General features: G+C 32.7%; 7 protein-coding genes across 13 annotated transcripts in view; 4 read left to right on the forward strand and 3 right to left on the reverse strand.

Moving 5' to 3' along the window:
• The first annotated feature begins 9,373 nt into the window (after positions 1-9,373).
• On the forward strand, positions 9,374-13,142 carry LOC130943404 (uncharacterized). Of its 2 annotated transcripts, none has more exons than XM_057871276.1 (9): positions 9,374-9,694; positions 10,046-10,201; positions 10,302-10,395; positions 10,861-10,980; positions 11,099-11,147; positions 11,412-11,511; positions 11,629-11,690; positions 11,869-11,927; positions 12,353-13,141. In XM_057871276.1, the coding sequence occupies exons 2-9, from the start codon at positions 10,050-10,052 to the stop codon at positions 12,455-12,457; spliced, it is 741 nt and encodes a 246-aa protein (XP_057727259.1). In that variant the 5' UTR covers positions 9,374-9,694; positions 10,046-10,049; the 3' UTR covers positions 12,458-13,141. The 2 variants fall into 2 exon arrangements, with proteins under 2 accessions (XP_057727259.1, XP_057727260.1); XM_057871277.1 differs by having other exon boundaries at positions 9,601-9,694; positions 10,043-10,201; positions 12,353-13,142.
• Positions 13,143-18,768: 5,626 nt separating this feature from the next.
• On the reverse strand, positions 18,769-19,328 carry LOC130945578 (uncharacterized protein At4g04775-like). The gene is made up of 2 exons (XM_057874288.1): positions 19,164-19,328; positions 18,769-19,068 (listed from the first exon to the last, which is right to left on the reverse strand). The coding sequence occupies exons 1-2, from the start codon at positions 19,326-19,328 to the stop codon at positions 18,769-18,771; spliced, it is 465 nt and encodes a 154-aa protein (XP_057730271.1).
• Positions 19,329-23,697: 4,369 nt separating this feature from the next.
• Positions 23,698-27,942, forward strand: LOC130943699 (GPN-loop GTPase QQT1). Its single transcript, XM_057871698.1, has 12 exons — positions 23,698-23,997; positions 24,110-24,341; positions 24,464-24,508; positions 24,599-24,678; positions 25,012-25,086; positions 25,453-25,556; positions 25,637-25,793; positions 25,896-25,983; positions 26,660-26,732; positions 26,810-26,940; positions 27,438-27,529; positions 27,639-27,942. Exons 2-11 carry the CDS (start codon positions 24,250-24,252, stop codon positions 27,493-27,495), a joined length of 903 nt encoding a protein of 300 aa, XP_057727681.1. The 5' UTR covers positions 23,698-23,997; positions 24,110-24,249; the 3' UTR covers positions 27,496-27,529; positions 27,639-27,942.
• A 1,784-nt stretch (positions 27,943-29,726) lies between these two features.
• On the forward strand, positions 29,727-30,524 carry LOC130945579 (uncharacterized). The gene has a single exon (XM_057874289.1). It carries the CDS (start codon positions 29,727-29,729, stop codon positions 30,522-30,524), a length of 798 nt encoding a protein of 265 aa, XP_057730272.1.
• Positions 30,525-37,122: 6,598 nt separating this feature from the next.
• LOC130943833 (uncharacterized) lies at positions 37,123-42,518 on the forward strand. 4 transcript variants are annotated; one of them, XM_057871872.1, is made up of 8 exons: positions 37,123-37,497; positions 39,742-39,984; positions 40,115-40,193; positions 40,267-40,479; positions 40,557-40,649; positions 40,716-40,817; positions 41,721-41,996; positions 42,284-42,518. In XM_057871872.1, exons 3-8 carry the CDS (start codon positions 40,149-40,151, stop codon positions 42,371-42,373), a joined length of 819 nt encoding a protein of 272 aa, XP_057727855.1. In that variant the 5' UTR covers positions 37,123-37,497; positions 39,742-39,984; positions 40,115-40,148; the 3' UTR covers positions 42,374-42,518. The 4 variants fall into 4 exon arrangements, with proteins under 4 accessions (XP_057727855.1, XP_057727852.1, XP_057727854.1 ...); XM_057871869.1 differs by having other exon boundaries at positions 41,721-42,512; XM_057871871.1 differs by having other exon boundaries at positions 41,727-42,512.
• Positions 42,519-44,082: 1,564 nt separating this feature from the next.
• On the reverse strand, positions 44,083-48,090 carry LOC130945580 (uncharacterized). Its single transcript, XM_057874290.1, has 5 exons — positions 47,918-48,090; positions 47,283-47,680; positions 45,571-46,732; positions 44,338-45,322; positions 44,083-44,172 (listed from the first exon to the last, which is right to left on the reverse strand). Exons 1-5 carry the CDS (start codon positions 48,088-48,090, stop codon positions 44,083-44,085), a joined length of 2,808 nt encoding a protein of 935 aa, XP_057730273.1.
• A 13,969-nt stretch (positions 48,091-62,059) lies between these two features.
• Positions 62,060-65,605, reverse strand: part of LOC130943770 (protein NPGR1-like) — a 4,050-nt gene continuing 504 nt past the window's right edge. For all 3 annotated transcript variants that reach the window (XM_057871785.1, XM_057871784.1, XM_057871786.1), the window contains 5 exons: positions 65,300-65,605; positions 64,935-65,193; positions 63,437-64,674; positions 62,917-63,064; positions 62,060-62,787 (listed from right to left, as the gene is read on the reverse strand). The exon at positions 65,300-65,605 is cut by the window's right edge. In XM_057871785.1, the coding sequence (XP_057727768.1) occupies positions 62,477-62,787; positions 62,917-63,064; positions 63,437-64,674; positions 64,935-65,193; positions 65,300-65,494 (2,151 nt within the window). In that variant the 5' untranslated portion in view covers positions 65,495-65,605 and the 3' untranslated portion in view covers positions 62,060-62,476. The remainder of the gene's footprint in view (positions 62,788-62,916; positions 63,065-63,436; positions 64,675-64,934; positions 65,194-65,299) is intronic.

Genomic DNA, 65,605 nt, shown 5'->3' on the forward strand with positions numbered 1-65,605 from the left:
CTTTTGGTGAAACAGGGCGAACTTTTCCGTTTGTCACCTCTAATAGGGACACGGACATAAGTACCCGCCCCATGGAACCTATTAAATATACGTGAATATAAAATTATTAATTTATTCTAATTTATATATACATAAATCTATTTCTTGCATTTAGTAACCCTAATTTCTACATTCAATTCGAATTCTTCGTTTTTCTTCTAAACTCATTCTCAGCCCCCCTCTCTCTCTCTCTCTCAAGTCCGTCATTACGCATCACTCAATATCGTCCGAAAAAAAATTATGTTATGTTATTATGTTGGAATATGTTTTTATATTTTCTCCTTTTGAAATGTTATTTTTCATAACGAATATGTTATAAATTGTGTTGAATTATATTGGATTGATTATTTTATGATTATTATATTATGTTTTTTGTGTTAATTTTTTTCAAAAATTTTCAAAGAATATTCATAAATACCCGAGAAGATCTGTGTTCCCTAAGGGGTAATTAAACAGGAATTTGCAATGACAGAGAAGGAACGGGGGCATTTTTTTCAAACAGGAGTGAGGGATGGAAAGGGAGCTTCTCACGCTCTCCTGATTATTCATTACCATATCTAACTAGCAACGAAGATCCAATCTGAGCCAATTTAAGAGGGGACGCGTGGATTTCATCTGCATTGAGCCTTTAAGGTAATGAAACTAAGTCGGATTTGGCACCTTAAAAATGGATTTTAGTTGATCTTGCTTGCATTGAGGTCTTACTAGGCCCAAATATCTCTTAGATTAATATTTTGAGTCATTGTTATAACAAATACTATACTATTTAATATTATAATACTTAGTATATGTAAAAGTTAGATATATTTAAAGATATTTTTTAATTTAAATTAAAAAAATTAATTATCTCTATTTTAGTTTTAAAGATTCACAACTAGAAAATGGATTAATACAGACAGATTTACAGACGGATTTAGTCTTTGTTATAGGCGGATTTTTGGTTACCAACGAAATTACCGACGAATTTTGTCCCTCTGTAAAAGCCCCGTCGGAAATTATTTACCGACGGATTTTTTTTCCGTCGAAAAATTACAGACGAATTTTTACCAGTTACCGACGGATTTTTCCTCTGTAAATTTTCTATCCATTTCCCAAAGGCGACGAACTTTCCGACGGATTTTTCGTCTGTAATTACAGACGGATTTTTTGACAAATTTTTCATCTGTAATTATAGACGGATTTTTCGACAGATTTTCCATCTGTAATTACAGACAGATTTTCCGATAGATTTTCCGTCTGTAATTTGAACTTTGGAAAATCATCTTCCACTCTAATTACAGACAGAAAATTCGTCTGTAAATCCATCAGTAAGGTAAAATAAAATTTCTTTTATTTTTCTAATTACAAAATAAACTTATTTTCATACAAAATAAATATAAATTTGATAAATACAAATTTTTATTGATGGTATAAATAGAAAAACACACCAGTAAGTACAAAACGCTTTCTTTATAATAAGAAGTAATTATTTCCATGCAATAATACAATCTAAATACATTAGATGACAAATAACTACTAGTGAACTCATCAAGATTTAATATCCTAATTTATGGCTAGCTTCATTTTTTCTTGAGCTTCTTAGTGATGATGGCAATATACTTACTTCTTGAGATTCTTGGTCCATCAAAATTATTCGCTGCTTCTCTCTTTCTGAGCAGAGGATGTCTACCTTACGATATCTGATCTACACTCAGACAACAAATAAGGCAATTATTAGAAAAAAGAACCAAAAGGAGTTGTTACCACTGTAGTTACTTTTGATTAAATTTCAAGGATCTGCCTGCAACAATTTGGAACTCTTCCATAGATTTTTCAGGGTTAGTTCTTTTTAAAGATCATGGACGCTGCCAAATAGCAATAGCAGATTTGGAACATGTAATGCACACAATGCAATAAACCAGAACAAGTCTAAAAGCAAGTGATTCAGATTCAATTCAGTGACTGGATACTTTATACAAGTCTTTGATCAATTAAGCAATCAAGAACTGTCATTGAGTTGAGGAAGAGAAGAGGCTTCAATTCACAACAATTATATGAACATGAAAATGCAGTGTCTGAAGAGAAAACAACATAAATGAATCAATTAAATAAATAAAAAAGAAAATAGTAAGAATTGAAGTAGAAGATGATGATGGAGAAAGAAGAATACCTCTTCCTTATGTGTTGCTCTCTCAACAGCATCAAGGTTCCTTCTTGAAGAAGCATTCTTCCTTGCCACCACACAATCCACAGAAGCAAAAGCATGATCTGATGCCAATCCAATTCCAGGGCCACACCATACATCCTGAAAAGAAGAAGAAGAAGTATGTTTATGGTGACATGTTATGCTGCTTTTTTCAGTGTTCCTCCTTCTGCACTTCTTGTTCTTCCTAGTGTTCTTCCAATCAGCAGAGGATCGAATCACAGCAGGAACTGAGAGGTTTCATTGGAGAAAGAGGAGAGGATGAGAGAGGATATGGTGGATTTGCAGCTTGTGGTTTGGATCATAGGGAAATAATGTTAAATCATTATGAACAAAGAAATAATGTTGAATCATTAAAAAGAACTAACCGTTCCATGATCTTTTAGCCACTCTCCTAAAGGTCTATTAGTATTCTGAGGATCATAGGGTTCACCATAAAAGAAGTCCGGAACAACCACATAGTAACCAGAAGCTGCAATCTTGTCTGCAAGCTTCATAAACAACAATGTTATTTACAGCCAACGTTAGTCAATCCACTGAGCGCACTCTTAGTCTAAGTGGAATTCATCCCCAATTTAACTCCAAAAATTCAGTCCAAGTATTGTTCTAGTTCAATTGTATATATCAATTAGGCCAATTTGATAACTATCTCGTGATGGAAATATAAAGATACTGGATGACAAGTCAATGTAGAGAAGAAGATAATTACCGAAACAAGCAAACATTTCTCTATCTGGGACAAAATTTACCGAATTTTCTGTTTGCACCCAAAAATTAAGGACACTGAGGACATGGGACACGACTTCCTATCTTATATTTCCAATTCCTATCCTGATAGACTTACCAAACAAAGCCTTAACTACTACAACGAGAAATGAGAGGGGAAAAATCAGTGTTCCATATCATTATCTTGTTTCTGTACCCTCTTAATTTGATCAATTGGAACCCCTAGCTGGGATAGTTGATTTTGTAACAGAATCACTATATACATGTTCTTATCTAATAGTATTGTATTGTAGTATTAGTATACCTGCATTTTTTAGCGTTCTTGTTTGAACAAGTCCACTGCTGGAAGCTCATCTTCCCTGAAACCACAACAAATTAAACTCAGCTCATACATAATAATAATCATGTGATGAAATTGGAAGCATACTGCTGATAGTGTTGAAGGAGATGGTGAAGGAGGGTAACGGTATATGCAGGGCTCTATTTGCAGTTGAGGATGACAGTCCAAGTGAAAGTGAACCAAGACTCGCACAAGAAAGCAAGGAACCATGGCACGGTGAAGCTGTCATACATTTCCACATGAAGCACTAAAATCTTATTTGCACAAGAAGAACGAGGTGAATAACAATTGAATCGGATCCATAATTTTAACACTTAGATCACACTCAATCACTATCAATGGCGCCAAACCAAGATAAATGTATGGTTGGCTAAGAAAACCAATAACAAACTTAAAAATTGTCCATCTAATGGAAATTAATTATAACTTAGACTTATAAACAAAATCAATAACAGCAAGCAAATATTCATATATTCATCTAATGGAATCAGTAAATTAAAAAAAGGGTCCAAGAAAGACCTGATGATGCCCGTTTTGGGTGGTTTTCAGCGGTGGAGAGTCCCCATCAGCTGCAAATGTAAATACAACGCCAACAATTATCATCAAACACTTGGATTTCTAATTCCTTAACTAAGAAAAATGTCCCAAAACATTTGAGTTGAGGTTTGGTTTTACCCATGAGAGAAGCTGTTCTACCCGGTTGATTCAACCTCACCCACTCATCCATAATTTCCTTCCACTTCTTGCAAATAAAACAGCTCAATCAAGTACACTGAAATTATGATAAGATTAACTTATGTTTGGAACACTTAGAAATGGGTCAGAGCTAAAACTTGAGAATACCGTCAGTGGAAACAATAAAATTCAGAGCTAAAACTGTTTCTAAATTACTTCGAATCTGTAGAACTGTTAAATGTGCAAAGTAGGTATGTATAACCTATGCTGTTAGGTGCCAACAATCAAAATTAGCAGTCTTCCTGTATAAGATATAAACATGATTAGCAGCCTGGAACCAGTAGCAACAATCAAGCACAAACATAGTACATTTCTTGAACCAGGTTTAGATTACTATTGTTCATTACCTCAAATTAATGTCCAAAAGGAGTAAGCCATTCAATATCAGTGAAATACAGAGCATGCTCTAAATTTACAGGAAGAAATTTCTAAATAATTAATATTTTCATACAAATAGAATGGCCCTAAACACAGACTCCACAGTGCCAGAATCACCCATCATATACAGTGGAAAGTGCATCAATTCTCCATGCATGGTCCAATGAAGTCGCTAGCTGTTGTACAAGGCATTAAAAGAAATGAAATTAACAATGGTTGAACTCTATTCTTTTTATAAATACACTTTAAAAACTAAAAAAATAAATATAAAATAATTTATTTTATGAGACAACAATAGCGAATTAGAAATAAAACACAAACAAAAAAAGAGTTGCACAAATATTTCTGCATTTTTTAATGATGACCGAAATGTGTGATTTGGGAATAGTAAATTAGACGACTAAAATATATAGTATAGTATTGTATTAAAAAAGCTTACTCCAGGGACTCACAGTAGATCAACACCCAACCTAATTCTGAGAAGTTGAAACAGCAAAGCAAAATGGACCATTAGTTTGAATAATAATGAATAATCAATCCAAGGAGAAGAGGAGCCATGTGTCATGAATGCACCAAATAACAAATCCTCACATGTTTTCCACAGCCACCTTTGTGACTGCAAGGAAAGTGGCAAACATAACAATAAGGAGACGTATGCATATGCCATGAATTAGGAGTTGTAGGTCATCTCTCTCATTGAGACACATAATGGCATTGAGACACATATAGAATAGTAGTAAATAGCACTAACCTGTTACCAAAAGAAGCATGCAACTAAGTGATGATGGCTTCCTCTTCATAGAGATATTTTCTCTTTTGAGATCTGCAACTCTTACCACATCTTAGTAACCCTTCATGAAGAAGAAGAAGAATAAGAGCCTGATGATGAAACTAGTTCAAGCATTGAATTAGAAGTTTTTCTTACATTTCTCTATATCTAAGTAGAAACTTCATATCCAGTCAGTCTTAACATGAGATGATTTTTCATGCCGTCTAGATTCTTGATGCTTAATTGAAAAAGGTGACAAGAAGCAGCAACATAGTCACAATCAATTTAAAGTCAAAGTATTACCTTCAATTTTCTTGATCAGCTCTTCTTCTGAGACGCGTGATTTCTCAAGCTTCTTCCCAATTTTAGTTTTCCCTTTCACACACATAAATCTATTCCTAATTTCTCCTGGAGAATGAGGCTAACCCCAAAGAGACAACAACAACAACAGAAAATCAGAAATAGACAAAACAACAAACAGGTAGAATGCATATTAACAAAGTCCATTCCAAAATATATCCAATCTGATTCAATTCAATGCTCAACAAATTGGAGTTCCTTCACATAAAGCTTGCCATCTCTGTGCCTGTAACAAAACCCTAAATTATTTTCAGAAGAGAACAGATACAATGGCAAGAGAATCAATGTTATCGGAAGGAACGACGGAGCCTACCTGAATCAACGGCGACGAGAAGAAAAGGTAGAAGCGGCGACGACGCTGACGAGCTTCAACGAGCAGCGACAGAAAACGGTGTCGAGAGGGTGGCAAAATTCATCGACGTCAAAGTTGAAAGAGAGAGACTGGTGAACGGGTGTGACGGAGAGATTGGAAAAGGGGTGTGATGGAGCTCCAGGCAGTGGCGGTGCAACGGCGAGAGGTGCCGCCGATGAAGGATTTGGAGGGCATGGGTGAGGAGCCTGCGAAGGATGGGGTGTTTGAGAAATGAAGAGAGGAACGAGAATTAAACACTTATTTTAATATTTTCGACAAAAAAATTTAAATTGCAGACGGATTTTCCGTCTGTAATAATTTAATAAAAATGCAGTATTTTGTCTATTTAATTACAGACGGATTTTCTGTCTGTAACTATTTTTTATTGAAAAAATTAATTTTTTTGATGGAAATATCGACGGATTCTCTTTTCTGTCTGTAATTTCCATTTTTTTTGTTTTCCGACAAAAAATTCCTCTGAAACTCCCTCTGTATTTTAGTGGGATAAAATCCGTCGAAAATATCCGTCTGTAATAACTAGTTTTCTAGTAGTGATTATTTTCTAATGTAACAAAAAAGTGAAAATAACAAAAATTACTCATATAATTAAAATAGATAATTTTAATATATATATGACATTATATATATCAAGGATTATTATATATGATATATAATTTTTTTTCTGTAATGATTATTTATATAATTTATTGAACAAATTTTTTATCTTAATATTTAATAAATTTAACATATAAAATATAATTTAACATACAAAATAAATAACTTAAGTTATCATTTAAGATAATAAATATAATAGTGCAAATACTTATTTATTTATTAGTAGTAAAAAATATTTAAATAGTATAAATTGATAATTTTTTTTAGTATAAAAGCAATAATAAAGGTTACTAATTAAGTTAATTACATAATTAAAAAATTATGAAGAATTTCTTAAATAATAATAAAAAATAAGATTATTATTTTTACATATTACACCGTTTGTGAAAAAAAATTTGGATAATAAATCAATTCTTAATAGATTATACATTAATTCTGTAAAAAAAGAATCAATACATTGGATATTATTATTTACGTACTAATATAATATATTATCAATTATTAAGTTTATAATTAATTTTTAACTCAATTTTTGGTAATTAAAATTTAAATGATTGAAATTATTAAATGATGAATATTTGCATCTAACTAATTTATTTTTCTATTGAAATTAAAAATAGATGAGTTGTTAATCAATTTTAAATTTAAATTTAAATTTGAGTGAGAAAATAAATCAATATTTTAAATTTTATCTCACTGACCAAAATTAATTTTAAGATAAGAAATTATTTTGTACATCGTATATATTGTAGGATAGTATGGTCATTTACTATTTTTTAATGGTAAATATTGTTAAATAAAATGGTGTAAGAAATTAGAAGAAAATGTATTTACAAGTTTAGGAAATATTAATTTATTTTTCAATAGAATAAATTATATATTGAATAACAAAAGTTGTTATTGGTTTCTCTTCACACTAACTAATACTCAACGATGGTGTTTTGGTACACCATATTACCAAGAAATATTAATCGATCTAATAACTTTTGTAATGACTTAAGTTTATGAATTTGAAAATTTAAAAATTATTTCATAAAATGTGAAGTTTTAACAAATAATAATGTTGATCATTTTGTTTTAACTTCAAGAATGAATATGATACCAACAAATAAAATTGTCCCAAATAAATTTTAACAAAGACAAAAGTCCATAAGTATTGCTATTAATGAAAAATTAATCTATTTTAAAGACAAATACAATTTTTTTCTAATACGGATTTCCTAACTCGGCAAATCGAGGACTAATCCACCACATATTGATGCTCTATTTATTAAGGGCCTGTCGCTAACTAATGAATTGTTATACACACAAGACGAAATTTGAATTCTAAATACTTGCTTAAGTAGACAAATAAAATGACCATTCAACCAATTCAAATTGATTAAAATAAATATTAATTATTTTTAATATATTATATATATTTTCATTTAAATTTTAATAAAATTTTTTATATAATTTCATATATTATCCCGTGTAGGACACGGGAACATACACTAGTGATAACATAAATTGAATATTGGAATAGAAAAAGATCTTCACAATTTTAGCATCTATAAACGAAATTTATGACAAATTAGGATGAAACTGTGTTAAATGTAAAAAGTGTCAGAAGAAAGCATATATAAAAAAAGAAACAACTACATTTGTAGCACTTGTAATCAAACACCACAATATCCAACAATAAGGTAACTCAATATACTTTTTATAATCTCATCTATCAAATTATTAGTTGTTAACCCAATACTTATTTTAGATTCAAAATTCAATTAAAGGTTTTAGATCAAAGTGTTACAACAACTTTTGTACTATTTGATGGCGACGCAAAAAATTTATTGGGCACAACTGCTTTAAATCTAATGACATTTCAGAAAAATAATGACATTGAAGCACCACCCCATCAAGAGATTAAGGAGAAAGAAAACCATATAAATTCAAGACACATCTTCGGAAGAAGAACATACATACAAAGATGGAACCAAATAACACAATAGAAAGTGCATCAAACTCATCAACCATTCATAAAAAATATGTCTTCACAAGAACCTAACTACGACAAAAAAAAGAAAGCACCAACTCTAACAACCAACAAAAGAAAGGAGGACGAGCGCCACATAAGATGACTAAGTCCCTCAACTAAAACAAATACAAAAATCAAAATGTTACTTTATACAACTCTAACATCCAAATCTTTTGTATTACAAATTATTTAAAATAAAACACTTTTTAAATTTAATTTCAATTTACACATATTTAATTTATTTCAACAAAACATAACAATTTTAAATATTTATTATATACTACTATTAATTTATCGTCTCGCACATTGCGCAAATCTCATTCTAATTTGACTTATAACATACATCGTAAAGAATTTAATTGTCCTAACAAATTCGCTCATGTACGAGATTACTCAGCCTGAGACATCAACAAACATCAACAAATGCTGCTGAACCAGATGTTGGAATGAATGCAAATACTGGAACTATATCACCATATCAGGTCATAATTGAATGACTTGAATCAGAGTTCAATTTTTAATAAATTTTATTTTTTAAAAAAATAAAAAAGAGTCAATAGCTTGTGGTTCATGAATCTCTCATAATGCGGGCGGACCTAGTTAGCGAAACGGGCCGTTTTATGGGGGTTGGGTGGGTTGTCCGTTTTGCCACCCTAATCTCTTTAAAACCTTGCTTTTACTCCAAAGCAAAAATAAAAAAGTCTAAAAGTCCATTATTTTTATTAAAATTTGCATTAATTAATAAAAAAAAATAATTATTTATTATTAGATATAATTTTATATTATTAAAATTATTAATAATGATTACAAATTACAAAATCTGTTTTAAAAATATTAAATAAATGAAACACTCCCACAATAAAGAACAAACACTAGTACACTTACACCACACCACACCACACCAAACGGCTCCCTCTCGTGTCCTCTGGCTCTCATCCTCACTTCCTCAGCCACGAATCCCGCCGGCCAGGCGTCCGCTCCGAGCCTTCTCCAAAGACGACGTCAGTTTCTGCTCCAGACGCAAGCTCCATCGACGCTGCCGCCGACGACTTCCCTACATCGACGACGCAGCGATAACCTCCTATCCCGCCTCCAGCTCCATCGACGTCGCCGCCGCCAGACTCCCCTCCATCCGTCCTCTGTACGTCTCCTCTGCTTGGATCTGAGACTGCCCTCAGCTGGTAAGCCCTTCCATCCAACCTCCAGCTCCGTCCTCCATCCCTCCTCTACTCCGCCCCTTCTGTCTTCTGTGTTCTACTGTTATTGCTGGGACCTGTGTTGGATTAAATTTTAAAATCCACAACCATCTGATGATAATTGTAGATGTCAATTTGTTAGTGTCGTCTATATATATAGTAAAATTTTAGTTATGGATGTGGTGAATTAGAAATTTAGAACGCATTTTGGCAATTATTAGGGAAATTAACCATTTTTCTATCTGATATCATATTTGCAAATCCCATGCATATAATCGGAAGCTTGTTTAATTGTTTTGGTGATTGATTGAATATTTGGTTGTGATTAATTAGCAGAATAATGGCGGAAGATCTGGTTCTAGATACTGCAATCAGAGACTGGGTGCTGATCCCTCTCTCTGTGGTTATGGTTCTAATTGGTGTGCTACGGTATTTTGTCTCTAAGCTTATGCGTTCTTCCCAAACCCCTGATGTCAAAATTGTCAAAGAAGGGTAATTCCCTCTCCCCATTCAACACTATTATGTAGCTGTTTTGCTTTTTTAATTATCGTTAGTGTAACATCTGAGTGATTTTCTGGTGATATTTATTCAGGCAAGTGATGCTTAGAGCTCGGAACCTGCGTGCCGGAGCGAATTTTATTCCAGCTAAAGCTTTCCGTGCTCGCAAGATTTACTTTTGTAACGAGGTTTGTTTACTCAAATTCCATATGGTTTAGATGTGTAATAATATCTTGATTGAGAGAAATTTAGGTTGCATTTACTGTCTGTTGTTGTGGGGGCAAGCAGTTAAAATCTCGATTTTACATAAAATCGAAGGATAACATTGAAAACGTAAAACATGAAATTGTAACATGATTTGAATTGTAAAATCATTTGATTTAATGGAAATTTTCAGAATCCATTGACTTGATCAAAATAGTAATATAAAAAAAAATTTAAGAGTTAAGTCAAGAATATAACCACTTATGTTGTGCGACTTTACGGCACGATCTTATTTGCTTTTGCTTGAACTTTGTTCCTCTGATCCGTTGCTGGATACTTGAGGAACAAATCTGAATTTTCATTTGACATCTTTACAACATTAGTCCAGAACTAAAATTCTTTACAAGTTAATAACCCTAAACTACTTGTTACTTTTATATTTATTGAAGGAAAATGGGCTGTTGTTTGTTCCAAAGGGACAAGCGCAGAATCCGCAAGCTCAGATGTTCTCCGATCCAAACATGGCCATGGATATGATGAAGAAAAACCTTTCTATGATCATTCCTCAGGTGTAAAAATTAAACTTACATAGCATTTTTTATAGGATATTGGATTGCACTCCTTACATGTTACAAATGTTATTTATAAGATGTTGTAATAACTTTGTTGTTTCCTCTTGTTCTACAGACTCTTACCTTTGCTTGGGTGAACTTTTTCTTTTCTGGTTTTGTAGCAGGTAACTTTTTACACTTTGCTCTCCTTCCTAATTTCACCCCCACTCGGCAATTCTTCATTGATTGGAATCTTTTTTCTGTCTGTGCTTCTATATGTTTCTCCAGTGTTTCTGTTCATATAAATTGTCTTAAGGTGTAATTTGAATTTTTTCATCATTGTTAATAACTATGCAACTGGCATTTTACATAGCACATACATTTCATTCCTTATGTTAGTGCCATAGAATCACTAATTTTGTTTTGTTAAATGTTTAACTCTCTTGCAGCCAAGATACCCTTTCCGTTGACACAGAGATTTAGGTCGATGTTACAGAATGGAATAGACCTAAGCACAGTAGATGTTAGCTATGTTAGCAGCCGCTCCTGGTAATTTTCATTTTAATGGAACTTGTGAATCCCCCCTCCCCCCCTTCCTTTTTTTTTTCTCCACTGGTATCCATCTACTTGTTTCACTCAAGTTTAACTGCTGTGATCACATTTTAGGTACTTCCTCAATTTGTTTGGATTACGAGGATTGTTTAGTCTCATCTTGGGGGAGGAAAATGGTTAGTTATGTTTTGAAAACCGGGTACTTTTATATATGTGCTTTTAGTTATATCCTCTATTTCATGAATTTGATTTTTTTTTAAATAATATATTCTGCATGTTTTTCATTAGTTTTCCAAATCTTAGATAAGAATGATCACTTACTAGAATGCTGATGTGTTGTTATTTTCGCTACAGCTGTGGATGATACACAACGTATGATGCAAATGGGTGGATTTGGAATGGACCCTTCGAAGGTACACACATATGAGTGACTTTATAGGTTTCCATAAATGAGAATATCAATCTTTACTCTCTTGTCAAATATGAATTTTTTTTTTCACTTTTTTATGTTTATGGCATTTCTAATTGAATTTTCCCTCCCCTTCTTTTGGATATTTCTAACAAAAAATGATAAAATCTGTCATATACATTTAGTGTTTTCTTCCTAGGGGAGGGGGTGGAATTGTGTGTGTGTGGTGTCATCGTTGTGTAATTTGAACCATGTGTTAAGAGAAGGGAAAAAAACGTGGTCTATGCCCAAGGACTTGGGTAATCTGTATTGTTATGGTTGTGCTTCAATGATGAAAATGGGAAAATAAATTGAATATAGTAAGGTGTAATTGGGAGTCGAATGAATATGCAATCTAAGTCTTTTTCCCCCTAAAAATTTTGTTTGCAGGGCTTGAGTGCTGAGAAAGACAATCTTGACATAACACAACATGATTGGGCCTTACCAAATTTCGAGCAACGCGCTGAAGCTGTGTTAAGGAAATTTGTCAATTGATCAATGTTATGCAATAGGGAGTTTAATTGCTTGCATTAACAGGAGGATACGAACCAAACGTATAACCACAGCGAAAGATGTTGCTGATCGTGTTGAAGCTATTAGTGTATTTTCAAAGCCAACACCTTTCATTATTATTAGAAAGCACTGATAACCAGAGTTTAAATTACACATTAGTTGCATTTTTTTTTCTGAATGTCCATAATCATAAGAACATGATTTTTTCCCATGAGACGTTCAACTTTGTACTGTGTTTTAAGTCATACTACTACTGTCTTTATCCATAACTTGCTGGCTTGATGCACTAACTTTATTTGTGGAAATTATTATTGTTCCTATTTTTGGATTGGCATGAAAAATTTGGGAGTTATTATTGTTCCTATTCAAGTATCTCGCTTGGCTGTGCTATGAGTGTATATGTTACAGCCGTTTGAAATACACTCTCATTGCAGTGAACAGTGCCTCTTCCACTAAACAACCTAAAAACTGAGTAGGGATACGGTATATGTATTGCCCCTTCCCTCTTAATTTTGAGTCATTCTATTTGCTGCTGCACATATCCAAGGCTTGTAGACGTTTATTCCAAGCTCTATGAGCTCAAAACTTGTGCACAAATCGATTCTCAACACCCTACTTCTATCATATCCTCTCGCTCTTGTGCATTAGGGATTGTATTAAGCTTGATGAAACATCATTGGATACCCTTTACTATTTTGAACTGTTTTGGGGTATGGTTTTCTCTTAGGATTCATTATTTTGTTTGTTATTTTTATTTTTTCCTTCACAAAGGGAAAAACTTTTCAAGCAAATGAATAGTGTGAATTTGATGTTTTTATTCAAATCACTTTTCTATTGTGCTTATGGACGGTATTGTGCTGATTAGCTCTTTCTCACATCAGTACATAACATAAACATAGGCTATATAGACTCCTGCTATCGTGAGTCCCTTGGTTGTGTTGTTTTTTCTCCAAAATAAGCATGCCATCGTGAGTCCCTTGGTTGTGTGGTTTTTTCTCCAAAATAAGCACAGTTGGATAAGAGTGTCTCCATTTTTTTTTTTTAGAGTAATACCCCAAATAGGTTTTCAAGGAATTGGTCGTACGACAGATTTGTCCCCCAGGAAAATTAACTAAGTCCCCAGTCCCCAAAATTATTAAATATGTGCCATATATGTCCCTGCTCCAGGTTTAGCCGGTTAAATGAACACTCTCTCTCCTACGTGGAGGTGTTGAGTGTGACGTGTTAGGTTAAAGGCTTTCAGGACACGTTAGTCCCTGTACACGTAGCCAAAACGACGTCGTTTAAGGCCTTATCAAAACGACGTCGTTTATAATTGGACAGATTAGTCCCCAAGCTTTATGACATGAATGTGTTAAAATGCAGCGTTTGAAGAGGGACCTAGGATAAAAACGCAAGTCCTTCTCCCTTGCCTCTGTTAAATTACCTGAAACCCCAAACCCTTACCCAAATTTTACAAGGGAACCTTTCATCTTCCTCAACTCCGTTAACATTGACTGTAGTCTGTAACAGTCGTTTGACGAGGCTGACAGCAACTGTGTGGTGGCGGTGGACTGTCGTGCATATCGCCATTGTTGGAGGTAAGTCTTCTAATTTCTTTTCTGAATTAATTCAGAGGCGAATATTCATGTATGATGAACATGCATGTCATGTGTAGGGTAGATTAAAGATATTGTTTTGCTAGTGTTGGTTAAGTCAGAGTTCTGAATTGATTTAGTCTGTGACGTTTCATAGTAACATTACTGATGTGGTTGTTAAAAAATTGAATTCTGTTTTAATGTTCTTGTAATGGCTTAGTTGCTTGTTTAAGTTGTGATAAATTTTTATTTTGTTAGTTTAGATGAGTGAAGACATGATACCCGTATTTCACCACGGTAGAAGCTTTGTGAGAGACAACAAGGGAGTACTTGTGTATGTCAATGGAGAAGTCAAGAAGTTTCCCCCAATGGACATTGATCTGATATGTTTCTTTGACCTGAAGAAACTTTTTCTGGACTTGGGTTACCACGACTATAAGGCAATGTTTTGGTATGATCCGACTGCTACTGACCTGGAGTCTGGTCTTCATCCAGTTCATGGAGACAAAAAGATCAGAGATCTTCAAAAGAATAAAATGCTAAATGAGGACACTGATGAATTCTACATCTACTTTGACCATCCAATTATGGAAGATATAGAGTTCATTGATGATGAGTTAGTGTTGAGGAAGTGGAAGTGCAAGAGGCTAGTGCTGAGGATGATGGTGTTGACAATGATGCAGATGTTGAGAGTTCAGATAGTGATGAATTGATGATGGGTATGAGTCAACAGAAGATGTATTATACAAGCCCCCACCTTCAGGATATGATTTTTCGGATTCAAGTTCAGAGGAAGAGTTAGTTGGAGCTGGGAAGAAAGGAAAGAATAATGGGAAAAAGATATCCAGAGTTAGTAAGTCGGTTAATGGGCCAGTTGGCAAGAGCAATGGCAAGCCAAAAAGGGCAGCCATTGGAAGAGAAGAGGTAGCTGGAGCATCTGTTTAGAGAAAGAGTCATGGTGGGCCTGGCAGGCCCAATAAGAGTGATTATGGGCCTGCTGAAAAAGACAAAGTAGTTAATGGACCTTCTAGTGGCAACAAAAACAAAACTACAGCTGCTAGTGCCAATGAGGGACCATCAAAGTCCAAAAAATCTGCTACATTTGATGAAGAACTTGGTGTGGAGTTGTTACCTGTGTCAGACATTGAATTTGAGTATGAGTCTGAACAATTTTTGACCCCGAATGACTCAAGTGATGATGGAGGAGATGGGTTTGATTGGCCTCAATTTAATCTGAATGCAGAATTTGGGGAGGTCCAATTTCAGCTGAACATGGAGTTTGAGTCACTTGAACAATTTAAGCAAGCTCTGAAGGACTTTACCATATCAGAGGGTAGAAGGATATTTTACATGAAGAATGATAAGAGAAGGGTTAGAGCTGCTTGTATACATGGAGGCTTCATGCTTGGAAAAGAAGTGCAAAAAGCCAAGGCAAAGGCAAGAAAAGCAGCTAAAGAAAAGGCAAAGTTATAGGCTGCTAAAGAAGCTAATGAAAGCGAGAAAGTTAAAGGGGTGATGGAAACAAATGAGGCTCATCCTGAAGGTGAGAAAAACAATGAGGGACATACTACCAATGAGGTAGAAGCACAAGCTAATGCAGCAGAAAATGCAAAATGTGGAAATGAAGGTGAGAAAAATGGTGAAACAGAGAAGCATGACTGTCCCTGGCTTATATACTGTGCAAAGAACTCACGATCAGGTGGATACCAAATAAAGACCTACAATCCAACTCACACCTGTGGAAGAGAGTTTGACAGCAATATGGCAGATCAACATTGGGTAGCAAGGAAGCTAGAAAAGAGATTGTTGAGTCAGCCATGGTTAACACATGCAGAGACATGGGATCATATGAAGGTTGATTACAATGTGATACTCAGTGATAAAATGCTGTACAGAGGACTTCGGATGGCCAGGGAAAAGTATGTTGGTAACGAGAAGGCGCAATATGGCAAGCTGCGTGACTATCTGAACGAGATACATCGGTATGAGGTTATTTTATTTCAAAGACAAACATTAGAATATTGTTAGTGAATTGATAAAGAATAGTATTTTTTTACATTTTATGTTAATTCTTGTTTGATAAAAATAACTTGCTGTGATATGAAGATACATTAGAATATTGTTAGTGATCTTAGTGAATTCTGGTGTAATTCTGGTTTACACAAGAGCAATGAAGGTTCATCTGCACTGTTGGCAGTGGAGCCTATACCTCAATCTCCTCCATTATTTGATAAATTGTATATTTGCTTAAACGCCTGTAAAAGGGGGTTCAAGGCTGGATGTCGTCCCTTGATAGGTTTAGATGGATGCTTCCTGAAGGGTTTTTATGGGGGACAATTATTGTCAGCTGTAGGACAAGATGCAAACAATCATTTTTATGTTATTGCGTATGCAGTAGTTGACAGTGAGACGAAGGCAAGTTGGAAATGGTTTCTACAGTTGTTACAAGATGATCTTGGGCAATGCACTGCCGATGGTTGGAACTTCATCAGCGATCAACAGAAGGTATCCCTAAATATGTATTAGTGTTTGTTATGTTAACTAAGTAAATGCATTGTATTCTTCATGGTTTAATGACTATTAACTATGTTTTTTGTTATCATAATAAGCATTTTAATGCCTATTATTTTCTGGTCTATTGGAACTGTAATGCAGGGTCTTCTGCCAGCACTGAAGGAGGTTATGCCTAACGTCCATCACAGAAACTGCGTTAGGCACATCTGGAAGAATTTCACAAACAAATACAAGGATACATAGCTTAAGAATGTGGTCTGGGCTTGTGCCAAAAGTTCAACCGTTGCAGAGTTTAATGATAATATGCAAAGGCTGAAGAGAATGAATGAGGACGCGTGGGCTTACCTCGCAAAATTGGATCCAGGATGCTGGACTAAGTCAAAATTCAGCCACTATCCTAAACTGGACAATATCACCAATAACATGACAGAGGTGTGGAATGCTAAAATAGTACACTATAGGGAAAAACCTATACTCACAATGCTAGAGGAGCTTAGATGTTACATTATGCGAAGGATGGCACAACACAAAAAGGCCCTAAGCATGTACACTGGTGTAGTTGCTCCTGTACAACAAAAAAGGATGGAAGCCATTATGAAGGACACCAAGCACTGGACTGCTCAATGGACTGGCGACGATGCTAGACAGGTTTTTGAGGTGCAAATGCACATTAAGAAGCTGGGGGTGCACTTAGGTAATAACACATGTACATGTAACATGTGGCAACTTACAGGTATAACACTCCAACTTATGCATTTTTAGTTATTTTTCTTACAAACTGTATATCTAATTGTTGTTTACATTCACTTATAGGAATTTCATGTGTGCATGCCATGGCTGCTATTGCTAAGAGGGGAGACAGACCAGACACATATGTGCACAAGTGGCTGAAGATGGATGCCTTCAGAGCAACATATGGTCATTCCATTAGCCCCGTCAACAGTGAAGAGTATTGGGAGAAGTCTGGAGAAATAATCTCAATCCCTCCCAAGATTAAGAGGCCAATAGGGCGTCCAGTAAAGAGAAGGAGACGAGATCCAGTAGAAGACGGAGCAGAGGGTAATAAGGCAAAAAAGACCTTCCGAGTCACATGCGAAAAATGTGGAAAGACTGGCCACAATGCTAAGACCTGCAAGGGAGCTCCTAAGGATGGAACTAATCCTAAAGGAAAGGTCAAAGGCAAATCCAAGGAAAAGTCAACTGCAACACAAGAAGAGGTTCAGGTTTCTCAATCGGCACCAGTAACTGAGGTATACATGAATGATACTTACATTCTTCTGCTAAATGAATTACATTGTGCAGCTTGATATGTGTGATAACATGCTTAGGATTCAGGTTTTTGACATGAATTAGTTGTTGTGTTACCAACTTGACATATAAATTAGTAATTAGGGACCTGTTTGACTTATAGTAGCATTTCTAAAGGACCTATTTAACTTATAAAATACATCGTCAAGGGTTTAATTGTCCTAATAAATTTGCTTACTTATGAGGTTACCCAGCCTGAGGCACCAACAAGTCATACTGTACTAGACATAGGAATGAATGTGAATGCTGCAACTGTAAGTATGCTTCATAATATGTTTCACTATTAATTCCTAAACATTACTGACTAATATCTTATTTTAGAATACTCATAATTGTTTACAATTCAATCAAGGAAGAGAAATTCAGCCTCAGCAGCCTAGTAGACGTCCAAAGCAGACAATAATTAGGCCCAAGAGGCAAGAAAGTGTGAGTGTTGAGACAATGGCAGCTGCAAGTAGTGGCACAACCTCCAGAATGTTCAAATTTATTCCAACGCCCAGACTGAACCACTCTAAGAAGAAATGATGCTTTGGAAGAAACTTATTGTGAAATGGACCTGCTAGTGTTTACTCTTGTTATTTTGAAGAAAATAGACCTGCACTTATAATACTTTTGAGCACCACTTTACATCAGTGTGTGTAGAAGGAAATAGACCTTCTTTATTTTGCTAACATTTTGAAACAACTTTATGTACATCCTCTATGTTATTTGAATATTCCTCCCTGGATTATATACTATTTTTGGTTTAATCCACTTTGCCAAATTACTTTGCATACTTTGAATTCGATATAGACTAGCTTCAAGTTAGCATCATTATCAACTTCTAATATTCATTTAACTAAAATGAGCCATTCAAATACAATATTTTTCCAACAAAGATACAATGCCAATTGCTTAAATAACCACCACATAAATACAAAACATAATCACAACTACAAGTGCACCTATTATTACACTACTAAACAAGCTTAGAACACTGTCCTTCTTGACTTTCAAACTATCTTCATTTCTTTTTATTAACATCTCCTCCAATTGTTTCACTCTCTCCTCCAAGCAATAATCCAAACCTGCACCAAATTCTTCACCCACGCATGTCTCCACAGAGGCCAATCTACGCCTATCAACTACATCATCCACCAAATACCCAAAGATCTCATCAAACCATACAAAAAAATCACAATTTCCTTGCTTTTCCTGCAATCAGAATAACAGAACATAAATCATCACATTATTCTTAGTCCCCAATTATCAAAACTACAGCACCACAAAAATCTACCACTCTAAAGTACCTTGAAGTGAGAACAGCCAAAGAACAGCCTATTCGGATTTTCTGCTGTGCGAGACCTGGATATTATGGCATATGTCTTGCACTTACACTTAGGATGTTCTCCTCTTCTAAGTCGCCCCCTTCGGACGCCAGTCAAACCGCTATCAACACTGAAGACATCATCCATAGTTCTCCGACTGCGTCTCCGACTTGCAATTGACATGCTGCTTCCACTCGACATCATCTTCTTCGAAGCCAAAAACTCTCTCTCACATACTAACATACATGGGTTGGAGGCACAGGGGGTAAAAAGTGAAGACCTAATTTCATGATCATCCCCTTTAAAACAGCGATGTCTTGTCCCTCTTCAAACGCTGCGTTTTAACACATTCATGTCATAAAGCTTGGGGACTAATCTGTCCAATTAAAAACGACGTCATTTTGATAAGGCCTTAAACGACGTCGTTTTGGCTACGTGTACAGGGACCAACGTGTCCTGAAAGCCTTTAACCTGACACGTCACACTCAACACCTCCACGTAGGAGAGAGAGTGTTCATTTAACCGGCTAAACCTGTAGCAGGGACATATATGGCACATATTTAATAATTTTGGGGACTGGGGACTTAGTTAATTTTCCTGGGGGACGAATCTGTCGTACGACCATTTCTTTGGGGACCTATTTGGGGTATTACTCTTTTTTTATTTTATTTTGGGGTCTTTTACAATATTACACAACACATTCACACACATTACAATACATAGGTTCTTTTTTCCATCAGTGAAATTTGAACTCAGATGTGGTTGTTTGGGAAGCATATAAGATGCCCACTTAAATCAAGCCATCCAATCATAGAGTGTGTGTCCTTTCCTTTAGCTATCTTTTCTGGATTTGATTTTTCTTGGAGGATGAGATTAGAATTTGTTTCAGAGGATTGTCTACTTTGTGTGCTTTTGCCATGCTTGAGGGATTAGTACAAAAAAATTGCTATTCATCTTGGTACATAAATTTGAGTATAAAAATAAAAAGAAATAAATTTGCACTAATTTTCTCTTTATGAGATAAAAAATATTAAATTGTCTTTCACTTATCGATCATTTTTAGTGTAAAATATACTTTTTATTCTTAACATTTGCGATATTTTTTAGAATATTCTTAATATTTAGTTGCATTCAATTTTGTCCATAACATCTTCAGTTTGTGTCAAAAATATTTTTAGACGTTAATTCCATGTAAAATATTAGGAATAAAATTAAAACTTACAAAGATAGTTTTGGTACAAATTTTAAATGTTAGAGATAAAATTGAATGAATCAAAAACGTTGGAAACAAAATTAAATGAAAATTAAATGAAATTAGATGTTAGGAATATTTTAAAATAAATTACAAATAGTAGAAATAAAAGTATAATTTATCCAAATTTTAATACTAAAGTAAACTATGTAATATATATATATATATATATATATATATATATATATATATATATATATATATATATAACATTCATCTAAAATAAAAAATAGTTAGACTAAAATTTATGAAATCATTAAAATTTAGATTGATGCAAAGTCGGTGCAAAGTCCAGCGAAAAAAAGCGCTCATTTTTCGCGCTTTCTTCAACACAATTTTTTGTTGAAAAGCACATAAACTTATTGATATAATACAAATTTCAAAGCATAGCGCAAAATTTTACATATAACAAACTTATTGATATAGTACATAAATTTTTGCACATAGCATACAAAATTTTGCACATAGTACACAAATTTTTGTTGCAAATGTATTTTGTTAGTTGGATGAGCCATTATTTTGGGTATGTGGTCCTCCAAAAATTTTAATATTGTACATCAAAATTTATATGCTATGCACTAAGATTTTTGTGTTATACATAAAAATTTATGTATTGTGCATATTTCATTAGTACAGTATACAAATTTTTACATATAGCATACAAATTTTTTTTACATAACATACAACCTTTTGTTGCGAATGTATTTTGTTAGTTGGGTGAGTCAATATTCTGGATATGTAGTCTTCCAAAAATTTATGTGCGGCACATTAAAATTTCTGTACTATACCCCAAAATTTTGTGTTGTATACCAAAATTATGTGCTATGCATATTTCATTGGTTGAGAGAAGAAGAAGACGACGAGGATGATGATGATGATGATAAAATAAGCTGAGGAGGAAAAAAAGAGAAGAAGAAATTAAACAACAACAACATCAAGCAGTGGTGGCAGTGACGACGATGACGGCGGTGGCAGCAGCGATGATGACAATGACATTGAATAAAGAAATGCATAAAAGAATAAGATGATGACGACAACAATAATGAAAGAAGAAGAAGAAAAAGACCTATGTCTGAAAGAGAAGAGCGCATGAAGGCTTGGTTAAAAATTTGGTTAAAAAAAGTGCTTGAACGCCTAGCATTTTGTAAAATTTATAACATTAAGTACTTCAGCCAATTTGGTTGTGATAAAAAATTGTTTGACAAAAAACTAATAAGAGAACTGGTTAAATTGACAATTAATTAGTGAATTGTGTAAATCGGTCTGGCTGTTAAGGTCTAATAGAAATTTAGTTAAACACTTTGTTCAAAAAATGCTTGGTAACCTCACATTTCTATGAAATTTATAACATTAGCTCCTTTGGCCAATTTGATTGTAATAAGTCTAACAAAAAATTAATAAGAGAACTAGTTGAATTGACAGTTAATTGATGAAATGTGTAAATTGGTCCGATTTTTAAGGTACAACGGATCAAAAGTCTATTCTATGAACTACGTCATTTAAATTTGAGTTAATACTTAATTTGGTCTCTGAAATTGCAAATGAGCTTCAATTTAGTTTCTAAAGTTTCAATTGCCTCTATTTAGTCTCAAAACTTTATAAACGTGACCTACATTAGTCTTTGGATAATTTTTAGCACACAAATGTTAATGGAGCGCTAACATGAATAGGCATATACCACGTTGGAACTTATAAAATGACGTCGTTGTGGTTTTAGCGCTTAAATAGCTTAAAAGCGATGCCTGATCACTTATTTTAGGAAGAAAAGTTTCAATAAAACATCACTTATGATATTTTTAGGCTATTTAAGTGCCAAAATAAAAATGATGTAATTTATAGAGTTCAACGTGATATCCGGATGTCAGTGTTTTGTTAACGCCTGTACGCCAAAAATTATCTCAAGAACTAATATGAGTCACATTAGCAAATTTGAAGATTAAATAGAGACAATTGAAACTTTAGGACTGAATTGAGGCTCAAATACAAATTGGGGACCAAATTAAATATTATCTCTTTAAATTTACTACTTTTTTTTTCTCACCTTAAACGGCTGAACCCACTCACCCTCAGTCCCTCATTCATGATTCAGTAGACCCCTTCACTTACCACCAGCAGCCCTAGCAGCCACCTTCTCCATCACCGAACTGCTCTCCTCGGCCAGAGGGTGTCGTTGCTGTCAGAATTGGGACAGAAGTGTGCCTTCGTCGCCAAAAATGGTCTCTACAATTCGGCTCTCTTCTCGACATTGCGAAGACCTGCTCGGGCTGGAACTCTTCTCCTTGCCGTTGCATCTCTCTCTTCAAGCTCTCTCTCTTCGAGCTCATTCTATGTCACTCTCACTGCAAACGTCTCTCCTCGTGGTCACCTCTGTTCCACTGCTCGGCCGTCACTTCCTCGTGAACGCTTCTGTTGGTCGGCCGGCTTTCCTTCTCCAGTAAGCACTCCTCTAGACCTCCACTGCTTCTTCACTTTTCAGTGAGTTAATTTTTATGATTCTGACTTTTGAGTTAATTTTTTTGAAATAATTTTATTAATTTTGTTGATTATTAATGGTACCTTGTTTTTATTTGTTTCAAAATTATAGTTGTCAAAATCAGACCGAACCGGTAAATTAATTATGTAATCAGTCTGGGTGATGCATGCAACTGGATAAGAAAGAAAATCGTTTGAACTAGCCGGTTTGGTGGAAAATCGGAGAACTCGGATCGGTTCAAATTAAAAAAGAGTAAAGTAACAATTCGGTCTTTGAAGATTTTAACTTCGGACTAATTAGTCTCTAAAGATAAAAAAGTACCAATTTGGTCCTCCAGGATAATAAATAGTGTTCATCAATTAAAATTTAACGGTGGTACTTATATGTACTGATAATTACTCTAATATGTCTATTTATAAAAGATAGACATGTACATAACAATTTTTGAAACAAAATTTCACTTATTTTAATAGAATTTGTGATAAATAGAAAGCAATTGATAAAGGATATATGAAAATTCAGAAAATAATTAATATTTCACTCTCCAAAACAATATAATTTTTCTGCTCATGTGATACACACGAAACATACACCACTGTAACTAACAAAATACATGAACAATTCGATTTCATTTTACACTATATATATATATATATATATATATATATATATATACCATTTGTTCTAATCTAATTAGTACTTTTTTTTTCTTCAAAAACTAATTAGTCCAAAGTCAACATCTTTAAAAATTTAATTATCACTTTACTCTTAAAAAAAAAAATACCCCATCCTCAAACGAAACCCTAGCACTTACTCCCTCATTCTCCTTCCCTTCAGAGTTCAGAGAGACTGAGACTCTCCCCCATCCCCATCCTTGTCTCCTTCAAGCTTCAGCTTTACCTTGCTACTCTCCCCAATTCTCCTTCGTGACTTCATCCTTCCTGGCTTCCTGAAGAACCGAACGGCTGAACCCACCTTCCAAAACGGCAGCCACCCCAGCTCTGTCTCTGTCACCTCGGTTCACCGCCACGCCGCCACCGCACGCTCACCTCCGCTCGCGTCTCCTCCACTGCTCCACTCTCTTTCCTGCCGTGAGCATTTACTTGTTTTTTCAGTTTTTTTTTTTCAGTGAAATTTCTTGTGTTATTGCTGTGAATTTTATTGTTGATTGGTTGATGAGCTGATTAGAAATAAATATGGCAGGGTTGAATTGAAATGTTGAATTGGTTTTGAATTGCTGAATTAGTTGAATTGGTTTTGGATTGGGTTCTGACAACTATGTCCAGAATAGTTGGTTTTGCATTCTGGGAACTTTGATTTCTTTTATTTGAAAGGAAGAAACGATGGTTTTTGGGCAAGTAGTTGTTGGACCTCCTGGCTCCGGCAAAACAACTTACTGCAACGGCATGTCTCAGTTCCTCAATCTTATTGGAAGGTTAGCCTGACTCTTTATGGGGGAACAGGATTGAATACATTGTTTCGCTAGTTGGATTAATTTTACGTTTTCTACTAATGTGGGTCTTGTATTTACCTTGTATATTTTCTTTGTGATTGCAGGAAGGTTGCTATTGTCAATTTGGATCCTGCTAATGATTCTTTACCGTATCCTTCTCTACAATTTTTGTTATCCAGAATGTTCCATTTTAGTTGTATGTTCCAATTGATGTGTTTTCCCTTAATATAAAAATATAGCTATGATTGTGCTGTGAACATTGAGGAGCTTGTGAAACTCAGTGATGTAATGGTGGAACATTCTCTTGGTCCAAATGGGGGTACGCCTAATTCTTACATAGCTTTTCATGTTTAATGTGTATTTTTTTCTTCTTAAACTGAATTCTATCTGTTTTACGTACTGCAAAGTGTAAATAATTGAATTGTGTGATGGACTGTTTGAAGTGTAAACATAGGACGAACGTTTTCTAGATTTTTTCTTTCTGGAAGCAAGGATTCCAAGAAATCTAACTAGTTGCTTAGTGTGCAAGTTAATGGTTCTAATAAAATGTTCTGTGGATATGTTGCACTACCTAAACCCGAAACATAGGGTTCAGGGTTTATATCATAGTCTCAGGCTGCACAGTTTGAAGTTTCTCGTCTTTTACAAGCAGGTCTCGTATATTGTATGGATTATATAGAGAAAAATATCGACTGGTTGGAAGCAAAGTTGGAACCACTTCTAAAAGGTTGGTTTGCTATTATGCCATATTGTATAGATCTAAATGCTAAAAAAAAATTACTGGCATTATCCATAGTAGACTACAACCTGCTATTATCTTGCTTTGTAATGGCTTTTCTTTAACTCATGTGCCACCTTTTTCGAAACTTATTATCAAAATACCACCTTTTTATAACTATTACCCAAAGCCACCCTTTTACGACAGTGACAATTGATTTGCTATTTTAGTTTTAATTATGATTGTTTATAATAATATAGGAAGGGTGGCATCTGAGTAATTAATGTCAAAAGAGTGACATTTTGGTAATAAGTTTCTGAAAATGTGGTAAATTCTGTTATCCATAGTGGGCTGACAATAGTATTAACATTTCAGATCACTACCTACTCTTTGATTTTCCTGGCCAAGTGGAACTCTTTTTTCTTCACTCAAATGCCAAGAGTGTTATCATGAAACTCATTAAGAAATTGAATCTAAGGGTATAGTTCTTTTCTTTGCTTCTTGTGATATCTAATTGTGTATCAGTTTGAGAACTTAATCTTATGTTCGTTCTATGCAGTTAACAGCAGTGCATCTGGTTGATGCCCATCTTTGCAGTGACCCTGGGAAGTATGTCAGTGCATTGCTTCTATCCTTATCAACAATGCTACATTTAGAACTGCCTCACATAAATGTCTTGTCAAAAATTGATTTAATTGAGAGCTATGGGAGGCTAGGTGCGGAAATTACTTTTAGAATTTACAGTTTAAATATATATTTGTCGATGCTGGTTATATTTGGCAAATTTCAGCACTAACTTTGTGATTTGACTGTTGCAGCCTTTAATCTTGATTTCTATACAGACGTAGAAGACTTGTCATATTTACAACACCATCTTGATCAGGATCCTCGCTCTGCGAAATACAGGTGGGATGTGTTCTTGGAGATTCTTTTACCTACTAGCATGTTTTGGATTCTAATATAATTTTGATGTTTTGTGACTATTGTTTAAAACTTTTTAACTGTTTTCTTTCTTAAGTCATAGAATTCCATACTGTACTGTATTGTGTAATTGACTTGTCTACCATAGTACCATGAATCTATGATCATCTGCCATGCTAAATAACGGCTTAATGAAAATTTGGAAATGGTGGAAGTGGCTGTTTCAATTGGATCCATGGAATTTATTTTGTTGGTGTACTTCTGTAAACTATAATAATGAAGTACACTGACAAAATATATATATATTTTTATTTCATGAATTCTTTCTCCTGTGATAGGAATGGAGTGTCCTCTAACGGGTGTTTGCCAATTGGAGTTTTGGATGGAAAGGGAGAGAAGAGAATAGTTTAAAGCATAAAGTATTTTTTACTCTTCGGACCCTTCCCATTCTACCCTTCCCCTTGAAAACTTCAACTCGTAAATGCACTCTTAGGGTACAACCTATGAAATAGAACTGACGCAATAAGAAACCAACGACCAACAGATTGATGAAACATTTAGGATATGGAATTGAATGTTCTGATCCTTCCATCCTTGCATAGAATTTCTGGTTTATTATACACCGACTAGTTCTTTTTACGAGTAATCTATATTTTTGCAGAAAGCTCACAAAGGAATTGTGTGAAGTTATTGACAACTTCGGTCTTGTGAGTTTTACAACCTTAGATATTCAGGTACATAATATTTCTCTGGGTTCTTTGAATGTGTTCATGGCAGAGTTCACAATCCTAAACCTAGATTTCCTTTTCAGGACAAAGAGAGTGTAGGAAATTTAGTGAAGCTGATAGACAAAAGCAACGGGTACATATTTGCTGGCATAGAAGCAAGTGCAGTTGAATTTAGCAAGATTGCTATTGGTCCCAATGATTGGGATTATTACAGATATCCTTGCTTTCTCGTGATATGCATATTTTGGATTCATTTACCTTTTACCTCATGGCTTACACTACAAAATTTCATCACTTGCACATGTGCATTATGAAACTTTACTATCCAGCAGTGCATTTTTCAGTGTGGTAAAGAACTTTTGAAAACCTTAATGAACTTAACCATATTTCATCAGTTCATACAAAAGGTTGTGATATTAATATTTGATATTAATTTAAATTGAACTGCATTGTGAATATAAATCTGATATGAGAACATGACATTGCTACCAGCTACATTAGGAGAATTTTTTTTTCTTTTTATTTATCGATTTACAATCTGGATCAAGTTTTCAACGTTAAATGATAATTCTAGTAAGGTTTAAGTGCTAGTGCTGTACTTCTATTTAGTGGCATGTCACAAATACATTGTATAATATCCCTTAACTATATTACTGGAGAAAGCTTTACTTGAAATGTTTATTCCGAGTTTCCCTTGACTTAGCAATCTACAGTTGCAGCAGTGCAAGAGAAGTATATGAAGGATGATGAAATTGATTATGATGATTAATATGGAGGAACATTGGAAAGAAAATGACGCATTGGTGAGTATTGTTACTTTCTTCATTGCATATAAGTTTCTTTTATCTTGTGATTCCGTGGCTTATTAAACACTTGATACGCCCTACTAATAGTTTGCGACTATCATTGCAGATAGTGCGATGCCGATTTCTGTAGAGTTTGATTTTCTCTTGGGAAAATTATGAAAACAGGGAGAGTAGAGCATCTGCATTTTGGTTACATGGCTTGTTCAACACCAACAAAAGCAGCTATAAAAACTCTGTACATGTTTGTGGGAGGTAGGAGCAATTTGTGAAAAAGAGATATCATATTGATTTATGTCTCGTTGACATCAGATCTTAAGATTATAGAATCATTAAATATAACAAGGTTTTATGCCAGCAGCCAACACATCTAATTTTATTATATCTGATATCCAAATTACATTTTGAATGAACTCTACCAACGGTTATGAGAGTGTTTATTTTAGCCTTTTATTTATTTACATTTTTTTATTCAGTGAACGTAGTTTTTAGGAAGTATTCCACTTATATGCAGCAGGTTGGTATATTATAGTATATTATAGGTATATTATATAATATTGTGGAGATTCAAGTAAAGTCTTTATATTGATATATTACTACTAGTAAGAATGTTGTAGAATTGTAGGCTTATAACATATAACAGGACTTCAGGAGTTCAAAACAAAACTCTGAATGTTCAAGCCTAAGAAATTTCAGTGGACTGAAAAGCAGTGAGAATGACAAAGTGAAGTTGAAAAACACAAATCATCCTTATTGATATAGGGATGATAATTAACGCAGATACAATATGATTATAAAAAAGTGAAAGACTTATATATAGTTTTACGTAAAGTTAACCGTTCTAAATTATCTTCTAAATTATCTGATGATTTGATATGTTTAATTAAATTATTATTCAACTGTTATTTATTATCAATTTTATATAAAGATAATGTACATGAATTTTCACTTTATAAAAAATATTTTCCACAATTTCACAGATATTATTACTCTTAAATATATTTATTTTTGCCAATAACGTCACGAATGTCGTGGCTAATTTAATTTAGTTTCCTGTAAGAACCAATTAAATGAGTTGACAACTTGACATAGCTGAAGCAGTCAGCCGATTATTTATTTATTTATTTATATTTTTTGGTTGAGCAAGTTTGCTATTAACTGTTGGTCACCGGGTGCTCTATATGACCAAGTCATTCAGAAAGCAATGCAAGTAACAGAAAAACAAAATGATAATTGTTGTGTATCTAAAACTAGTGTACTAGTCTTGGCATATACCGAAGTTGTGTAAATAATAATAATAATAATAATAATAATAAAGAATAGACGAACTGTTTGGCTAATTGTAAATGCATCATATTAGTTTAAAAATATTATTTATACATTAAAATTAATTATTATATATGTATAATTTAATTTATTTTTAATATATATTTTATATTTTAATATAATTTATTTTAATAACTAATTTTAATATATACTTACCATGATTGATACTAATTAGTTTTCTCTTTTCTATTAGTTATAGCTAACTATTATTTCGGTGAAATATAAGTATGATCTCATAATTATTAAATTGTAATTATATATCTTTAATTAACAAGCAGATGATAACGAAGGAAAATTAATGAAAAGTCTCAACAGTATCACGTTCCTTCTAGAAGACATGATCATGATTGATCCATGGCAAATATAAAAATGTTGGCTTGCAATAACTTGGAATACGTCCTCATATATATATATACACTCAACAAAAGTCAAATCCCTCTTTTCCAAGGAACATGTTAACTAATTTTAATAAGTTATGATACACAATCCCTTTATTTTTTTTACGCCATCATTTCCTTATTATATATTTAAATACGAATTATTACTTGGTCATGAAAAGAATAAACTACGTACTCTCCAAGAAGTCAAAGATCAAACAGAGCCACATTGGATTTATATTTTATATATGTGTGTGAAAGTTTCATAGGATTAAATTTCAAAACCTTACCTTAGTTTTGACTTTGAAGCCGTGTCTAGAAATTAGATCCAGTCACACTCTCCTCCAAATATATAAACTCTTAATAGTCTTCCCTCACGCAATAATCTTCCATTAACATACCTTCCTAGCTCCCAAAATTAAAGTTCCACAAAGCAACACAAACTTTCTTTTTTTTTTTTTTTCAAAAAATTAAGCTTTTAAATTAATTTCCACATGCTGAGTTCTATAGTTTGCGGCTTCAATTTGAATCACGAAGAAGAAGATGGAGCATGTCAAAGTAGTTCTACTTCTACCCCAAAGAAGCACTCAAAAAGAAGGGACAATAACAGGGACAAGAATCCATACTCAACACGTGGATTAGACAAGTTTTCTGAACTTCTTGCTGAACTCGATGAGAGAAGGAAGAAGGTTTATTCCAAGATGAACCCTCACGACATATCCTTCATTCGATTTGCGTATTCCGACAATGATGATTTCGTCCCCATCATCGTCAAGGTGAAGAACAAAGACCAAAATCAGAAGAAGAACAGCAAGAGAGATGATCAAGAAGATGAAAAGCTCAAGGTAAGAGTAAGACACATGACATCTTTTTCGGAGCCAATGCAAAAAACTTCGGAAAAAGAATCAAAGCAGCAACAACAACAACAACCCAAGTTGTTGGAATCTGATAACAGGAGTTTGTTGTTCTCTTTGGACAGGATGAAGTATCCATCTTTCTATGTTCCGGCTGTTATGATATTGATTTTGGTGTTCTTGACGGTGTTTGGTAGATCGGTGGCAACACTTTGCACGTGTGTTTTGTGGTATGTAATTCCAGTGTTGAGTGATACCTCTTTTTCTTCTTCTTCTTCATCAAGTTCAAAGCCAATAAAAAAAATTGTAAGGAATACAAATAAGAAGGAATATGTGAGAGGATTGAGTGAAAAGAAGATGGTGGTGATGAATGAGGATTTAAATTTTCCATCAAAGAACAATGGTTCACCGAAACATGGCCACCAAAACAGCTGGTGATGATGAAGAAATGGAGGTCTTGTTACGAGGTTTTTTGGGTTCTCATTCAAAGTTTATTAATTAATTTTCTCCATTATTTCTAGGAAGGAAATTGGACTCTGCTTTTGCTTTTATTGTGTAAATATGTTCTAATTATGTTTTTCGTTGTTGAGACTGGTTAATTAAGAATTTATGCCTTCTCTTGATGACATTTTCTTAGTGTAAATTGTTGTACATTTAGAGCTAATGATATGTGCAGTAATTAATCCACGCCATGTTTGGCGTGTACATGGATTCAAGTGGTTTATAGTTGTCTAAGTCTAACAGAGTAATGTTACATGTCGAACAAATATTATTATTTTTATTTAATATTTGATCAATAATAATTTACACTAATATTTATAAAATTTTATACAAAAAAAATTACACATATATTTATTATAATTTACAGATATAAATTAATATAATTTGTACTTATATTTTTTAAATTTTATTTCTATAAATTAATAAAATTTATTTGTCAAAAATAATTTAATATTTATACTGATCAAATAATAAAAAATACTAAAAATTACTAACAAATCCCACAAAATTTCTTGTTGTCTAAGATTTCCATTCCATTAATGCCTTAAATGGCAGCTAATTATTTAACTAAAAAATTGAAATTAGAAAGATGTATTACTAATATTTAGCACAAATAAATAAGTTGAATTCGATAATTTTATCATTAATTTCACTAGATAAATAACAAAAATTATAAATAACATGAACAATAAACTATATTTTAAGCTCGCTAAACAAAAAAAAAAAATCTAATTACTCATCTTTATCTCCAATTACACTTTTCACCTTTTTTATTATCCTATTTTCGCCGTAGTTACTCCATTCTCCCTCTCCTGTCACGCCCTTAATATTGTTGGCAGCACTAGACTACAATACTATAATAAAAAGAAACATCCAACAAACTTAAAAAAATATCTAAACAAATTTATACTGAAAAATATCCATGTATAATAAAAAGAAACATCCATCAAAACAAAAGTAACATTTAAAAAAGAGAAAGTTATTCATAGTAAAAAAACTACTTATTTAAAAGAAACATCTAAATCACAACGAAAAGAATCCAAATCACAAGAAAAAGAAGAGGATGACAGAGGAGGGAGCTAGGGTCTGCGTGATGTCCGGCTTGTATGCACGGCAAGATGGAGGGAGCAGCGGCGGTCCGTGAGGCTGTGCGACGTGATTGATGGAGGGTGGATGGCGCCCCACATTGCAGAAAGAGGTGCCTTTGCACGGCGATAGATGTAGCATCGATTGTCCGTGAAGCTGCGCGGCACGAATGATGGAGGGTGGATGCCGCTGCGCGTTGCGGAAGGAGGTGCCTCTGTGGTTGGAGCCGCAACGCGATGGAGGATGGAGCGTCAACGATCGGCGGCGCTGCACACAGCGGCAGTGGTCAGTCGGAACGTGGGGTGACTGCGAGGCAGTAGCGGCGGCACCCTCCGGGATTGTCAGGCAGCAGTGGCAGTGGCACGGAGATCGTGAGACAGCAGCAGCCGCGTAATGCGCGAACGGACGCGCACCTCCCCCCGACGGCGACGGCACACTGTGGATGCGAAGCAGTGGCGGTTTGAACGACGGATGCTTGACGCGATGAGAGGGAACGAGACATGGTGTGAGGGTGCGATGAGAGAGGGAACGAAATATTGTGTGAGAGTGTGTTTAAAAGAGGTTACATTGTTAATTCTAATTATTCAAATTTAAAAATCTGATTATTCTTAATTAATTAAAAATCCGATTTTAAATTAATTTAATATTTTTTTTAATCTGTTATTTACGTTATTTAGAATGAGCATTGTTCCCCTTTATTTTCTCTTTTACAAACATTCCGTGGCGACCAATTTTCGGTCCGTCTTACATGTGGGCGTAGTTTGGTTCAACAAAAAGCTTAACATAGTGCGTGATTAAATTAAGGGTTAAGTACTTTTTTGTCTCTAATATCTTGGCTCAAAATCAAAATTGTCTCCAACTTTTTTTTTTATTAATATCATCCTCAATATTAAAAATCGTTTTAAAAATCATCCTTTTTACATAAAATATTAATTACGTGACAATTTCGCCCATACCCTCTTTCACCTACTAAATATCTCATCGTCATCATCACATCACCATCACCATTACCACCACCATATATATATATATATATATATATATATATATATATATATATGATTCCTCCTTCCGTTTTCTGCCTTTGCCATTTTCTTCTCACCCTCAACAGTCAACACTATTTCCACCTTCATCACACCACCGCTTTGACCTTTTTCTTTTCTTACTGCAACAACCATCATAAACCTAATCTTAACTCTATCCAAAAATTAATAACAACAACAGAGAGATAGAAAAAATAAATCAAAAGAAAATGATACAGAAAAAAATAGAAGAAATAAAAGAATGAAGAACAAACTAAAATCTAGGAATCAAGTAAAAGAAAAAAAAGGAGAAAACATAACAAAAAGAAGGAACCAGAAAGAAGAAGACACATGAAGAACGAGAAAAACAAAGGAAGCGCAATAGGACACAGAAACAACAATGATTGGCAAACTTGCAGAAAGAAGACCATGGCAAGATAAGGATTGACACAAAAATGATAATGACAACGAGCGATGACAAATTAAGGACAAATAGCCAGAATGCTCGAGAAATGTGAGATGAAGACAAAAATGCTAAATGAATCAGTGGTGATTATTGTTGTTGTTGATGTTGTATTGATAGTGATTGTGATTTTGAATGTGTTTTGAGGCGGGAGGGAGGAAGAGAGAGGTGGTGGTAATGATTATAGTGATGAGCAGACAATGATGATGGAGTGGTTAGTGGGTTGAAGAAGATAGGGATAAAATTGTCATATAATTAATATTTTATATGAAATGATGATTTTAAAATGATTTCTAACGTTGAAGATGATATTAATTAAAAAACAGGTTAAGGACAATTTTAATTTTGACCCAAGATATTAGGAATAAAAAAAGTAGTGAACCTTTAAATTAATACTTTCATTGATTTACATGATATATTATTAATTTATGTAAAATGTTAAAAATAAACAAAAAAATTATATATATCACATTAAAAATATTACATATAGTAGATATAAAAGACTAATTATTATATATTTATATATAAATATATGTGTTGTTTAAATTTTTTTTGATAAATATTTTATATTATAATATATTTTATATAAATAATTTATTTAATAGACTGATTTTTATATACAGGATAGTTAATATTATCTACTTAATATACTAAAATTAGGTTTTTCCCCAACTATTAAAGGTGACGTGTCGATCTCTCATGCCTCCGTTTTCCCTCCAAAACGAATAATTTTTTTTTCTATTCTAAATTATTTTATTGTAATTATATTATAATTAAACTAAATGAATAATATATAATTATACTAATTTAGCAACATATCTCATTATAATTATATCAAATCAATATTTAATGCACTATTAAACTATTTATCAATTATCAATTAAAAATATTTTTAATAATTTAATGATAATAATAATATCAATAATAGTAATAATAATAAAAAATCTTTGTCCGATTCACGTATATCAAATAATTTTTTTAAATTATTTTATAAAAAATATCTTTAATAATTATTTTGTATTTAATATTTAATGAATAATATATAATTATACTAATTTAAAAACATATCTTTATTATAATTGTATCAAATCAAAATTAATGCACTATTAAATTACTTATCAATTATCAATTAAAAATACTTTTATTATTTAATGATAATAATAATATCAATAATAGTAATACTAATAATAAAAATCTTTGTTACCCGTGATATGATGAAATTAATATATAATTATACTAATTTAGGAACATATATTCATTATAATTGTATCAAATCATATTTAATGCATTATTAAAAAATTACCTTAATAATAGATAATTTACATTTATTTTTGTTTTACTAAAGTATATATAGTGTTTTCCTGTGGTAGATGAATCTAAATTGAGAGTCAATTCATAATTTGTATTAGTTTTTTTTTTTTACTACTTATAGAATAAGAATGTATTCTTCGTTTTTTTATTGAAGTTGATTCTTTTAAGATACAATTATAATTTATAATATTGTATACTCATTCTATCATATTATTCTTTTGATAATTTTTTTTGTGTACTCTAAGTTATTCTTATTGTCTAATGCTTCAGTTGGATGTCTTTTGCCACAATCATTTACAATGCATCACATCCATGAAATACCAAATTCATATATGCAATTTCAACGATTGGTAATATATTTAATTTTCTTAGTTTAAGCTGTTCATTATTAGAATAATTTTTTAACATATATTTTGATTTTTTTCCGAAATTACCAGTTTTCTTTTGCATGCATGCAATACCATTGAGGGGAATAAGAGTTAGTTTGGTTTCTCGGTGTGGCAATTCTATACCTTGCCGCATTGCATGGATAGTGGATGTGAAGCTCATCTAACAAGAGGATGGTCTGATTTTACACGAATTCTAAATATTGAAACTTACGATGTTATTTCAGTTGGTTGTCGTTACAAGAATGATTCTATACTATACGTGACTAAGGACTAGAATAGATTCAATATTGTTTAGGTAATTTGGTTTTACTATTAGTATTTGATTAAATTATAATTATAGAATTAAATTATTGCCTCAAATATATTACGATTATTTTTGTGGATGCTATTTTTAAATAATTTAATAAAATGAAGTAGTGTCAGATATTATTAAGTTTATTTTATCCTTTATTTTATTTGTATTTTCATTATATTTGACAAAAAATGAACCTACACATATATTAAATCGTTGACCTAAAGACAATTTATTTACCAATAAAAACAGATTTTATTTATAATCGGAATAAAATTTATTTGCCAATAATTGGTGGATAAAATTGAAATTACACCCGTGTCATATAATTATAATTGATTAATTGATATAAAATGAAATTATACCCGTGCCATGAGTAATAATCTAAATAATTATATCTTAACAACATATAATTTGAAATAATTTATAAACAATTATCTTAACAAAAATAATTATTTAATAATTGATTTAAAAATCAATGCAAAAAATAATTATTAATAATAGTATTATTAACTGGGTAAATAATATAATTTCAAATTATTACTTGATATATAAATAATATATGGAAATCTATTGAGTAAATCAATGATTTTGCACCTTAATAATTTGATAATTATTACTCAATTAACCAGATAATTGAATTAGTAATAACAATTTTCAATTTCAAATTTTGTATATTAAGTCATTATTAATTGGGTAATAACGATTTACACGGAATCATTGATAAATTCAATTAACCATAAAGAAAATAATATACTAACAGTTTTAGTATATATTTATGGCAATAGAAATTATTTTCAAATTAAATTTTATATAATTATAATAAGTCTCTATAATTAAAGCAATATAAAATTGCTTCATATATAGCAATAATATTATATATTTATATATGTCTTTTTTCTCTCTTTTCAAATATTGGCATATAATTAATGTAGAAATATATAATATTAAACTGTTTTGTTATGCATATATATGAATTTATTAAACCCGTAATTATACGTATGGCATAATACATATGTCAAAAGATTCCATAATTTTTGAAACCAGTTTTGTTATTGAATTAAAATTGAATTAATATTTTTTTATATAATTTTTTCTATAGTATCCAGTATCTCCATTAAATTCATATCGTTTGTAATTAGTGTGTGTATTATATATATATAAGTCGTATAATTTTATTCTCTTGACAAATAATTTTATAATTACAGTAATCATATAATTTTATATACAAACATTGATACAGTGTTGTTTCATATATATATTTTGCAGGTATCAAAGGATAGCATTGAATTGTTATTCAGTAGGTTTAAATTATTTATTATTTATTACAAAATTTTCTGCATTAGGATTCTCTATTAATTTGTTCTTCATTTTGAGCTGATTTTGATATTTTCTTACTTTACAGTAAACCAACATAAAAAACTTTGTTGGTAGATTTAAGTACTAGATTATTTGGGTCATATTGAGTATATATGCCTGATTTATTGAAAAAAGTAAATTAAATAACTATTTTATAGTTAATACAATTAACACTATATTAAGAGAAAAAAACAACGCATACAAGTTATTTTTTTATTAGTTAAATTATTATAATTAAAATGAAATTTAACATAACAACTTAAAATTATAATTTCAATCTTATCACGTGCATGGCACGGGTGATTAAACTTGTATTTAGATATAATTAGAAATAATAATAAACAAAGGTACTTTCCGAAGTAATATATATAGAAAATAGTATTTTTCATGTAGTTATTTTCTTTAAAACATTATCCACCAATAACAAACTTAAGGAGCTGCAACTATAGAGATTCATAGTTTTTTAGTGCCACGCACTACAAGATTTATATTTAATTGAGGGGGTTTTTTAGTAGAGGTTTTTAAAAACCTCCAAAATACACTTTATTTATGGCAATTTATAAAACCTCCCCTAATAGCTAATTTATAAAATTTAAACTATAACCCCAAAGAAAACTCCTCTTTTATGTGAGTTTTCAAAACTCATCGAAGTAGAGAGAAGAGAAGACAGAAGAGAATGGCTATGGACAAAACCCTAAGTTCTCCACCGATGTAGCTATCGTTGCAGTCGTCGGTCCGCCGCCATTGTAGTCGCTGGTTATGCCGCCGTTGCCGCCTAAGTTGTTGCAGGAAGCTCATAAATCGAACCACCTCCTCTATCAACATTATGGTTTCAGATCTGGTGGCTCTGTAGCTATGATTGCCGCTGCAGTTTCCGCCGCCATTGCCACTGCAGTTTTTGCCATCGTTGCTGCTGTAGTTTCTGCGGTCGAAAACTTCTGAATCGAGCCATTGTTTCAAATCTATTTTCTCCTTCGAATTGTCGCTGGTATTCTTCTTCTCCATATTTGACTTGTCTCTATTTCTCTGCTTCTTTGAAGTTCCAAATAAGCAACCAGCTTAGGTAATTATTCAAATGTGTTAAATCGGTGCTTAATACCGTACTTATTTTGACATTGAACCAATTGCCATTTGGTTATTATGTTAATTGGACTCATGATTATGGAATTTTACCATTGTGCGACGTCCTGCAAATTGAAATGGAATTCAAAATGGAAATGGTTTGTCTGAATATGCTTGCATGCTTTTACTTGTTCATTTTTGCCACAGTTTCATGTTTTATCAAGATATACTGCATTTCTTTGTACATTTTGATATGCTTTTACTGATTTTGCATTTCTTTGTTCAAATTGTTGAATAAATTGGTGAATTTCTGGGCTCATGATGGAAATTATCCGCATAAGGATTCCAATCACTTAATAATGAAATAAATATTATAGACAACTCCATTTGATAAAACTCTATTGCCTACATTTTTAGAATGAACGTGAACTTTGTTCCTTTTGTGAAGGAAATAAGAATTTCTCATCTCAAAGTTACATTTTTTATTCAATTTATTCTCTGTGTAATTTGTGGAAAGATTAAACTGAAGCATACATGTAATTTCAATTTTTTGCTTCTTCTGATAATTCATATGATATGTGGCCTATGATTTTCATTACATTTTGTTCTTCAAATTTGTTATATAAACATTAAATTTAGAAGTTTCAAAATCTTTCCCCTTGTTAGATTCTCAATGTTCTCACTAGTGATTGAAACTTGTATTTGTTGTTTCTTATTGTTTTTTATTTTTACTGTTAACTACTAAATTCATAATGCTAACTTCAAATTAAACTCTACTTTGATCTGGAAACTATAGTTGCTTGCAATGCTAAATACTACAATCTATTAAATTTCTTTTTTATGCTTTTCATAACTCAAAGGCAGTGCTTCCCCTTGTTCTGTATGCTTTCTCTCTTATCTCTTCTTAACATAGATGCACTGTTTAGGGAAAACAGTACTATATATATATGCTTAATTAAAACTATTTAATTTGAGGTTAATAGTTATAATATATAATAATCCTTCATATACCTTATTAGAATCCATACGTCTCATCATCATGGTTATCAAAGTAATGCTCCAATTCAAAATTGAAAAATCCCATGAAAGGGTTATAAGAGAGGACATACATAAAAGCATGGTGGGAGACTATACCACTTTTAACGTTAGGAATGTTATGGTGCAGACTCTATTTTATATATATATATATATATATATATATATATATATTTGTGAAAAGTAAAATCTAACTTAACATATAATCTCAATCTCCAAGTATAGTCTTTTCTTTCCCCATTTCCAATGTTGAGAGATATAGTATGTGATTACTTTGGTTATTATTATTTGCTTCTTTTAATTTCTTGTTTCAGAGATTAAATAAAAACACACGCTCAGCAGTTACCACTACTCTTGTTAAGAAGAGAAAATTAAGTATAATATAAACTCTCTTTTAATTAACTTTGTTTTTCTTCTTTTCCCTACCTAAGCTTCTTTCTCTTCTATTTTCATCTCATCTGCACACTCAATTAAACATTTTCAGCTTTAATTTGGTAGGATCTTTGAACACAAAGATAATACTGCTGGTTCAAGTTCACTTCTTGTGTTGGAAAGCCACCAATCCGTTAAATCTGAATGTTGCATCATCTTTAAAATGTAGTAATATATAGTCTTTTGAGAGGTTAAGTCTCCAAAATTGTTGCACCATAGATACGCATTCCCGGTAATAGCTGAAATTTTCCTTTCTTAATTGGTAATCATGCAGTGATTAAACTTTTATGCATTAATGCTGCTGGCCTGGTCTGTATCATCATCTATTATAGAAAAGTGAACAACTGAGAATATAATATATTGCTAGGACATGTTAATTTGTACATCTACAACATGATTTAAACTAAAATCAGTTTCAGTTTCATTTCTACCATAATAAAGTAATAATCTATGTTGTAATACCTAAGTAATCTTTCTGCTACATGATCCTTTATTTTTAGCTTTAATTTAGATCAAAATAGAATAGAGTTGTTCCCTCTTTATTAATTATTCTCTTTCATTTCTTTATGAAAATTTGTACAAAATTTCACCAAAGGTAACATTTTAAGCTTTTATTTATTATGTACTTGACAGTTTTATATTTAATTATTAGTATAATGTCTAATTATCTTTTGTGTGCTTAACAATTTTGTGTTTGCATCAGTCATGCCAAGGGACAAACGCATAAAAAATCCATTGAAATTTGTAGATGAGAGGGAAACCAACAATGCTTCGCGTTCACTTCAACCTCCAGCACCAGTAGCATATGAAGATACCACTAGTGTAGAGGCTAGTGAGGCTCCTTCTCAAGCCCCTTTTCAAGCCGCTGCAAATTTCATTTCATCTGATGGAGACACGCGTTGTTCTAACTCAAAGTCTTCATCTTCTTGGAATGTGGAGATAATTGGTATTAATTTATATTGCATAATTAATTAATATGATTAAAGTATAGTTTTATATTGCATAATTAATTAATATGGTTTACTTGCTAGTTATTGTGGTATATTAGCAACTAATGCACGTATCTTTCCAATTAGCTTTGAAAAGTGGTCAGGACAAGAAAATGGTGGCATGCCTAAGTCTTTCAAGGATGAGTGCTTTGATACAATGATAAAGGTAAAATTTTATTTGAAACTTCTTAGTTCAAGTAATTATTATTTATTTATTATTTATTTTTTTTTGTTTGAAGCCCCACTTCTATTTTACAAGCACAGAAAAGATTGCCTATAGGTATTGCATTCAAAGTATTGCAAAAAAGTGGGCAACATATAGGCAAAGATTGTGGAATGAGTTCTATGATCCAACCATGAGAAGAGAAGCATTGGTGAACAATGTGCCTGATGATGTTCCAAGAGATCAATGGACTTGTTTTGTCAATTATCGACTAAAACCGTCTACAGTTGTAAGACACTAAACAATTCATTTAGTTTTTGTTGAATTAAAAAAACTATTAATTGAAGTTATTATATTTATTTTTAGGAGCTTTGCATGAAAAATAAGGAAAATCGAAGCAAGCAAACCATTCCTCACACTTGTGGATCGAAATCCAACTCTCGGAGGCGACATGAAATGGTACATGTGTGATTTTACTTGCATTATATATGTTAATTATTTAACCCTTTATTCTTTCTTTTTTAGTACTTGAAAACGGAAAAGAAGCCTAGTAGAGGAATGATGTACATTGAAACACATAAGAGAAAGGATGGGTCTTTTGTAAATAACGAGGCATTAACTATAGTGGTAAGTGTTTTGTAAACCTTTGCTATCTCATCTTATTTTATTTGTATGTGATCATGTAAAAATGGGATTTGAGTGTGGTTTCTTGTGGATTGAGATATATAATGATCATAGGATGCTTAAATGAAACAAAAGCAGCTTGAAACGTTGAGAATTATGAGGTTTGATTTTAAAGGGTAACTAAATTTGGTGTGGCAACTAAATTAAGCAAAAGGGTCTTGTACACTCTCTGTTTGCAGTTATTTTGTCTCATTAATAAAAAAATATGCAGCACTGAATTGTAATGTACTAGCTAAGATTATTACATCAAAACTAAAAAGTGTTGTTACAACTTAGGATATTCAATGATGGTAACTTTCAACAATGCAAAGCCTAAAATTGTAATGTATTAGCTAACCAAATTATCTAAATCTGGTATTGTATTCACACCTCAACACAAAAATAGGGTGCCATGTGTGATTGGTGGTAGAGCAGTATAACAAAATAGTCTGGGCGCCTTTAACAGGTACAAGAATAGGTCAACTCTCGAATATCCTATTATTCAGGGTAGAGGCTGAATTTCATGCTATTCATTTTCTTAATTCTTATTCTTGTTCGTAACAAACTTAACAACATGTTGCCTCTAATTCAGAGAAAAAGAAAATGGCTATGCTGATGTGAAATGAAATTGATCTAACATTGTTATGAAAATGGCTATGCCTCTAATGAGATATATAATGTCCTTCAATTTATGTTGTTAATTACTGTTAGTTCATTATTGTTATTGGTATGGTACAGTCAATTATTTCATTCTGTTTTTGTATTTTAATAGTGAGTATATCTGTATTTCTGCATTAGTCTCTGTTTACTACTTTTAAATAAATAGATAGATAAATTGAATAGTTTCTGTTTACTACTTTTAAATAGGAACAGATTGGGCTGAATATGACACAATCAAATGCACAATTTGAGGTGTCCCCTAATGATGCTGTTGGTAAAGTTTTGGGACCTGAACACTCTGGGAGAGTTCGTTGCATGGGCATGGGAGCAGCGCCTACAAATACTTTTAGGAATGTGAGAAGTCGGCTTAATAGGATGACCATCTCAACTAATTCAGCTGGATCTTCTTCACCTATTACTGTTGCAATTTTACAGGAAAAAATTAATAATTTGGAGTCTGACTTACATAATTCACAGCAAAAGGTCACTAATCTAGAGTCTAAGTTGCATCAATCATTTGATATGATGAAAGCATACCTAATGATGAAGGAAGGAGAAATTCCCGAAACGCTTGTTGGCTTCTTTTCTGCCCGAGAGATAACTTTATAGTAAATTCATTTGTTAGGAATATAAGTTTAGATAGAGTAATACTCATTAATATTGAATATAGGTTTAAATGCTCTTCAAAATTGAGTTGTTAGGCTTATATCGAATCATCTTGATGCTTAACTTTACTGAAATTACTAATAACATCTTATGTTTACATATAGGCTAATGATGCTGAAAGCGAGCCTACTACTCCCTTTGATGCTAGGAGATCAGCTGGTGATAGCAACGGACATCCGAGGACAAATATTTGAGCCTACTACTCCCTTTGTTTTATTTTACTTTTTTTTTTTAAAAAAATAGAAATAATTGTGTAGAACAATACCATATGCAATTATATTTGGAACTATTGACATTGAGAATTTTTTTTTATATAAAGAGTTATGTCTTATATTGAGGAATTGTGCTATAAAAGATTTAGTTTTTAAATTTTGATACTAAGAAATAAATTTTTAATTTGAGAGAGTATGTAAATCAGATAAGATTAATGAATAATTTGAAATTAAAAATAAATAAATAATTATAGGATTTGTGGAGGTTTGAAAATCTCACAAAATAGTTAATTTTGTTAAATTAAAAAAATAATTTGTGGGGGTTTTAAACTGTCACAAAAGTGATATAAAATTGCCACCAAAATTCAATATAAAACTCCCACTAAATACACACAAAACCCACACTAAATAGATTATGGAGGTTTTTAAAAACTCCCACAAAAGACCTCGTGGCACCTCAAATTTTGGGGGTTTTAAAAACTCCCACAAACCATTTGGTGGGGGTTATGAACCTCCACAAATAAGAAAAAAAACTGCCACAAATAAATAAAAATCTTGTAGTGACGTAAACAGATCTCATCCATGGAGGGGTTGGTCTAGGAACGGATCCACGCTTTACTTTGTGGGGCTACTTTGTGAGGGTAAAAAAAAATTTTTATTAGTAAGAATTTCGATTTATAAAAAAATTCGACTAAGACTCATCAAAGTTTAGAAAAAATTGACAGATCAGATCTTTAGTTATAGGAAAAAAATACTTTCAACTACGATAAAAAATAATGGTCGAAATCAAAGGTTTTATGATAAGAAATGAGTCGAAACGATAGAAATTAAATCACGCGGTTAAATGCAAGTATGAATAAAAATATGAGGATTGAATAACAAAGAAAGACAGGTCGTGGTTAAGATTCTTCAGAAACAAGTCCTCCTTTTAAGTTTAAGGTCTATAAATAAAAAAAATTAAAAAAAAAAGGACTTTAATAAAAAACACTAGATCATTACGAAAATTTTGTAAAAATTCTCAGTTTTAGTGACGCAACAGAAGATTATAGAGTACAAATGGATATGAGTGTTAAGAACTCATTTTATTTTATTATCTTTTGTTTTCCTTTTTTTAATTTTTTTTTTTTTGAACGAAAGCTCAACACAACAAGTGGAGCAAAGGAGGTAGCAACATAGTATGAGACTCAAACTAAGAATAAAAATAAAAATAAAAACAAAGTGAACGAAGCTGTAGATACCCCTTTGTCATCTCCGGCATTGCCATCAACAACAGAAAGGGTCAGCACCTAACCACTCCTTGTAGCTCAAAGCAGACATGTTAATAATCTCCTCAACCCCTTTTCCTTTGTTCTGAAAAATCCTCCGGTTCCGTTCCAACCATAAGTTCCAAATGATCGTGCAGAAACACACCATCCATCTCTTGCACTCCTGTTATGTACTTGAGTTCTCCGTCCAACTCTGGAAATGGTCCTTTACTGCACTTGGACAAGCCCATTGCATTCCAACATATGATAACCAAGCACACCATACCTACCAAGCAAAGCTACAACCAAGAAATATGTGGTGGCCATGGTCAACACTATTGTTGCATAATAAAACACATAAAGTATCTTGTTGGTGAATGATCCCAAACCGATTCAGTCTCTCTTTCGTATTAACCCTGCCGACCAGGACAAACCAAACAAACAACTCTACTCTCTGAGTGGGACAAGGCCTTTCCAAATGGTCCTAGTAAAGCTGTAGCTATGTATATCCTCCGGAGCCATTTCCACCTGCAACACCTGCACAAATGAGTTAGTAGAGAAAATTCCTTGTTTATCATACTTCCATATAACTCTATCCTCTCTCCCAAAATCAAGTTTTACCAGCCTCAGAGTGTGGTGAAGCTGGTTTACTAAATCCAACTCCCATTGGAACAATTCTCTCCTCCACTAAAAATTCCATACCCAATCTAACCCATCCCAAAACCCACAATCCCCTATCATTGATCCTGTTTGGTTTGAAACCGAGAATAGCCTTGGAAAACGGTCTTTCAAAGGACCTCCATGAATCCAGGCATCCTCCCAAAATCGAGTCCGCCTCCCGTCACCCACCTCCATGGACAACCCGGTAATCATCTTCTGTCTGACTTGTTGACTCTTGAACTGTAGCTGACAAATATCCTTCCACGGACCACCTCGGATAGGTAGTTCTTGAGAGGACAGTAGCTCATTTGGATTCAGGTTGTTACAGGAACATACTACCTTCTTCCACAGAGGACACTCCTCTTTAGAGAACCTCCACCACCATTTAAACAGAAGAGCTGAATTTCTTATCACAGCATCCCCAACCCCCAACCCACCTAACTTTTTAGGGGTCTGGACCACTTCCCACTTAACCAGAGCCATACCATTCTTCCCATCCTCTTTACTCCATAGAAATCTTCTCTGTAAGGAAATCAATTTCTCTGCAACAGCCATTGGCATCTTATAGAGGCTCAGATAATAAACCGGTAGGCTGTTTAACACAGATTTGATAAGCACCAACTTACCGGCCTTATTGAGGATTTTGGCCTTCCAGAGACTAAGCTTCTCCTCCACTTTGTCTATTACTGGCTTCCACGTCTTCACCAGCCTTGGGTTTGCTCCTAACAAGATACCGAGATATTTAACTGGTAGATTGGCTTGCTTACAGCCCAACACACCACACATACGTTGCAGCCACTGCTCATCACAATTAACAGGAATCAAGCTAGATTTATCAAAGTTAATGCTTAAACCTGACATCAACTGAAAGCACCTAAGCAACCTCCTATAATTCTTGATTGTGTCTTCCTCCGGAGGGCAGAATAGAACAGTATCATCTGTAAACTGTAGGTGCGATAACTCAATATGATATCTCCCAACCATCAATGGTGATATGCGACCGTTTCTCACAGCCTCTCCAATCATCCTATGTAGGACATCAACCACAAGTACAAAAAGAAATGGGGACAGAGGATCCCCTTGTCTCAGACCCCTTTACATCTTGAACGGCTTGGACGGCGAACCATTTATCAACATTGACATAGAGCACGTGCTAATACACTCCATCACCCAACCCCTCCATCTTTGACCAAAACCCATCTTCTGTAATACAAGGTCTACAAAGCTCCACTTGACTCTATCATATGCTTTCTGGAAATCCAGCTTTATTATTGCCGCTTTTTCTTCCTCTGTTTGATCCACTGCACCGTTTCACATGCAATTAGGGCCCCGTCATGAATCTTCCGACCCTTCACAAAAGCACTCTGTGTCTCGCCAACTAACCCTGGCATAACCTCTCTCATTCTCCTTACCAGCATCTTCGGAATTACCTTATATACACACCCTACCATGCTAATCGGACGCAGATCTTTGATTTCCTTAGCACCAGTAAACTTTGGGGCCAACGCCACCCATGTGATATTAGCATCAGGCGGCAACCTTGAAGATTGGAAAAAGGCCATCACCGCTGCCGTGAAGTCCGAGCCTATATCATCCCAACACTTCTTTATGAAGTTCATGTTGTAACCGTCACATCCTGGGGTCTTGGACGATTCACAATCCCACACTGCCTCTTTAATCTCCTCAGGTGACGGTGGTGCCTCTAAAGCACACGAATCCTCCTCGCTGATCCTTTCCACCAGACCATCTCTGAAACCCACCTCAGGGGACCTCTCTTGATGATATAGTTCTTTGTAAAACTCTCTGATGGCAATTTTAATCCTAGCTTGGTTCCTTATCAATCTTCCATTAATAGCTAGTGTATCAATCCTGTTATTTCTCCGCCTCGCCGAAGCTAAGTTGTGGAAGTATCTCGTATTTTTATCCATGTCCCTTGCATGCCTCGACCTTGACATCTGCTTCCAATGTAATTCTTTTCTCACATACCATTTCTCGCAGCACTTAACTAACGCCTTCCTTCTTGCTTCCACTGTCTCATCATAACTCCCATTGCCGACTATGTCATCAATCTTCTGAATCTCTTCCTCAAACTTCAAAATTTTCCTGTCCATATCACCAAAGTTGTCTCTGTGCCATCTCCCCAAAGGAATCGTCAACGCCTTCAATTTGTCGGTAAATTGTATCTCTCCCAGCCCTCTCCACTCTTCCTTGACCATCCTTAGAAACCCTTCATGGGTAAACCAATAATCCAGACTTCGAAACGGCCTCGGTCCATCCCTTAGCCTCTTCTCTTCCACTATGATAGGGCAGTGATCTGACAACTCCCGTGGACCACCTCTCAAACGAGTCTCTGGAAATGCCTCAAGCCATTCCAAACTAACCAAGGCTCTGTCAATACGGTTGCATGACTGCCCTCTGAACCATGTAAATTTACGGTCTGAAATTGGCAAGTCTACCAAACTCATGTCATGTACCCAATTCTCATAGTCTTGTGCCAACAAAGGTAAGCTTTCTAAGCCTTGTCTTTATTCCACTTGTCCAATCTCATTAAAGTCCCCCAAAAAACTGTTAGGAATTGGTTGAATTAGTCCCATATTGCTTATGATAGCAAATGGAGTGGGTGGCCTAGGCTATAAATATGAGGCTAAGTTCTCCATATTTTTTGCACTAGTCGGAAACACTTAAAGCTTGTATCTGACTTTTCTTTTCCTCTATACCTTTTGATTAGAGAGTGTTGTGAGGTGTAGTTAAATATTTGCTTTGAGAGTGTGGGTGTACTGGGGTGCCGGTGTTAAAGAGAAAGAAGTCTATGTGTTGTAACAATTTTCACATAGTGATATTCTCTGGTTGTCATTTGGCAACGGCCGTGGTTTTTTCTCCAGTAATTGGAGTTTCTACGTTAAATTCTTGTGTTGTGATCGTGTCTATTTTATTTCTCTGTGAAAGGTATTTTCTCAAGGGAAAATGGTGTATTATTCCCAACAAACAACAGGCGTCTGGACATAAGCCAGCCATGTAACTCAGCTCCTCCCAAACAACACGTTTCTCATCTCTAGTGTGAGCACCGTAAACCAATAAAAAGGCACAGTTAATAGACTTCTCTGATAGTACCCCTTCAACACACAGCCATCGCTCACCTTTATAGCAATTTCTCATTTTAAAGAATCCATCATCCCACATTAATAACAAACCACCAGAAGCACCATCTGACTCCACATACTCCCATTCCGCGCATCCGTTTCCCCAAATTTTCAATACATCAAACCTTGTCACTAACTGTCTTTTAGTCTCTACCAATTCTAACATATCTAACCTATGTTTCCTCTTAAGTTCTTTCACCATTTTCAACTTTCCATCACCCCTTAACCCCCTAATATTCCATGAGCTGAAAATCATTTTGAATTATAATTACACACCTTTTTGAGATTTTTGGGTCTGCTTCGTCTTGCTTTAGCCTTCTGTTTTGTCAATCTTCTCTTTCGAGCAATCTCTTCATTCTATTCTTGGAGGATAGCCATAATATCTTCTTCTTCATTAAGCAACATTGCTCCGGATTCTTTCGCTAGCTCCCATGTCTTACGGTTTTCCAACATTTGTTCATCATTTGTTCATCCAAACTTACATACTCATTGCTGCTGTCCTCATCATCGTTGGCATGTAATTTTTTCCCTTTATGGTTGCCTCTATCACCGTGTCCCTCCTCCACATTCTGAGCCCGCATATTCCTGTCACAGTCCGGGCAAGTTCCCAAGCCTGATTTCCCTGAGCTTGCATTACCCCCAGCGGCTGCTCCATGATTGCCGTCGGAATTATTTTGTTTTAAATATTTTATTGTTATTCTATTTTCTTATAATTTTCATTTCACTTTTTACATTTTTATTTATTTAAAGTTCTTCTATTTAATTCACGCATTTCAATTTTATTTGTTACAATTTGTCACTAATAGTTCGACGCAGTTCGCTTCAATACGAATGCTAAGTAATTTCTGGATCGAACTCATTCTTTTAGAGGAGTCGTATCTGCTCCCCAAATTGAGATCTTGATATAAGCTCGATTCGACACCTTAAAACTATAAGGTGATAAATAGATTACCAAAAAGCGAGTGAAACACCCCACATTAAAAAATACCTATTAAATTTTGTGTTAAAATATTTATTTTATATATTTTTTTAATTTTTAGAATTAAATTTTGATACACGGTTAGTATAAAATAGTTTTACACATATATCTAATTATGTAAAACCATATCATAAAAAATAACTATATTTATATTAATTATGTTTACGTAAATAATCCTTTAAAAAGACATAATTAGACAATTATATAAAATTTTTTATACTATTAGTATATAAAAAATAAACTCTAAGTGTTGTATCTAAAACTATAAGATAAAATATATATTAAATTAATTTAATGAAAAAATATTATTATAGCATTATTTAATTAATAAATTTATTTAGTAGCAATTTATATCCTTGAATTGTTTTTACCCAACTTTCATAATATTTACTAATAAATTAAAAAATTTCATACTCAACATGTATTTTGATAATTAATTCTCAAACATCAATTTAATTAAAAATCATTTAAAAATTAATTAAAACAATAACACATTTTGGTTTTTTATCTATCTAAGTAACTAACTTTTTTTATTATTATAACTAACTTTATTATTATTATTATTTGAAATTATTTTTTGTTTTTTTAATTAAATGATTAAATAATTATTAAATAATCTATAAAATATATAATAAGAATATGAGAGATTTAGTGTATAATTTTTTAAAAATATTATTTATTGTACATAATTTACAAAAACATATGTTTTACTTTTATTATTAATTAAAAAATAATCTATTTATCATCTTAATTATCTTGATTAATCCCATTTATTATTGTTATTATATATTTAATTTATAAAAAATAAATTAATAACTATATTATTACTTATTAATATATTAATATTTATAATAAATAAATAAATAGTTATTTAATATTTAGTATGTTTATATTATTTATTTTTATATATTTTGATATATTTATAAATTTTTTTTGTTATTTTTATATCCTACATATATTTGCCTACATTATTTAAAATTTGTGGATTCATCACTGTTCACTGGGTTTGTCACTTTCCTACGCAATGCAATGGTCCTCCCTTATACAGCACCGTCGCATGCCAACCGCAGAGTAATTAGTCTCCTACTCAATTGATATTTCATTTATTGATCCACGTATTTTTTTTATAAGAAATAATATTTGTATTATGTTTATACATTTTTATGTATATTTTTTTATATTTTTTATTAATCACTTTTAGTATTACAAATATAAAAAAATACATACAATTAATAAATATAATATTTTTATTGGTTATTTATATTTGCTGAAGCTTCACATGGAACCAAAATTCATGTTACTTATATCCTAGACTAGAGGCTACGAGCCGAGTTCGGTAACATCAACTTGTAACCTAAGTGAGGGCACTAAAAAAAATCAATTTGATTTAATATAATTATCAGTTTATTTGTTCGTGTAAGTAAATATTATAAATTTAAAATTTATTTTATATATGTAATAATTTATTAATTTATTAACTAATGATAAATTTTTAAATTTAAATTTTTGATAAATTAATTTTTAATTTACTAAATTAAAAATACCGTAAAAAAAAAAATAGAAGCCACGTGAAAAATGCAAAATATCGAACCCAATAAATTCAACAAGAAACGTGAACCAGAAGAATCTAGTAGCCTAAAGTCGAGCTCAGCTATAAATGCGTCGACTATTAGGAGACAAGCCACACCAATTATGCTTTTATTTCAAGAATCAACTTGGTGTATCCCTCCCTCTCACAAAGACTTTAATAAGGTCGAATCGAATTAGATAAAAATTCAGGTGAAATTAACTTTAGGTAAAGTTGATATATGAGAATTATTAAATAAAAGTTAGTTAAATCAGTCAAATTATTTAACTATTTTTAGATATTAACTTTATGTAAAGTCGACTGCACCTAAATTTCTACTATTGAATTAATTGTGTTTAATTTGTGATGATGAGTGACAATTCGTTTACTGTGTTTTACTATGGGAGTCACTTAAATAAAGATGTCAAAAATATCTTTTTTTTTAAAGATATTTTTTAAAAATTAAAATTTAATATATATAATTAATTAAATTATATTATTTTTATTAAAATTAGATCAGACAAATTAATTTAACAAAAAAAATTAATAAATTAAATTTTGAATCGGTATAAATTAATATTTTTTATAAAAAATTATTACAATATTCTTATTATAAAATACAACTAAAATATTCCATATATATATATATATATATATATATATATATATATATGTATATGTATATATTAATTTTAAAAACTTTAAATTCTAACCCTATAACGACAGAGAAAAAAATGACTAGAATTTATGATTCTCAAAATTAATATATATAATAAGAGTATTTTAGTCATTTTATATAATAGGGTTATTATAGTCATTTAAAAAATAATATTAATTTAGACCGATTCAAAATTTGATTTACTATTTTTCGGTCAAATTAATTTGTCTGACTTAATTTTGACAAAAATAACACAATTTAAATGATTATATATGTTAAATTTTAATTATTAAAAAATATCTTTAAAAAAAGACGTTTTATACGTCTTTATGGGAATATCCCCCATTTTACTATACATCTTTAATTTTAACATGCTCAGTGAACCAAAAAACGGCTAATCATACAAATGATTGAATAAAGAATTCTCATCAATAATAACATATCTATGCCAGATGAAAAATCTCTCACCAAACTTACGAGGCTATTTTCAAGGATGAAAAATAGATTTTTTTTTTGTGATTAAATAGAAAAAAATTAAATTAATTAATTAAGTTTATATCTAAATCTATTAGATATTGAAATTTCTTCTATGATTTAACTCTAATTCGAATGAATGTCTACATTAAAAGCAACTGCTTTAATTATACAATTTACAACATTATTCATATTCCTCTGAATTAAAATTAAAAGAATAGAGACTCTCCAATTCCAATTTATAACTTTTATATATGCTTTGCCAAATTTCATTTCGAAATATCATTACCAAATATTCTTTGGTTTACCAAGAAAAAGACTTCTAAACAGTCTGTTTCACAAATAACCTCACAAAATTTACTATTCCAAACTAGAAATAAACCTTTCCAAATCGCATACAATTCAGCAAAAAGAACACTGTACACTTCGACTTTTCCAGTGCAACCTTTCAACCAACATCCATAAGAATTGTGAACGATACAACCAAAACCAGCATAGCCAAAATGAGCAAAATAACTAGCATCACAATTCAATTTAATAGAATGAACGGAAAGTGAAACCCAATGCAAACAAAGTGAAGGAGGAGACAAAGATTGAAGTATAGCAAAAATGGTGTGAAACTCCCTTACTGAACTACAAATCAAACTCACCACTTTACTAGCACTTCAAGAGTCATCTATATTAAATAAGTCACGATTTCTATTTCTCCAAATCCACCAGATGGTCAAGAAGAAAAGAAAAACATCTCCACTCCTTGCAACTCTGTAGATTCAATCACATAAATCTAAATTATTTAAATACAGGCCTAAAAGATTCTAGACTTCCTTGGCACTGGGACACTCGCGAAGATAATGAAGCATGAATTTAGAACTACTCTAACACCGATGACAGGTACTAGATAAAGTTAAACCACGATCCAATCGAAACTCTGTCGTAGGAATAACGTTAGAAGACTGAACCAAATCAAGAACTTATACTTCTCAGAAATATGCAGTCGCCATACCCACAACCAATTATCACGTTCATTCTAGTCAAATTTTCTTTTGGCTAGCCAACTATATCCACTCCTAACTTAGTAGAGTCCAGAAGATGCCACACTCTACGACTAACCCGAACTCTCTCCAACATTTAAATCCAAATTATAAGCATTCAAACACTGTCTAACATCTTCTGGAATATTAGAGAAAACATCATGGAGATTTCATTGACCATCTTTCCAAACATCTCTAATAGTTAAATCAAAATCAGATATATAAACAAAAGAGACATCTTGAGCAATTGAACCTTTAATACTCTACTTGTCAAACCAAAAAAATTGATCAAATGACCTAACACACTAAGAGAAGGCATTTTTAAGAACACCAAAAGCTTTTGAAATACTCTTCCAAATATAAGAAATACTGCAAAGAACATAACCATCTAAAATTCTCTCATTTCTCATATACTTTGTCTTCAATAGAGCAACCCAAAACTTGTCATGACAATAAAAAAAATTGTCAAACCAATTAATCGAATAAAGATATATTAACACATCTTTAACACCCAGATTACTAAATTTTTTTAGAATAATCATGGTCCTTCAATTAACCAAAAAAGGACCTCTTCTGTCCACTAACTCTGGATTAAAAATAGATTAAGATCACTAACCTTGGATGTAGTACTGTTATATATGTGTGTCTAGATAAAAACTTTAAAAAGAATGAAAATTAAGAAAGAAGTCAAAGAACCACAAACCGTTATTATTTTAACTAATAATATAACACAATTACACAAATGAACACGGAAGGGTGGAACAGATATGACATTAAATTAAATTAAAAAAAATAGAACATAAAAAAAAATCCAAAATATGATTTAATTATTTTATTAATTTTTATCATTTTAATAATTTTTAATTAGAGTTTTATAATTTAAAAATTTGTAATTGATATTTATATTAGATAAAAATTTATAATTAGATTCTTACTAGTTATTATTTTTCAGCAAAAGCTCATTAATTCTAAAATATTTTGCTTTTAGAATATTTCATAATTCATTTTATAAAAATAAATCTTTTAAAAGAATTATATTTTAACAAAAATAGTTTAAAGGAACATAACTGAAAGTTTTTATCTAATATAGAAATTCAATTACAAACTTTAAACTATAAAATTTTGAAAAAAAAATAATAAAACTATAAAACCAACCGAATAATATTAAAGTTAGATATATTTCTACTTTTATATACACTTTTTTTAAGGATGTTTTCTTAAATAAATAAAAAATATTATTTTCGAAAAGAAAAGAAAAAGGTTTTTTTACAAAAAATCAACTTTTTTTTGCCCTTCACGTAGATTGCCTCTTGGTTTGGTGAACTACTCTTTTTGTACTCAGTCCGTTTCTGTATGCAATCGGCAAGCTGTCCTCCAGTCACCCAGTCCGCCTTTAAGTTTGGTGATCTGACCTTCATCCTTCAATCGTGTCTTTTACCAATTTAAAATTTCCACATCCTCACTCTCCTCTTTTTTTTTTTTTAGAATTTTCATTACGGATAAAAGCTTTTTTTCCTCTAAATAAGTTTCTTTTCTAAAAATAAATGTTTTGATAATATTAAATTAGATAATGATTATACAAAAAAATATATTTAGATTAGATCATATTATATTAAATAATAATAGGTATTATTATATTTAAAGAGTATTTAGATTAGTATTTTATTTGAATTTTAGTTTATATTTAATATGTTCTAATTATTTTATTTTTTATTTTTAGTTTAAGTTTAATATGTTATTGATCATAATTAGTGGTTAAGAGAATAGGGGGTTAAATTTTGGTTACCCTTTTTGTTGCTTTGTAACTTTGCTTTCTTAAGATAGATATAGGAGAGATTTTGAGTGTTGTCTCCTGATATGAGATGAGTCAAAGCACAATAACTTATTGGAATAAATATAGTGAGATGCAGTTAAGTTAAGCAATTAAGAGACATTTTGATTTTGTCTCATAATACACTGAACTAGAAATAGAAAAGATGGTAGGAAGTGACACACAGATATATCCTAGTTTGGTTACTCAGTGTAATGTAATTTACATCCAATCTCCATCATAACAATGATAAAATTTTACTATATATCTTTCAACAGTTTACATATACCAATTCTCCCTAAGATCTACCCCAATCCTATCTGGGACAAGTCCAGATTCTAACCCAAACTGAACTTGACTAGGACTCACCCTAGCTTTCAATAGCAAAGTGCTAACCCAGAAAATCCTCTCAAGATCATGACACAAAACAAAAAACTTACAAAAATTTTCTGAGATAACTATGACTTTTTCTCCAAATCTAGCCCATTGCCTTTTTTCACTTATTGACTTTTTCTTATAAATCTCACCATGTTTGCAATGAAACTCAGCCAGACTAAATTGAGAAAAAGAATTACAAAATAAAAACCATGAAGGAGAAGAACAAGAACAGCTCAGGAAGCTATGGACACCGAAACAAGTGCTCTTTCTCTCTTACTCAATCCTGAGCCATTCATCCCTATTATAGAGGAGCGAAGCTTCCAAGGTTTGAACCAAGTTCAACACTTGGGTTGTCTTCTTCTCCATCATCAGAACTAGCAGCGGCGTGGTCAGAGGTGAGAGAGAGCAAAAGCAGCAACATGCAACCTTACCTTTCTGTCTTAACCTTTTTCTTCAAGAATCTTGAATCTGAGGCATTCAGTTTTTCTTTGGCCCTAAGTTTGTTTCTTGACCGTGGATTTTCAGCAGAGTACCATTAACTTAACCTCTTTTTCATAGTTTTCAGAATGGTATTTGTACAAAGTTGATTTCTTTCCGATTTCTTGGTGATTCACAAATGAAAAAATTAGCTTTTGTGATACTCTTATTCGGATAAGATTTACCCATTTGTTGTAGCCCTTCTTCCTTTTCTTCTTGCTTGAAATCGAAAACAACTTTTTATTCTTCTTTTTGCTCTAGTTTCTAATCTTTCCACTTTCTTCTTTCTTAGTTCAGGAATTTAATGTGAGAAGAGTAGAAGAGAGAGTTTGTATTCGGTGAAAGTGAAAGAAGATTTAATTGAAATTTAATTTGCTTGCTCGGTTAGTGATTAGGATGAAGAGAGGTAGGTTTAAGTGTGGTCACCGAATTGGCCTTGGATTGAGCCAACTTATCTTTATTTCTTTCACTTGGTTCAGCCGTTCAGCCTTCTTGAATCAAGATTGAAGTGAATGTAGTGGTACAGTTGAATTGGTATAGGGCCAGAATGTGTGTGCATGTGGACTTTGATCATTTACTTTTTGGGCCTGTTTTATTTTCTGCACAGTAAATCAAACAAATCACACAAACTATTGATAATTAACCCAATAATATTTAGTTATCATATCATCTTTATCACAGTTTAGTTTACTAAACTCAACAGTTATAATTATATTTATTTTAGTTTAATTATTTTTATTATTATTATATTTGTTTTAGTTAAATTTGATTCATAATAATTTTTAATATTTTATTTTAGGTTAGCTTAATGAGCAGAACTTTTTAAGAGGCTACGAAGATATCCTGTATAGATTAGATATGATTAATCATATTGTTGGCAAGTTTGAGCAACTGATATAAAATATAAACTATGTTTGTAATGAGAATAAAATTTTGTATTTTGGATCTTCAATTTTATATAAGTTTGCTTTTTTAGCCTACTAGGGTCTTACGAACTCGACAAAATATACTGACGTGATCCAACAAGCTTGGCAGGACACACCTCAAATGAGCGGACTTTAATCATGTGGCCTATATGATTGAGTGTGACCATAATTTAATGTTGATGTTCACTTTGATCGAGAGATGGCAGCCGAAATCACACACGTTTTATCTGCCCTATGGAGAGATGACTATTACCTTAAAGGATGTACCTTATTAGCTGGGGTTTAATATTAATGGAGATCCTATTAGTGGCCGAATGGGTGAAAAGAGCTTTTCTAACAGAGACTTTAATGGTGGACATATGTCAACAGTTGTTATATTAGGAGTTGTACTAGGCCATTAATAAACAGGGTTAGAACAAGTAAGGTGACAAGTTATCATGGTTTAGAGATATAGTATGTTGGGATTCAGAAGAATATGCGACGGACGAGGGACTAATGCATGCAGTACACTCGAGGCTACATCATGCGAATTATAAGGGGCGTTAGACGTGTCTGACTGTCGAGTTCACATGAGGAGACTACACTTTTGGAGGATCTGAATCACTGTGACCAGCTGTTTTTGGGTTCAACTGTATTAGCTTTTTTATACCAACAGATGTACTATGCCACCAATTATAGGCAACAGAACTTGGGTCGATACGGAGATTTGCTTCTCTTTTGGGCATATCATTGTATCCTTGCCTGTCGACCCCACGTATTTGAGCATAGATTTCCTTTGGTATAGAGGTATTTATACATTATTTTTATTTGTTTGATTGTATCTCTAAATTAATGTTTAAGGATATGTAATTTTTGACAATCCATGAAATTGTAGGTGGGTGAATTTCGAGCCGCACAAATAATACCGTAGAAACCAGACTTTAGATTTGGAGACGGATTCTTAACAACATTGGGATTTATAACTTACGTAATCATCACAATTTTTTAAATATATGTGTTTGTTATTTTTTGGTTTGCAATTGTCTTGTTTTTTACTTTGTTGTGTGTGGATTGTGCGCAGGTCAACTAGATTCCAAATATGTTGACCTGCTTATCCAACACATTATTCCATAGAGTATAGTTGAAGTTGAAACCTCATGGCGTGTTGTGCGTCCGCTCTCGTGCTTTCCGATAGTAGAGTTGGCATTAAGTGGATCATGTTGTCAGGTAGTTCGATGGTTTGCAACACTTCTCCTTACTGAATCACTGAATATTGACGAGATGCACGCTCATGATGGTCGATCTTATGCTAATGGTAAGATATGCTTTAATCATTATGTAGATTATTTGAGCTATTACTTTAGAATATTCCAACCTTTGATGGTCTTGTCCTATTGATGTTTGCATACAAAAATAAAAATCATTGTATATCCATACTTCAATTTTTTCTACTTTCGACAATAAAAAATGCATATGTTCTATTATTGACAACCCATTTTAAACTGAGTGTACTATATAATATATTTTAATGGTTACTCTTTAATATCTTATTTCTCCAGCATAATAAATCGATAATAATAGGATTTGAGACATTTTAGAAATAGATAAATTATAAAGTTGAAGTGAAAGAAATTTTGGTGCAACTAATATCTCGGACTCATTTGAATTTATAGGCTACATTTTTACCATTGGCTAGGGGATAGATCGCCCCTAGGAAGTGTGAACTAAGGAGGTGAAACGTAAATCATCTTTTACTTAGGCGAACTGTATGAAGAAAAATTCAAAATAATCATTTTTTATTTTATTTAAGAAAAATTTTATTTTTTTTATAAACTTTCTTCTTTTGATGATAAAAATAGGTGGAAACTCGTGCAAAAGTTAATAATTAAAAATTGTTAAAGGATATTTTAGTTAAAGACTTAAACATATCAAATAATTTTTTAATGGTTCTTAATTATTAATTCTATCTAAAAAGTGATTGATAAGACATGAAATAAGATAAAAAAATATATATATATTATTTAGAAAAAAAATATACATGAAATGAATAAAAAAAATTGTAAACATACATCCAGGGACGGATGTATGTATATAATTGTGGGGGCAACCGTCTCCGATCCATTATAATTTGAAAATTTTTTGAGTAATATATGATAATAATATTTATTTGTTCCCACTAAATTATTGAATTTGACTCCACAATAATTTTTTATTTAATTTTTAGTACTTTATAGTCAATTTAAAATTTTTATATTAGATGTCATTAGAATGATCAATTCTTAATTTAAATGAAATTTGTGCTTTTTCTTAGAAATCGACTCGAAAGAGTATTCTTTATCTTTTTTTTATATTAGTTTTTTTTCATAACAATTGTATTAATTGAAAGAACTTTCTCAACTATGAATTTCAATAAGAATTGTCTTCTAATTATATGAGAAGTAAATTTTTAAATGAGTATTTACTATATATATATATATAGGGGCCTGCTACACATACAAGTAAAAAGGCCGTACAAGTTTTACAAGTTATCAACCCAAACTTTATTAACACGCGCACTAACTCATTTTGAATGGAGCGTAACTACACGCGCCCCATTCAAACGGTTCCTCTTCGTCTTCTTCTTCTTCTTCTTCTTCTTCCTCTTCCTCTTCCTCTTCCTCTTCCTCTTCCTCTTCCTCTTCCAATTCCTCTTCTTCTTCTTCTTCTTCTTCTTCTTCTTCTTCTTCTTCTTCTTCTTCTTCGTTTTTTTTCGATTTTCATGGTTTCTGAAATTCTTCTTCTTCTTGCTGCACGTTCTTCTTCCTCTTACTCTTCTTCTTCTCCTTTTCTTTCGTTTCTGCACGTTCTTCTTCCTCGTTTTCTTCTTCTTCGTCATTTACGTCTTTTCTCTCTGTTTTTTCATTTTTTTTTTTTCAATTTTCATGGTAAATCGTTTTTGAAGAAGAAGAAGCAGCAGAAGATGAGGAGAAAGAGAAGAGTTCTGAATTATGCATAAGTACTTCAAGAATTTTGGGTGTATTTTCTTAAATCCTTTAGGTGTATTTTCTGTAACCCTTTGGGTGTATTCTATAATCGTTTGGGTGAATTCTTGTAACCGTTTGGGTGTATTTTCTGTATCTTTTGGGTGTTTCTGTAATCATTTGGGTGTATTTGAGTGATATCTGACTGATATCTATGGTGTATCTGACTCATATCTATGGGTGTATCTTACTGATATCTATGGGTGCATTTTTCATTTCAGAAAAATGGCAGGCATTACAGAAATACACCCAAACGATTACATAAAATACACCCAAGAGATTATAGAAATACACCCAAACGATTACATAAAATACACCAAGAGATTACAGAAATACACCCAAACGGTTACAGGAATTCATCCAAACGATTATAGAAATACACCCAAACGGTTACAGAAAATACACCCAAAGGATTTAAGAAAATACACCCAAAATCAATGCTAATTCAGAACTCTTTCTCTTTCTCCTCCTCATCTTCTGCTACTTCTTCTTCTTAAAAACGATTTCAGAGCTTGATGTCAAAAAACAATAGAAATCGAGAATAACGAAAAAAGAAAACAGAGAGAAAAGCACGTAATGAAGAAGAAGAAGAAGAAGAAGAAGAAGAAGAAGAAGAAGAGAAGAAGAGAAGAAGAAGAAGAAGAAGAAGAAGAAGAAGAAAAGAAGAAGAGAAAAAGAAGAAGAAGAAGAGAAAGGCAGAAACGTACCTTGAATAATGTTTCTTCGTTTTTCTAGTGATTTTGATGAAGGAGAAAGAGAAAACGAAAGAGGAGAAGAAATTTCAATAAAAAAAAGAGGGAGGAAGAGAAGAAAAAAAGACACAGAGAAAGAAGAAGAAGAAGAAGAAGAAGAAGAGGAAGAGAAAGAGGAAGCACGGAGAAAGAGAGGCACAAAAAAAACGTGAAACGGCATGAATAAAGCGCGTGTAAGTGACGTAGGAGTTGCAACACGTTTTGGTGGATTAGGCATTAATAAACTTGTAATAGTTACAAGCCCTAATGGCTTGTATACTGAGCTTTTCCCATATATATATATATATATAAGAATAATACTACACATCCAAGTCTTTTTATGAACTAAGTCTAACCAAGTTAAATAATAATACTTGAAATAATGTTAGTGATAACTGATTTTTGTTATCTTAGACTAACTTGGATGGACTTAGTTAACAAAAGAACATGAATATATAGCATTATCTTATATAAAAAGACAGACATTTTGATTGTATTGTTAAGAAAAAGATTTTGTATTAGTAAGAAAAAGATTACTTAATTTTTTTAAAATATAAAACCTAAATAATAAAATTTTAAATTATATATTATTATTTAAATTACTATTTTAGTATTTTAATTTGTAAATTAGATATTTTAAAAACTAACCATATTATATGTACATAGAAAATAACCACCTATATATATATTGAAATAAAAAATATACATTAAAAATAAATTAAATAATATATATTTATATACAAATACATAATAATTAATAAATAATTTAATAACTGATTTTTATGTACACAAAATATTTTTATTATAAAAATTATTATATATATATTTTGTCTCTGCTATCAAAATCCGTAAGTTCTTGTATATACCATTGGTGCGTGTAGGTGTATATAAAATAATAAATAATATATAGGATAGATATTAATTGGTGATGGTGTCCTCCTCAATATAAGGGAAGAGAAAGTGGAACAGAAAAAGGGGGGAGGGTAAGGAAATTTTAGAAAAAAGGAAAAAAAGTACAGATTGTAGAAAGCGTACAGGGCAGCCAAATAAACATTAAATATATAAAAAAAAAAAAAGGAAAAAAGAGAAAGAGGGAAGGAGAGGGAGAGAGGCCAGGGTGGTCGGAGAAAAGATGGGGCTTTGCTTTGGTTGCTTCGACGGAGGCAACAGCAAGCGTATGACGAAGGAGGAAGAGCGATTGGCCGAAGAAGAAGCCCGTGCTAGAGCCGCTGAAGCCGCCCAAAAAAAGTACTTTCTTTCTCTCTTTCTCTCTCTCTCCATTTATGCATTGTTTCAAGGATTTATTGGATTTTTAATCGTTACATAATTATTTCCTGCAAAATTGATTATTTATTTCCTGCAAAATATAATATTTCTATCTATATCTAAATTATCCATTAATATATTCTTCTACGTACTTTTTCTGCATGCATGCAACATAAATGGTGAAGGTGACATACATACATTGATACATACATGAGTCTCTACACATGCATGCATGCATGCAATGGCCATCTTAATTATGTTATTATTATTGCATATAATCAATTAAGTTTGGGGGTTTGAATTTTATTATTGTGGTAATTTTTTATGTTTTATGCAGGCAAGAACAAGAAGGAGAGGCAAAAGAAGAGGGAAAGCAACCAGAAGCGGAAAAGCAATCTGATCAAAACTCAAACTCCAACTCCAAAAGCCACAGCGACAATGACAATGACGAACCGTTTGTAAAAGTTTAGCGACTCAACACCTTACTTGATTTCTGGCAAGTATTATTATTCATTATATAATATATAATATCCTCTCATCGTTATAAAATTCAAACAAGAAATCCTTAATTAGCTTGCATTAAGCTTTTAATTGCATCTTGTTTACCTCCTTTTCTTTACTATTTTTCTTCTAATTCCACCCCAATTTTATCATAAACAAAAAGAGTTATTTGACCTGGATGATAATATTCATTTGTGGATGCAGTGGCAGATGGGTTGAGGCTAGTTAATTTGTCTGTCCGAGTCAACTGTTTCTTACATGTAAGGTATAGGGTAAATGATTAATGTATCTTCTAATTAACATAGGAAATTATGCTTTCTTTTGGGCAAAATGGAAGTGTCTGTTCACAATTTATTAGAGCATCATTATTTGTTCATTAGATTTTCTTTTCTTTATGGTGCAGTATTAAGTATAGGACCAGTCAAATTCTCTGCATGCACTGCCAGCTTCCCTTTGTAGATCCGAAGATAACAAACGCTCTCTCAAACAATTGTACAATCTGTCACATTTGTTGTCTTTCTGACCAAGACATATTTTGTTTTATTGCAAAGAATTTATGGTTTAAAGGAAACAAGGACAAGATGAGAATGTAGTTTGGTGTTTTCTTTAATTTGTTTTCCCCCCCTTCCTTGATATTGAATCAACTCCTTTATCTTATTGTCAAAAATGAACGCATCAATCACTTTACTTTCTTTATCTTTCTTTGCTGATATCAACCTACCGAAAATCAAAAGTGTGATCAAATTATATTCAAAAGTGAAAGATCTCAAACATTATTATTATTATTATTATTATTATTATATATCAGTACTCTCACAGCAGACAATAATTTCTAAATTATAATCCAAAAAACAAACTGAAAACGTGTAGAGCTTCTTGAACTTCACACCTTCAATACCTTAAATGGGCATCAATTGGAATAATGAAGAATATCAGAGTAGCTTCCTTTCAGAATACAGAAAAAATATCAGAAAGGTGCAAAAGAAAAAAGAAACAAGCATGGGCAAGTTCAACTGTATATATGGCACCTATTGTCATTTGCCAGGAAAATCGATTTGAACAGAATAAATGTAAATCTATAGAATTGAAAAAGGTGCTAGATTAGCTATACATTTGAACAAATCATTAACAAAGTAGTGGTTAACCGTAGGATGAGTATTTATTCCATTTGGTTGCTGCTGGTGTGTTTTCTATGTTGCTCTAAGTTGAGCTCAATTTCTGGTTCCATATTTTCAATGTCTAAATTACTCGAACTTTTGGATCGGAGCCGAAAGCTTCAGTTCATATGCAGCTTGAAAGAAATCTGCTGCTTGCTGCAAGGAACCTTCGTTTTTTGAAACTAATCCAAGGTTGAACCATGCATCATGGTTTGTGGGATCCAATCGCAAAGCATTCATTAAAAAGCTTCTTACAATTGGAAGTGACTGCATACCAAGTTTCAGAAACAATTCTGCAGTTGAAACAATACTGGGAATGTAATCTGGCTCGATTGATAATGAGATCGAGAAAGAAACAAAAGCTTCCTTGTATAATGATTGAGCTTCCAATAACCTCCCTGAAATATCGTGCAGCCATAGAATTGGAGATTACTGATTTCTTAAGTGTTCATGCATGGTGATACGATCACCGTGAATATGTGTAGTAGTGAAACAAAATTAAAAACCAGAGCAGACAGAGTCCTTACCAGTAATATGCCAACTTCTTGGAGAAAAAAATTCTATTAATTGAGCTTTGTCAATACAAGACTTTGCATCAATCAATGAACCGATATGTGCATAAATAGTAGCCAAATCCTGCCAGACTTCTGTTTCCAAATTCTTCTCTTTTATTGCCTGCAAAGAGTGGTGAACAAAGTTAAGGACATTCTTCTCAAGAATTCAGGAGATGAATATAATCATTACTCCACCAGTAATAATAATAAAAGCTGTCTCTGATCATTAATTCAATCTTCCATAGCAAGCATAGACTCATCTTTGATCATTGAAAATTTTTGCATAAAAAACTGGGTCAGGGGAGGATTGAGGGAGTTACTTTTAGCTGATATTTAAAAACATCATGACTCGTCAGCATTCACTAATATCGACATAACCATCTTATTTATTTAGCAGCTTTTAATAGACAAGTGGCATCACTTCTTTTCAATCAACTTTAATGTTAGTGTATGCATGGGATGTTTCAAATTTTCCCATAAAAGTTATACACACCTCATGCCTGAATCCTATTGCTTGACCAAGTTTCTTATCTTGATGCCAATGCTCCTTTTTTCCATGAATTAATGCCAGCAAGATTCTGTAGGTCTCTACTGCTTGTTTTGGTTTCTGCTGAGCAATTTGAAGTACTGCTTTCAATCTGAGAAGTTCTAGCTGATCCATCCTCCCAGCCTCGTCCAAAGCAAAATCAACTATAGTTTCAGCATCCTTAAATCGTTGCTGTGCGGATACTATAAGTGCTAACAGCTGCCAACCTCTCCCTGAGCTGCCAACTGTCATGTCTGAGTACATCATCATGTTGTCAAAAGCCACATCCAGATTCCTTTGCTTCGCATTTTCTAGTCCAAGGCTGAATATAGCTTCCGGGCCACCATTTCCATTCTCCACAGCACGATTTAAAAATTTCAGAGACTCTCCTTGAAATATACTTCTTTCAGAATCCAACACAGAAATTCTAGCTGCAGCTCCATAGCACATGCCTAGAAATTTATAGCCTTGATCCAAGAAATGCTCATTTCGATGCTTGGCTAGATCGATAACCTCGCGCGAAAAGTTAATGCCTTCATGAGCATGGCTAGGATCTTGTGAACACAGTTTTGCTCCAAACAAAAATGAAGGGAAGTGAGGTCTTTGCTTTGCTTCAGAACTACCACAAGCCTTCTTCAAAAGGTTCAATGCTACTTCATTCTGTCCTGCTGCACTATAACACAGAGCAAGAAGGTACCACCTCTCAGCTCGACTATAGATCCCTGGGAGGATCTGCTCTATGTGAACTGCCAATGACTCAAACATCCCAGTAACGGAAAGAGCGAAAGTAAGGTGATCCATTATTTCAGCATCCCAGTCAATTTCCTGAATTCCCACCTTGCACATGAGTATTAATAGCAAAAGTATTGCTTCTTCGATGTTACTCTTGGGTGTTGTTGGACCCCACACTTGCAACTGAGAGGGTAGACTTACTTCAACACCACCGTAGAGTAGGGTCTTAGCTAAGTCTTTTTGCACAGCAGCCAATCTCTGATGCTCCAAATTCCAAGGCTTGATTAGAGCACGACGATATGCAGTAACAGCTTCATCTAAAAATCCTGCCTTGATCCATAAGTTTGGAAGCAACTCTAATGCTCTGTGGAACATTTCTTGCAACTTGCAATCTTCACCAATACCCTCAGGCATTCCCTTAGGAAGTGCAGATTCAACTGTATCCACAATTATTCTGCACTCCTTTGCAGCCTCTGGTAAAAGAGAAAGCATCAAAGTCACTTGAGTTGGGACCATTGGGGGGCCAAAACTCTATCTACATCTACATCTCTATAATCAACATAATATAGATACTTATATTCAATTCATTCATATAGAAGAACGTTCAAGATCCACTTCGACAAAAAATGGAAGTTACAATATTTTACATGCAAAATCCGCACCAATTAGCAAACAGATGTTTAGTCAAACAACATACAACACATGAAAATTATGAAGGTAGTAAAAACAGTACCGATATATCGGCCAAGTTCCTGTAATGATTTTGCTTTAAGCAAAATTGCCTCAAGAAGGAGGCTTACTGAATGCAATGACATCACATTGGCAACCACAATGTCTGCCTTGGAACGTGGTTTTCTTTGCCTGGTTCTTTCAGCTATGGCTCTGACCATCCTAGGGGTCAAACCCTTGATGTCTATGCCTTGAAATACTTGAAGAGCAGCATCAAAGTTCCCTCTTTGATACTCAAGCCTCCCCAGCAAAGCCCTGGCTTCCTGAAATTCATTTGAAAATTGGAAAATCAAATTTAATGGAAAAAGAAAACAGCCCCATATAATGTAATTAAATGCTCATTTGATCAAAATGAATTTCCATTGCTACCTCATAGTTTAAGGAAAGAGCTTCTTTAAGAGTGGACTCTACTTCGTCAACTTGGGTATCATCGATTTTGGGTTCCCAATCCGCAGTCCTGGAAGAAAGTCCACCGGCTGAGAAATCCCTTGTCGCCAGAGAATCCGGTGACTGTGGCGGCGCCTCCTCCAATTTGAATTGCTCCCCGGAGCAAGCGCACAACATCTTGAAAGTGAATAACTCAAAAGAAGACCAATCCAGAGAAAAAGAACAATTATCCGTTGAAAAAGCGAGTCAACAACGATCAATTCTCAGCTCACGCCTTCATGATGGGGA

The sequence above is a fragment of the Arachis stenosperma genome, chromosome 8, assembly GCF_014773155.1.
Source record: "Arachis stenosperma cultivar V10309 chromosome 8, arast.V10309.gnm1.PFL2, whole genome shotgun sequence".
Lineage (NCBI taxonomy): Eukaryota > Viridiplantae > Streptophyta > Magnoliopsida > Fabales > Fabaceae > Arachis > Arachis stenosperma.

What these genes read in the sequence shown, in the direction of transcription:
- LOC130943404 (XM_057871276.1), top strand. Translation starts at nt 10,050, where the DNA reads ATGGCGGAAGATCTGGTTCTAGATACTGCAATCAGAGACTGGGTGCTG. An exon ending in CTTTTCTGGTTTTGTAGCAG is followed by an intron (nt 11,148 to 11,411) that starts GTAACTTTTTAC and finishes ACTCTCTTGCAG; the next exon opens with CCAAGATACCCTTTCCGTTG. An exon ending in CATCTTGGGGGAGGAAAATG is followed by an intron (nt 11,691 to 11,868) that starts GTTAGTTATGTT and finishes TTTTCGCTACAG; the next exon opens with CTGTGGATGATACACAACGT.
- LOC130945579 (XM_057874289.1), top strand. Translation starts at nt 29,727, where the DNA reads ATGCTGAGTTCTATAGTTTGCGGCTTCAATTTGAATCACGAAGAAGAA.
- LOC130943833 (XM_057871869.1), top strand. Translation starts at nt 40,149, where the DNA reads ATGCCTAAGTCTTTCAAGGATGAGTGCTTTGATACAATGATAAAG. An exon ending in GACTAAAACCGTCTACAGTT is followed by an intron (nt 40,480 to 40,556) that starts GTAAGACACTAA and finishes ATTTATTTTTAG; the next exon opens with GAGCTTTGCATGAAAAATAA. An exon ending in ACGAGGCATTAACTATAGTG is followed by an intron (nt 40,818 to 41,720) that starts GTAAGTGTTTTG and finishes ACTTTTAAATAG; the next exon opens with GAACAGATTGGGCTGAATAT.
- LOC130945580 (XM_057874290.1), bottom strand. Translation starts at nt 48,090, where the DNA reads ATGGAGCAGCCGCTGGGGGTAATGCAAGCTCAGGGAAATCAGGCTTGG. An exon ending in AGGACAGCAGCAATGAGTAT is followed by an intron (nt 47,681 to 47,917) that starts GTAAGTTTGGAT and finishes AATGATTTTCAG; the next exon opens with CTCATGGAATATTAGGGGGT. An exon ending in CTTATGTCCAGACGCCTGTT is followed by an intron (nt 46,733 to 47,282) that starts GTTTGTTGGGAA and finishes TGCCAATTTCAG; the next exon opens with ACCGTAAATTTACATGGTTC.
- LOC130943699 (XM_057871698.1), top strand. Translation starts at nt 24,250, where the DNA reads ATGGTTTTTGGGCAAGTAGTTGTTGGACCTCCTGGCTCCGGCAAAACA. An exon ending in TTCCTCAATCTTATTGGAAG is followed by an intron (nt 24,342 to 24,463) that starts GTTAGCCTGACT and finishes TTGTGATTGCAG; the next exon opens with GAAGGTTGCTATTGTCAATT. An exon ending in TTCTCTTGGTCCAAATGGGG is followed by an intron (nt 24,679 to 25,011) that starts GTACGCCTAATT and finishes TTTTACAAGCAG; the next exon opens with GTCTCGTATATTGTATGGAT.
- LOC130945578 (XM_057874288.1), bottom strand. Translation starts at nt 19,328, where the DNA reads ATGGATGATGTCTTCAGTGTTGATAGCGGTTTGACTGGCGTCCGAAGG. An exon ending in TTGGCTGTTCTCACTTCAAG is followed by an intron (nt 19,069 to 19,163) that starts GTACTTTAGAGT and finishes TTCTGATTGCAG; the next exon opens with GAAAAGCAAGGAAATTGTGA.